This window comes from Artibeus jamaicensis, unplaced genomic scaffold (assembly GCF_021234435.1).
Source record: "Artibeus jamaicensis isolate MK-2021 breed Jamaican fruit bat unplaced genomic scaffold, CSHL_Jam_final contig_563, whole genome shotgun sequence".
Classification (NCBI taxonomy): domain Eukaryota; kingdom Metazoa; phylum Chordata; class Mammalia; order Chiroptera; family Phyllostomidae; genus Artibeus; species Artibeus jamaicensis.
Genome location: NW_026521889.1, coordinates 46,698 through 118,786, shown reverse-complemented (window position 1 = coordinate 118,786; position 72,089 = coordinate 46,698). Strand labels below are relative to the sequence as shown.

At 46.2% G+C, this 72,089-nt stretch overlaps 1 protein-coding gene across 1 annotated transcript; it reads left to right on the top strand.

Moving 5' to 3' along the window:
- The first annotated feature begins 19,132 nt into the window (after positions 1–19,132).
- On the top strand, positions 19,133–70,422 carry LOC128628173 (testis-specific Y-encoded protein 3-like). Its single transcript, XM_053670355.1, is given in 6 exon segments — positions 19,133–19,414; positions 20,387–20,467; positions 20,627–20,738; positions 36,266–36,416; positions 36,518–36,602; positions 70,228–70,422. Coding segments are annotated over 6 exon segments (906 nt in total).
- Positions 70,423–72,089: the final 1,667 nt, after the last annotated feature.

Genomic DNA, 72,089 nt, shown 5'->3' with positions numbered 1-72,089 from the left:
ATAGGAGCACCCAAATACATTAATAAAATCTTAGAGGACCTCAAGAAAGATATTGAGAGTCACACAGTTATACCAGGAGATTTTAACACCCTACTGCCAAAAAGGGACAGATCTTTCAAACAACCTATCAACAGAGATACTGTGGCATTGAACAATGCCCTAGATGAAATGCACTTAACTGATATATATAGAGAGAGCCGTTCAGGCCAAAGAAGCTAAATATGGATTCTTTTCAAATGCACATGGAACATTTTCAAAGATAGACTACATGATAGGACATAAAACAAGCCTCAACAAATTCAAGAAAATTGAAATCGTGCCAAGCATTTTCTCAGACACAGGGACTGAAAAAAGAAACCAAACCCAGGGGGAAAAAATCAAAAATTCTCAAAATCATGAAAATTAAGTAGCATGCTATTAAACAATAAATGGGCCAAGAATGAAATGAGGAAAGATATCCAACGGTTTCCAGAAATGAATTAAAATGTACTCATGGCAACCCAAAATTTATGGGACACTGCAAAGGCAGTCCTCAGAGGGAAGTTCATAGCAATACAAGCTTACGTAAAAAAAAAAGATACAAACATTTCATACAAACAAAATAACCATACATCTACAAGGACTTGTGGAACAGCAACAAAGACAGCCCAGAGCAAGTAGAAAGAAGGAAATAACCATCATCACAGTAGATTTAAATGTCATAGAGACTAAAGGCACAATTCTAAGAATCAATGAATCCATGAGCTGGTTCTTGGAAAAGATAAACCAATTTGACAAGCTTTTAAGCAGGCTCATCAAGGAAAAAAGACAGAAGACCCAGGGTAACACAATCAGAAATAAAAAAGGAGAGATCACAGCTGAGATCACAGGAATACAAAGGATTGTAAGAAATTAGTATGAAGCACTGTATGCCAAGTAATTTGAAAACCTAGGTAAAATGGACAAATATCTAGAAAAATATAATCTTCCAAAACTCAATGACAAAGAAGCAGTGTGCCTGAATAGACCAATAACTCCAAATGAAATTATAGAAGTAATCAAAAATTCCTGACACACAAAAGGCCTGGACTGTATGGTTTCACAGGAGAATTTCACAAAGAATTTATCCTATCCTTCTCAGACTGTTCAAAAAAATTCAAAATGACAGAAGACTCCCAAACTCTGTTTATCAAGTGAGCATTATTCTAATACCCAAACCAGATAAAGATACAACAAAGAAGGAAACCTTCAAGCCAATATCACTAATGAATATAGATGCTAAAACACTCAGGAAATATTGGCAAACTGCAACCAACAATATATTAACAAATCATACACCATGACCAAGTGTGGGTCATCCGAGGAATGCAAGGATGTTTCAATATTTGTAAATCAGTAAATGTGATACAACACATAAACAAAAACAAAGACAAAAATCGCATGTTCATATCAATAGTGACAGAAAATGCATTTGATAAGGTACAGCAGTCATTTATGATGAAAAAAAAAGCACTCATCAAACTGGGAATACAGAGAGCATTCCTCAACATGATAAAGGCCATATAGTAGAGACTGACAGCCAACATCATACTCAATGGGCAAAAATTAAAATATTTCTTACTATGATGAGGAACAAGACAAAGTTGTCCACTTTCACCACTTTCGTTTAATATTGTATTGGAAGTTTTAGCCACAGCAATTGGACAAGAAAAGGAAATCAAAGGTATCTAAATAGAAAAGGATGAAAAAAAAAACCTGTCACTTTTTGCAGTTGACATGATAGTGTACATAGAAAATTTTATAGACTTGGCCAAAAAAAATGATTGACCTAATAAATGAATTTGACAAAACAGCAAGATACAGAGTCAGTATCCAGAATTCAAAGGCTTTTTTTGTATAGCAACAGTAAAACAGCTGAAGCAGAAATCAAGAAAAAATCCCATTTGATATAGCACAAAGAAAAATATAATACCTAGGAATAAACCTAACCAAGGTCATAAAAGACCTGTATGTCAAAAACTACACCACACTGAAGAAACAAATCAAGAAACACTCAAACAGTGGTTTGATTCCCAGTCAGGGTACATGCCTGGGTTGCAGACCAGTTCCCAGCAGGGGATGCATAAAAGGCAACCATACATCGATATTTCTCTTCCACTCTTTCTTCTTCCCTTCCCCTCTCTCTCGACAAAAAAAAAAAAAAAAAAAGAGGAGAAACACTCAAACAAATTGAAACATATACCACTTTCATTGATTAGAAGAAATAATATCATCAAAATGTCCATACTACCCAAAGCAATTTAGGTATTCAATGCAATACCTATTGAAGTATGAATGGCATATGTCACAGACAGAGAACAATCACTTCTAAAATTAGATGAAACCATAAATGACCCCACATACCTGCTGCAATTTTGAGAAAAAAGAATAAAGTAGGAGAATCACAATACCTGATACCAAATTGCATTACAAGGCCACTGTAATCAATACAGCCTGGTACTGGCAGAAAAACAGGCACACAGACCAATGGAACAGAACAGAGAGCCCAGAAATAAACCCAAGTCTCTAAAGGCTATTACTATTTGGAAAAGTGGGAGGTAACATAAAATGGATAAAAATAGCCTCTTCAACAAATGGTTTTGGGAGAACTGGACAGCTACATGCACAAAAAAAAAAATAAAACTCAAGCACTAACTTACAACACACACAAAAATAAATTTAGGGAGTATAAAAGATTTAAATGTAGTCCAGGACCCATTAGAGTGCTAGAGGAGAACATAGGCAGGAAAATCTCCAGTATTTCACTCAGCAACATTTTTATTTATATCTCCCCTAAAGCAAGTGACATAAAGGAAAAAAATAAAGAAATGGTATCTCATCAAAATTAAAAGCTTTTGCATAGCTAAAGAAAACAATATTATCATAAAAAGAGAACCAACCATATGGGAAAACATATTTGGCATTGATACCTCAGACAAGGGTTTAATCTCCAAAATATACAGAGAACTTACACAACTCCACTCTAAGAAGACAAGCAACCCAAGTAAAAAGTGGTCAAAGGACTTAAACAGACATTTCTGCAAGGAGGAAATATGGAGGATCCGAAACACATAAAATGATGCTCAGTATCACTAGTTCTCACAGCGAGGCAAATTAAAACCCTAATGACATACCACTTCACCTCATACAGAATACCCTTCATAAAGAAAGCAACAAACAACAAGTCCTGAATAGGTTGTGGGGACAAGGGAACAGCAGTGGACTGTGGTTGGGATTGCAGACTGGTACAACCACTATGGGAAGCAGTATAAAATTTTCTTAGAAAACTGAAAATAGATCTGCCTTTTGACCCAGCAATTCCACTGCTAAGATTCTATCCTAAGAACCCTGAGGTTCTTTCAATTCAAGAAAACCTATGCATCCCAATGTTCATAGCAGCACAGTTTACAATAGCCAAGTGCTGGAAGCAATCTAGGTGCCTATCAGTAAATGAATGGATCAAAAAAACTATGGTACATTTAGGCCCTGGCTGGCATAGCTCTGTGGATTGAGCAAGGGCTGCGAACCAAAGTGTCGCTATTTTGATTCCCAGGAGGAGTACATGCCTGGTTTGCTGGCCAGGTCCCCACTTGCAGACACACAAGAAGCAACCACACATTGATGTTTCTCTCCTTCCCTTCCTCTCTCTCTAAATGAAAATAAAATTAAAATTAAAAAGAACTATGGCACATTTACACAATGTACTTCCATGCAGCTGAAAGAAAGAAGGAGCTCCTACCCTTTGTGACAGCATGCATGGACTAGAAAGTACTGTGCTAAGCCAAATAAGCCAGGCCGTGAAAGACAAATACACTACAATCTCACTTTAACCGAACCTAAACAGTAAAACAAACAAACGAGCAAAATATAATCAAATACACTGAAAGAGCAAACAGGCTGACAGTGACCAGAGGGCAGAGGGGAAGGAACTTCAGAGGATAAGGCGAAGGGTTTACAGCAATAAGTATGAAGGACACATGGACAAAAGGCAGGGGGTGTAGAAATAGGAGGGAGGTGGGGAGGGATTGATGTGAGGGCTGGGTTGGGTATAAAAGACAGAAAACTGTACTTGAATAATAATTAAAAAGTTACACACACACACATACACACACACACACAAATATATATATACAAGTTTATTAAAAAGTGGAATTGTTTCTCTTTCTGTCATTCTCCTCTCTGCTCCTCTCTCTCAAGCACTCTACCCACCTTGCTCTGCAGGTCTTTTAGCACCTCCTCCTCCACCCAGTGAGACTGCGGGTCTTGGCCTGGTTCGCCATCTTGAGCCCTGGCCTGGAAACTCGAGTAATCTGAAGCAGTCATAAGGCTGGCTCACCTCCTTTATTCCCTGCCTTTGCAGGGTCAGTCTCTGCTCCCTGACGCCCAGTGTCTTTTAAAGCATTGTCTTATTTTCCTCCATCTAATTTTCAATTTTAACTTTTTCTTCTCAATTAGGGACATTTTTAATATACTGTCTACATACTATGATAAATGAGAAGTCCGAAAGTGAATTGGTTACTTCACACACAATCAAGTAGATCCTGGCAACATCCATAGTTCTATGGGCCTGAACTTTTTTGAATATTTTAGTTTTTATTTAATTTTATTTTTTGTTGTTCTTCAGAATGAACTGACATTCTTTTCAGGTGTTCCAGAGCATACATTTGATCCCTGTGACTTTATTTGGGTCATAACAGAAAATATAGTTAACTTTATTTTGTTTTTGATTTGTTCCCATTGATTTGAGGGCCTGCCTTCTCAAAGGTCAGTAAAGACTTCTAAGCCATCAAGTACTTTATTACATTATTACTGATCCTTTTCATTAGAAATTGTAGATCATACCTATATTATTGAAAAAATGCTTCTCTTAAAATCCATATCATTCTGTTTTTCTTCTTTTTAAAATTATTTATTTATTTATTTTTAGAGAAAGGGGAAGAAGGAAAAGGGAAAGAGAGTTAAAGAAATATCAGTGTGTGGTTGCCTCTCACATACCCCCTACTGGGAACCTATCCTGCAACCCAGGCATGTGCCCTGACAGGTAATTGAACCAGTGAACCTATGCTAAACAGGCTTGTGCTCAACCCACTGAGCTACATGAGCCAGGGCCTGTTTTTCTTTGTTTTAAACTTGCCATGATACTCATGTACTTCAAAATACATGAAAGAAATACCAAAATCCATAGCATAGCACATTAGGAGTTTATTATTTTGATTCAAGACAGCTTTTTGGGGTCTCAGTAAAAATGCTCTGATGTACAAATTGAAGGTTAGGTGTAATTCTTCAACCATGACTTAAGCTTATTTATTTTCTCAAAATAAATGTGTCGCTTTCATTCAGTTATTTGGCACGCATTTGTTAAATTCCCACTTTGTATGAGGCATTGTGCTGGATTGTCAATCTACTGCAGTTAAAGATACAACCACTATATTTCCCTATAATAAAATTGCCATAATCGCTTTGCCAGATGAAATGTTTTTCTATATGAATTATTTTAGTGATTTTGTTCGGACTTCAGCCTTGAAGTACATCCTCTCTGAGTCATGTTCAGTGAGGCATGTTAAGATTGCAATTTGACAAAATAGAATTAAATATATCAGTACAAGTAGAATGACTTATGATTGGTGTCAAAAGTTGAAGTAAGAAGCCAAGGTGTGAAGATTCAATGACCATGATTCAATGGTCTAATCTAGAAATCATTGCTTGAATGATGAAGATGATGATGATGATGATGATGGTGATGATGTTTTCTGCAGTGTGAATGACAGGCAGAACATCTCCATTTAAGGTCTCGGACAAAGTGAAATGTTCATAAAAATGGCAATTAGCCTGTTTTCTCTCTTTGTCATATATAAGGTACTTTGTGTTTGAGAGGAAACATATATGTGAAACAGAAATTACATGTATCCATGATTAAAATTACAAAGTGAAATGTAATGAATGAGCATCATGTGTGCCAAACACTGCTTCCAGAGCTCACTTCACTGTCTAATAAAAGAGATTATGCTACTGTGTAAAAATTACCATCTTTACTCTGACTATGGAAGTCATCATTAGGAGCTGTAGCTATAGAAAAAGAGCCTGCTGTGTTTGTCTAACATCTCCCAAAGCACATAGTTCTGAATAGTGATTACCCAGGTGGAATGCTAATGTCTTTGCTCAATTGACCTCCCGCCTTTTTTATTTTTTTATTTTTGCTGTTTCAGGTAATAGACAACACTCAAATGTTGCTTCTTTTTTTTTTTTAAGATTTTATTTATTTACCTTTAGAGGGGAAAGGAAGGAGAGAGGGAGAGAAACATCAATGTATGGTTGCCTTTCATGCGCCCCCTGCTGGGAACTGGCCAGCAGGGAACCGGCCTGCAACCCCGGTATGTGCCCTGGCTGGGAATCAAACCGCAATTGTCTGGTTCGCAGGCCCGCAGGCCCGCGCTCAATCCACTGAGCTATACCAGCCAGGGCTCAAATGTTGCTTCTTAAAGGGAATTGTTACTGTAACTTTGGCCCTTTCTGCCAACACACGATAAAAACATTTCTGATATCCTGCAATCTAGCAAACATTTTCAGTGTCAGATTATTCACTTAGGTTCTCCTTTTAGCTGACACCTTGATTTTTGTTTGTTTTTCCTCTCATTTTTTTGTTTTTTAAATATATTTTATTGATTATGCCATTACAGTTGTTCTATTTCCCCCTTCATTCCTCTCCACCCTGCACACCCCCTCCCCCACCATTCCCTCCTTTAGTGTATGACCACAGGTCTCAAGTTCTTTAGATTCTATATTTCCCATGCTATTCTTACCCTCCCCGCTACCTATTTTCTATCTACTGTCTATGCTACTTATTTTCTATACCTCCTCCCCCCTTCTCCTTCTCCCACTCCCCTGTTGCTAACCCTCCTGGGGACCTTCATTTCTATGGTTCTGTTCCTGATCTAGCTGTCCTCTTAGTTTGCTTTTGTATTAGGTGTGGTTCTTAATAACTGTGAGTTTGCTGTCCTTTCACTGTTCATCTTTAAAAAATCAGAGTGACATTGTCAATTATTTCTCTGCATTCTTGGCTTCTACGTGTTACTTTCCTCTCCTTTGACGTAACCAAATGTTTATATACAATGATGTTTATATCAATTTTTTCCAAAGCTTTAAGAAATTGTACATGTGACTGACATTTCCTCAGAAGGGACCTCAAGGGACATCTCAAGGCCTTTCTGTTCATGCTGGAGGTGGATCTCACAGAGGGATGATGGACCAAGAGTGGAACTTAAAACACATCTGTAGGGGCTAGTAAACCATCTCAAACTTTCAAATTAGACTAAGTGGGTAAGAGTGGCTCCATGAGGCCATTCCAGTACCCATAGACCAGCAGGCACCTGCTAAGATGCCCTGGGCAATGTTGCTGCTTACGCTGATAGTATGTACACGTGGAGGGTGGGAGTGACTCATTCCTTCAACTATACTTAGTGATGGGACTATTAGTGATCCCGAACGAGATAGTCTGGTTACAAAGACAGCAGGAACCCTTCCTACACAGAAGGCAAGTGGGATATGAGTGCAGGTATAAAGACCAAAAGTCAGCCAGGGAGGATAAGTGTAAAAGACTATCTGAGTGCCTGCTGAGGACACTGCCATAAAGGAAATAATAGTGCAGGCACGGTGGTGACTGACATCCAATATGGAAGGTCACATATGCCTGAGAGAGAGGGGTTGTGGGGTGGGGCAGTGTCTTGTGGATTTCATGGTGTGCCTGACAGGTGTGCAAGCATTTTCTAGCACCTGATGGGAGCTAAGGCTGACCCCGTACCACACCCAGGTTATTCTGTGATGGGTTAATGGACAGAGCCTGAGCACTCCAAAAGCTAGCAAGATGAACCTCAGTTCTCAAATATAATTCATTCTGGAAGTCAGTTTGAAAACAAAACTTTAATTCAAAGCGGGAGAAAAATGAGAAGCAAGGTTTGACTATATCAACATGAAACAGTCATTAGAGCAAGAACTGAAGTTTAGTTCATCATCCAGCACATTTTTTCTTTGAACAACTTAACTGACAGCCAAATTGTTTGAGCTAAGAGACATTCAAGAACCCAGGTTTTCCTGGAAATAAACAGGGGTTGGGCATGTGGCAGAGGATGGGGAGCAGGAGGAAACCCCCACTACCTATACTTGCAAGCCCCAACTCTTGAACAGAAAGGCAGGATGGACTTTGAAATGACTCCACTGTTTTCCCAGGTCACAGCACCTGATAAAACTCCTTTAGTTTTCACCAGCACCTGTTTCAAGAGTTTGGCATTTGTTGAAGCAGGCAGCTGAAACTGCATTTTAGGTACAATATTTGGCAAGTAGGTGGGGCCTCCTGGACCTCAGTACATCCAAGTTGGCTGAGGATGAGGTGCTAGATCTGTGTGACAAGCCATCCCCAGGAGTGGAACTGTGGAGACTTCCCAGAAGATGTCAAGAGCTTTCTTTGGAAATTTTGCTGCACTCTTCAAGGCTTCAGCCACCTGAAATGCTTGGCTAATGAAAGATAGGTTCTGGGAATTTGATAGATCCAAGCCTGGATAAGTGAAATCAGCCTACTGGGGGTCCTCTGTCCCTGATACTTAGGCTTCAGGGATACTGAGTCCAACTGGAGCCTTGTACCACTTGTGTTTGGTTAGGGCCATTTGCAGGACCAGTGGGCAAGCTATCCTTGCAACTTAAGCATTGTGCCACGTAAGCTTCATGCCACTTGAATCCAGTCAGGACCACTTGCAGTACTAGTTGGCTGGAAATCAGATGCTAAAACTTCCTTCTGAGTGCTCAGTTGGGCTAATGAAATTATGGGTCCAAGATTTTTTCCTATGTTCCCACTTTGGCATCTTCCTACGGTTATAAGTTTGCTTTTGTTCTTTGTGCCATCAGGAATTGCTCTGTTTGATTCCTGAAGGGAACCCACTGGTGTGAATGTTGCCAGTGTAGTATCATTGCCATGAAATGACTAAAAATAACTTTTTATCGAAACATTGCTTTGCCTGCAAATAATTCAAACTGAAGGGAGACATGACCCTTAGGTGGATTCCTGAACTAAAACACCCTCATACATTTAAACTTGTTTTGCTAATAGCCAGGAATATCGAAAAAAACTCCTAATGCTTAGGCATTTAAGTGTTTACACAATAAGGTTTTGGCAAAGAAAAGGCGTGCACTTATGATGAAGAAAAGTGAACTAGCTTCAAAACTCTTCCATCATAGTAAGATGCTGGAAGTAAAGGAAAAGAGAATGATGAGTTTCTTCAATGCTTTAGGGGACCTAGGATTACTAGCATGAAGACTTTCTGTGCCACCAGTTCCACTGCTAGAGACCCATGAAGTATGTTAAGAAGGGCTACATCCATTGCCCTATGTGATGAAGGAATGGTATTCCCCTCAAAAGACCCAGCAGGACATTCAATTTGGCAGGAAAGCATCCCTATCAAAAGCAGCAGGACAATTCCCACTATACATCTATATCTATATCTATATCTATATCTATATCTATATCTATATCTATATCTATATCTATATCATCTATATCATCTATATCTATATCTATCTATATCTATCTGGATATGGATATGTATAGATATAGATATGGAAGTAGATATAGACATGTATCCTTGTGTGTATGTGCATGTGTGTTTGTGTGTGTGTGTGTGAAATAAAGCAGAGAGGACACCTCATACTCCATTTTCCACTTCAGATTTACTTTAATGAAAAGATTCCATCTTGTCATACATGTAGGGCACTCAGAGACTAGCAGGGCTTATTACCTTCATTTTTGTCAATCAGCCTCCAAATGAAGCAAACATAGACTCCCATTACATCCTGCTAATGGCAGATGAAAGGTTGGTAGCTGTAAGTAAGGCTAATGAGTGTGCTCAACACCTCCATCAAGAGAATCTAAAAAGGATCCCCAGTCCAGCTGCCTGGTTTCCTGGATAAATTCCAACTGGCACCTAAACAGTGCGGGACTGGAATCCCTTGAATATTAAAAAACGGTGCACATGGGGAGGACTTCAGAAAGTGGTCTCAAAACCAAAGGACTGAATATGATACAGACAAACGAAAACCAAATGCAAAGTATTCTGAGTTTTCAGAGAGAATCAGTTTGGCCTATCAATGGCACATAAGCAACCAAAAGGTCCAGCTGCTAAACAGGGCTTTCACTGGGCAGAGTGCCCTGGATATAAAAAGGAAGTTGGAGGGTGAAGCGTTTCCCCTTCACCATTCAACAGTTAAGACAGAGAATTGGGAGTGAACGCCTGTTCACTGATGGACATGGCATTTCAAGTGTACTCTGTCTCCAACAGGAAAATTAAGACAGGCCATTGTTTTGTTAGTGTGGGTTAAAGAGAAGAAGAGATATGACTGAAAGAAAAGGGAAAAGATCCAGAGGGCAACAGTCAATGCACCCAAAGCAAAGAGGAAGATGATTGCAAAAGGGCAGATTTGTTTTCCGAAGAGAAAATTAAAAGGATAGACACCCTCACAAGAAATTGTAGAAAGAAATGACAAATTTGATGATGAGAAAGGAGGCAAATGGTATCATCAAATTGTTTTGTCCCACAGGAGCCCAGGGTACAATAGACAGTGGGGAACAAGCTAACTGATTTCCTTGCATATACGGGAGCTGTATACTCGGTGCTTAACAGAAGACTAAGCAAAAAGGAAGAAACAAACAAAACCAAAGACTCTCTAGCTGGAGCAACAGTACTGATGTAACTGCACAATTACAAAAACCAGTGTTCCTTGAATCTCTAGAATGCCACTTTGTGGGCCAAAAACTTAAGCTTGTTTTTCTCCACATGCCATACTGCTCCCTACCTTGTTGAGCCATGATTTCCTTTGTGAACTGCATATACATATAACATTTTTCTCCTAAGAAGCAGCAACTACGTGTCAAAGCTCCACCAGAACCTGATGTCCAGCTCCAGGTGTTCCTCACTTCCAGGGAAAGACCCAGAGTTGGGGAACTGCTCCCACCTGAGACCTAAGAGCAGATCAGTTAAGTCACTTGGGTCAGTGGAACCCCAGGTAGGGTGGGTAACATCCAACTTGTAAAAATTACTGTAAAACTAGGGGCATCGATCGTACAGCAGAAATAATATCCCCTTAAAATGGAAGCTTTAAATGGAGTTTGAGATACATTGAAGAACTTATTAAAATCAGAATTAATTTGGCCATGCAGGCATCCCTGTATCAACCTCATTTTGACAATCAAAACTTCATTTCACTGTGGTGAGTATCAGTTTGTGCAATATTATGGAGCTGTAAGTGATGTTGCCTAGATCATTTATCTATGGTGCCCAATGTTAAAATTTCTTGACAGCAGCACCCCGGGATGTCACATGGTTTTCAGTCCTAGACACAAAGGATGCCTTTTTCTGCATCTCAGTAGTTGAACGGGATCGACTATTGTAAGCCTTGAATGGCAGGGCCCGTACATTGAAGCCAGATTCCAGTACTGTTTGCACTGTGGTGCCACAGGCATTTGAATTATTTGATGATACTTGCAGAAAACTTTAATGGAAGATATAAGGGCCACTCAATTGAAATCAAGAAATGTACACTATCTTTGGATTACTAACAGCTATCCATGCTTTCCAAGACTGCTTGAACAGCACCATCACAGTCCTGAATAAACTGGCAAAAATAGGATACAATGCATTGCCTCCAAAGGCCCACATTCCCAAACAGGAAGTGGCATAGTTGACAATGCAACTGAAACAGTGCCGAGGGAACTTAATGACTGATCCAAAATGACAATAAAAATGTCCAGAGAGCCACCATACTGGTTTCCTAGGGATAACTAAATTATTCCAAATTGGGATTCCAAACTTTGGCCTCATAAGTGACATCACGGTATAATTTTTGAGAAAAATGAACCTCTGAACCCCTTGAATGGCTAGTGAGCTGTAAGGGAGAATTGGATGCCTTGATGACAAGCCTGGTTTGGGCCCCACACCAACACTGCCAAATTTACAGAAACCTTTCCAAATATGCATTCATGCAAGGGACACAATTAGACTTGGGGTGCTATCCCAGACTTAAGGAAATATCCCCCAAACCAGAGCCTGTCTCAAAGGCACATTTTCTGGATGTGTACAGATATACCCCTTTGGAACTGAAGGGTAAGTGACTTAGAAAAATCTCTACTCTAAGAAAAGAACTTTAGGTTTGGACTTACTTAGAGCGTGAAAAATGATAATGGACTCTATTTATTTAGGAGATCTCCCAGAAGAAAGGAGAGGCACTGGAAATTCAGTGGAAACTACATGCATCTGTAAAACGTCAATCTATAGGGAAGACAGAGAAAGTGAGCCATGCCATAAAGAAAAACCGAGGGTGGAGTGAGTTCTCTATACATTTTAGAGATAAAAGCCTTGTCTGATATATCATCTGCAAATACGTTCTCCAATATGCTTGGTTCCCTTTCATTTTCCTGGTGTTTCTGGTAGCTGTGCAGAACATTTTTATTTTGATGAAGTCCTATTTCTTCACTCTTTCCTTTATGGACCTTGCCCTAGGGGATGTATTAGTGAAAATATGGCGGTGTGGAATATCTGAGATTTTCCTGCCGATTTTCTCCAGAATTTTTATGGTGTTATGACTTACATTTAAGACTTTTATCCACCTTCAATTTATTTCTGTGCATGGTGTAAAAGGGTGATTGAGTTTCATTTTGATGCATGTAGCTGTCCAGAGCTCCCAACACATTTGCTGACGAGGTTATATTTTACTCCATTTACACTTCTTCCCCCTTTACTAGTCAAATAAGTATGTTATATTTGTTGAATATCAAGAGGGAGAAAAAGTGCCATTATTAGCAGATAACATGATGGCATACATAGGAAACCCTATAGTCTGCAGTGAAAAAATTGGTTCAGCTAGTGAGTGCTTTTCGATGCCACTCAGGTACCTGAGGAAAACTTTCTGCACCCACAGGCGATCCCTCGGGCAGCCTTTGTTCCTGTGCCAGAAATTCACATGGAATTCTTCAGCCATGGCTGGCATGGGGAGTGTCCTGGCAATCCCAGTGCTCTCATTTGCATCACCTGCCTGGCTCACCTCTGTCTCCGGATTGTCCCCTAGCACTGACATTCAAAGAGTACAGCCACACCTGCACTAACTAGAGGCATGGGCAAGCACCGAACTTGGTCATGTGCCACCCTGTGACCCTTGGTGCCCCCCATCATTCCCCAGAGTCATGCCCTTTTGTGGCTCTGCTTGTTTTTCCTCCCTGAGGACATCAAGAATGTGTTGTGTGGAGCCATTTGCCACTACCACCATGATGGGCTTGACTGATGGAGTCAAGGGTTTACACAGAAGCCTGGGTAGCAGCCCGGAGACAGAAGGTGGGTTTTGGCAGGGTTAGAATTTGTCTGGAGCACTGGGAATGGGAGTTTCCTAACACAAGGCCTACTCAGTGGTTCATGGCCCAGGTACAGAAGGGCCAAATGTCCAGAAATACAATAGTCAAAATGTGTTAAGGAATCCTGCTTCCAAGTAGCACCCTGGGCCATTCATATGGAAGACTTCGGGGCCTTGTGATTTTTACCTGCTACTATTGACTCTGGGTGCACAGAAGCCTCCAACTGCCCTGTGCAACATTCTGGCCCACCACCTGATTGATTCCTTGAGGTAACCTGCAGTTTTGATGAGCCTCCTAAAGCTTGTGCTCCTGATTGGACTTTTCTTGGTGCAGAAACTCCCAAGTGAACCACCCAGCCCTTTGGCTCCTCAGCATTGGGTTCTGCTCTCAGCTTCCTCCACTGGGGCCTTGGTGACCCTGGGATAATGGCTCAGGGGACTGGGCTGCAGGTCTTGGCTTATGAGCTGAGGTCAAAACATCAAAGGGCAGGACAGTCCCAGTCCCCTCAGCACACAGTGGAGTCTCCTGCAGCTTCATTGCTCACCATGGCCAGAGCAGTCTAGATGAGGTGTCTCATGCGAGCCTGGAAGGCTGTGCTCAGACAGCCAGTTGAAGGGGCTGATGCTGATTGTAGCATGACTGAGGCTGGGGACTGACTGTTCATTGTCTCAGAACCTGGATTACTCTGGGACCAGTTCACTGCTGGGTTCTGGCTTCAGGAGACAACCTGGAGTCTAATTCTTCCTGGGCCATGTACAGACTCAAGATTTTTTGCTGGCAGTGCCTGTTAGGTTCAAGAAATTCAGGATCCCTGATCCCTACCTGCACACATATGTAGCATTTGCCCCTGATCACGTATGCTTCTGATGCAGGTTTCAACAAGCCCATTGTGGAAGAGTGCTTTCCCTTCACCTACCAAGAATTTGATCAGGAGTTTGCTGTCTTCTCCTGAAGAGGTTTGATAAAGGGAGTAGAGGCAGAAATCATCTATGTGTTCTTACAGAGTCTGGCCAGCTAAAAGTGTTCTCAGATTTTCAGATTTGCACAATGATTGTGGGACTTCCTGGGATGTCCTGTGGCATTAACGTCCAGGGTGTGGCCTCTCTTCCCTATGTGAGGAGAAAGGTACTGGAATACTGGAGGAACTCTGCAAAGTTCATTGCTGAGGAAAATTTGTCTACATGGGGGATGGGAGTCAGTAGTCTTGTGTCTGTGGGCCTGAGGCACAGCAGGGTTCTGAAAGAAATCTGCCTTCATGGCTCATTCTTCCTGGACCACAGTGCACTCCATAGCACTGCATCTTCTCACAGGCAAATGAGGGGTACGAACGGGACTAGGCCAAGCACAACTAGTGCCTGAGCTCTGCCACCCTGTGTTTTGAACTTCATGCCTGAAGGGCTTCTGTTCTGAATGGGGACCCCGTACTTGTTTAGGAGGTTTGGACGCATGGGTTTAAAACTTGAACTTGGCACATTCTGCCAAGATGACCTAAGGCACTGACCCATGTGTTGTTAACAGGATGCAGTGAGATCCTTCCTCTTGAGCTTAGAAGAGGTGGATGCAATGGGAACCGTGCTCAGGCCGCATGTCAAAGGGTCAGTCAGTTCAGTGTACTGAAGACAACTACTGACCCACAACTACCCACACACAATTACTGACACCCATTCCCTACATATGCCAATAGTCCTCAGCAATGAACTTTGCAGAGTTCTCCCAGTATTTCTGTCAATGAGGCATGCTAGTATCTTTATCCCAAAATAGGAAAGAAAGGCCATACCCTAGGCCAACGACCCTCGTGGGCCATTCCAGAAGTCCCACAGACATTGTGTGGATCGTGAAATCTGAGAAAGTTTTTGAGGAGCCTCCACTACATAAGAAGGCACAGATGGTTTCTTTCTCTGCTCCCTTTCTCAAGCCTTTTCATGAGAAAACAGCATGTTCCTCATCTAACTTTGGTGCATGATGGGGAAGCACTTTTCCATAATGGGGTTTGTTGAAACCCTCATCAGAAGCAGATATGATCTGGGGCAAATGCTACATGTGGGTGCCAGTAGGTAGCAGGAAACCCTCAACTCCTGGAAACCAAAAGGCACTCCAGCTACAAAATGTCTACTCTCTTCAGAGTCCAGGAAGAATTGTGCTCTAAGTTGTCTCCTGGGGCCAGAACCCCCAGGGAGACTCATTCTGCCTTAGTCCGATTTCTGGAACTATGAACATGCAGTCCCCAGCTGTCAATCTCTTCAGCTGGCTCTCAGAGCACAGCCTCCCAAGCTCAGACAGGATTGATGATGTGAGGCTCCTCTGGCCCTGGTCAGAAGTGGCCAGGCTGGAGGCCCCGGGTGCCAGCTAGGGAGTGCTAGGACTGTCCTGGCCTGTGCTGTTTTGGCTTCAGCTCAGAAGTGAGGACCTGTGGCCTATTCCCTGAGGAATGACCACAGGGGTATTAAGGCACCAGTGGGAGGGGCTGGGAGCAGAAACTGTTGCTGATGTGCGGAAAAGCTGGGCATTTGTGTGTGCTTTTGCATGAGGGAAACATATCTCAGAAACAGGAGCCAGAGCTTGTTGGGCTCAGGAAATGTGGAGGCTACCCTAGGTCACCAGAAGGTGGCTCAGAATGCTGCAATGGGCAGTGGAAAGCCCTAGGGGATAGAGAGTCCACAGAGGGAGAAGGGAAATCTCAAAGCACCTAAGGCTTTCATGTGAATGGGCCAGGGCACTATTTCAGAAGCAGGATTCTTCACCACATTTCTGCAATTCTACCTCTGACACCTTGGCCTTTTTATCTCTGAGCCGCAAACTATTCATAGGCCTTGGGTCCCCCAGGTCCTCCTTCCAGTGCTCCAGGCAAATTCCAACTGTGCCACCTCCTGTCACTGAAATGCTAATCCCCCCCAGCTGCCTCCACCAGGACCATCATGGTAGTAGTGGCCTGGTTCCACATGGCACACTATTCACGTCCTCAGGGACTCAAAGGAAGCAGAGTCAAAAAAGGGCACATAAGTGAAATGAGTAGAGACACCATGTGCCACATGAGGAATTTCAGTGTGTGTCCCTGTCTGTGAGTGCAGTTGGGGGCATGCTCCTTTTATTGGGATGGCTAGGGAGCAATGCACAGCAGGAGGTGAGCCAGGCAGACCATGTAACTGGGACAGGGAGGACAGGGACTGCACAGAGACTTCCCACGTCAGTAACAGATGAAGGATTCTGTGTGATTTCTCACATGGGAAGAGAGAATGCCAACCTGATGGCCTGTGGATTCAGAAAGTTACCTAAGCATATATGAGTGACACAAAGAGACACACAGATTTCAGCAGTGCTTCTATCTCTGCATCCTTTGCAGAAGAGTTTGCACCATTTTCAGGTGATGAGCTGGATGGGCATCTATGCATCCAGGGTGCATGGAGTTCTGCCTGTGTGATGGTGAGAGTGGTCTTTGGATGTAGGGATCCTGGCAAGGCAGGCCTGAAGCACTTGTTCCTCTCTCCCAGATAATGTCAGGGACAAGGAGGGAAGGACACAGGGGCTGGGGCCATGGGGACCTGCCCCTAATGCAGGAGACAGACACAGGGTACCCTCCCAGAAAATGGGGGTGGAGGGGTGGCTTGAGATTGGCTAATGATCCACTTTTCTCTATCTAGCATGGAGTTGTCAAGAGCTAGACAACTGCCCTTGCTCTTAGACATCTGCCATTGACATGACAGCAGAGGGGTGGCATTTGCCACTTGGTTCAACTGCTACCAAGAGCAGAAGGAGCAGTTATGGGAAACAGGGATGTTCACAGGCAGCGCCAAGTTCATGCTGTGTGTTAGCCTTACAGAGAAGTTTGCGGTAGTATGGGCGCACAGTGTGCTGTGTGCAGTTACAGGCCAGGGAGGCCGTTAAGGGCCAGCTGTGTTCAGGCAGATGAGCAGGGCAACACCATGCAGCCACCAGTCACAAGGGAGGTGAAAATTGAAACCCGTGTAAGCACATGAAAGCATCCCACAAGGAAACAGAACATCCAATGGGTTTAGGTCACTCCGAGACGCACAGTTTATATTCTTCTCAACCAAAGATGAAACCTTACCCAAGGAGGACTCCACAGAGGTCAAAGCCCTTGGGCTCATCTTGCACAGTGTCTCACTACATCCCACTTTCCAGAACTACATGCTACAATGGAAGGAGCTGGTATATATAAAATAATACAACAGATGGTCTTTGTGAGGACTCTTCCTATGCTTGTGGTCAGTTGGGCTGCAAGTAAAGGGTTGATGGGAACCCTTGAAGTGTTCATGCAAGAAAACACCTAGAAAACCCTCAATAGAACCACCAGGTGGGCACGATTCCATTTCTTCTGTGTGCAGCAGAAATGCCTGCAATGGCACCAGAGTCTGACAGGAATATGGGTCATCCTGTTGGTCGCACCTTTTGAATCTTCAGGTCTTGGTTGTGTCACCGAGGGCACACTGAACATCTCCAGTCCTGCTCTTAGAGGGCCAGAAGCACTTCCTATCCTGCAGCAATGCAGCTTGAAAAGGAGGCACCTGCCTCTCCATGATTCCCCTAGACAAGCAATGTAGAAAGAGTTGGCCACAGAGAGTTCCCGACTGCATTGTGACACTTGGCCAAGTCACTGGGGCAGAGGGGGAGAGGGTTGCTGTTTGTAAGGGGCCAAACTTGGAAGGAGCAGCTGCCTTCTCTACTTCAGGCACTGCAGTTGCTATAGGTCACTGGAACCCCCAGGTGGGGAGGGGACGGACCCTTGGGGGCAAGGACAGACAGGGAGAGGGAGGGAACTAGGAAACAGAGAGAAGGTGACAGATGGACAGTCAGACCAAATGCACCCTTTTCTGGGCGCTTTTCCCTCTTGAGGGGAGGCCAGAGTCTCCTTCTTGCACAGGCTTTCCCCATTCCAGCCGCTGTCACCTGCCAGGGGTTTCCTCGCAGGAAAACCTCCTGCTCTCAGGACGTGTGTCCCTGGTTCTCTCACTTGGTGTTTCAGTGTGACCCTGCCAAAGTGCCAGGGAGAGGGGAACAGGTAGGGAGAGGCTCTGGTTAGCACCTGGAGAACACACACAGCAGGCGGCCATGGCCAGGGAAGGTCCCGAAAAGGGCAGGTGGTTCACTTGGTGGACATCACCTTGATGCCTGAGAGGGGTAGCTGCCCCACCTGTCAGCCCGCTTCTGTGGCCCACGGAAGCGGGCTGACAGGTGGGTCCCAGAGTAGCCTGGGCCAAAGGAAGACAGAGGAGGCGAGCAGTCTGGGCATGGCCACAGCTTGCTCCTAGAGCCCTGGTCGTCCTGGCCACTAGGGGGCGACTGAAAACCAGTCCTGCTTGCAGGCACCAGGGCCTGGGCTTGCCTAGGCCCAGTGTCTAGCAAAGGAAGCAGAAGGAGGATAAGCAGGGGTGGTGCCCCTGGGCAGCTGCCCAGCCCTGGAGCCTGGAAACATGGCGAGTGAAGCTGTGCACACAGTCAGCGCTGCATCCTGCACTACTGGGGTGACCATACCACCTGCCAAGGCCCTCCAGGTGACAGGGCTGTCTGGGTTCCCTGGCAGTGAAGCGCAGCTCATGGGAATCATGGAAGGCGGCAGGGGCGGCCTTGAAGTCCAGGTGGTGGTGGGCTGGCCAAGGATTCCTGCAAAGGGAAGTGTGAATGTTATGCAGAAGGCCGGGCCCTAGGGGCCTGCTGGAGGTGGCGAGCCTGGCTGGGTAGAGGGTGGCACAGGGGACGGGCTTGGTGCGGGACATGCGGGGTCTCCTGCAGGTTGTGGAAGTCAGGACTGGGGAAAAGGAGTTGACTCCGAGGGCGGCCCCATTAAGGGCAGAGGAGAAGCCAGGTGGGAGCAGCGTTTGGCCCTCAGTGGAGGCGCTGGAGGCGCTGGAGGCCCTGCAGTGCCAGCTGAGGGCCCAGAGCGCCCAAGGCCGCAGGGACTACCTTCGGGTGAAGCGGACCACTGCATACCGGCGGAAGCCCATTTTAGAACGCAGGAGATGCATCATTCAGTGTATCCCTGGTTTCTGGGCCAAAGCCACATCCGTCCCCATGCTCCCTGGGGGTGGTGGTAGGGAAGGTCCAGGAGGCCAGATGTGGTGCGAGGGCCAGGAGGAGAAGTGGGAGGAGGGAAGAGCCTGGCACCTGCATGGGCACAGGAAGCCCTGGGACAGGGGCCAGACTGAATGTATGGTGGGCAAGGTACCCAGCTACACATGAGGGCCCAGCAGGGCCTGAAAGGCTGTGTTTGGGCACCAGAGCAGAACGCGTGAGCATGAGCTACTGTTCCTGCACTGCAGATATCCAAGGCACACTTATCCACAGCAACCCAACAGCCCAAAGGATACTTTGAGCCTGGGAGCTCCTGGAAAAAGACCGGTTGCCCGCCTCCACCTTCCAGATGCCTTCCTTCACGTGTTCTTGTCAGACAGCAGGTCCCAAGAAGGTTTGGGGGCAGGCGACAGAGCCTGTTCCCACCCCCCACCCCCTTCCACAGGCACACTCAGGGGTGCATCCTCGGGCCCCCGCAGGCACACAAACACGCAGACACACCCTTTTGATGGCAACCCACATGCTTGGGAGAGTTCCAAAGAGGGATCACTGCCTTCATGCTAGGCAGAGGTCTCTAGAAATTGTTGCGTGTTGGCGCAGTTTCCTGGGAACCTGTGCACTGCTTCCTCTGGCAGCCCAAGGGCCAGGGAAGGGGCAAGGGCAGAGAACCTGATCCCTGAGGCATCTGCACCAGCACACCCTCCCGAGGGGCAGGTGTCTAGGAGGGTCTGGAGGCCGGCTCTCCGGTCACATTGCAGGCAGCCTGGGGAGTGCATGAACCCAGGGGTACCAGACTGGAGAGCCTGTGTGAGTAAAGGCAGCCTGGAATGGGACAGGAAGAGGGCACCTGGGTGCAGTTCTGGTGGGAGGGCCATGGCAGTCTCTGTTTCGGTTCAGTGGAAATCCGTAGCTCTCAGCTGTGCATCCCATTGCTCTGAAGGCTTCTTGACCAAAGAGCAGATTCGGAACCACCCCCAGATATCAGCCATCATCAGTGAGCAAGACGAAGACATGCTTGAGTACTTGATCACTTTGGAGGTCAGACTGGGGTGGCCCAGGGGCAGGCAAGTGTGGGGGCCTGGGTTCGAGGTGCGAGTGGTCGGAGCAGGGGGAAGAGGGCAAGAGAGGTGGATGCTTCCAGCAAGCAGGCAAAGTCAGGCAGCAGGGACAAGTGCACCTGCCACCACGTCTCCACAGGTGAAGGACCTGTTTGGGCCGAAGTACCACTGCAGGTTGATGTTCTTCTCTCAGAGCAACCCCTACTTCCTGAATGAAGTGATCATCAAGGAATATCGTCTGGGCCTTGCAGGTGAGATGGGGTTCCTGGATGTGGGTGTGGGAGAGCAAGCAGAAGGGGTGGGGCAGGTGGGAGGTGGTGTGGAAGCTGGGCAATAGGGAACCACACTAGCAGGTCCCCTGCTTCAGGCTATAGGGCCACTCATTCCACTGTAGTCAACTGGTTCTGGGACTACCAACGCTGGGCACCCAGCCGCAGGCATGACAACCAGTGTCAACCTCTTCAACTGGCTGTCAGAGCCCAGTCTTCCAGGCTCGGGCAAGATTGCTGAGGTGAGGCTGCTCTGGCCATGGTCAGAAATGGTGATGCTGGAGGCCCCGGGTTTGTGCAGAGCTGTCTGGGACAGCCCTTCTGTGGGCTGTTTTGATTTCAGCTCCTAAGTGAGGACCTGTGGCCCAACCCCCTGAGGCACTACCTGAGGGGTAGGAAGGCCCCAGTGGAGGGAGCCCAGACAGGACCCTTGGCGGAGGAGCCTGTGCACTAGGTGTTCACAGGTGAGTTGTTGCTCACCTGAAACCTCCCCTGAGAAACAGGAGGGAAAGCTCCGGCTCAGGAAACCTGGATGTTACCCCAGGGCACCATGTGGCTTGTGGGAATGTTCCAAATGGCAGGGGACAGCCCCTGTGCTCAGGGAGTGCTTGCAGGAAGCAGGAGACCTGGACGCATCTCTGCAGTTCTCTGTCTGGCACTTTGGGCGCTCCCCTACCTGGGCCCCGAAGCACTCAGTGGGCCATCTGTATCTGCCCCCCCTTCCCAGCTGTGCAGGAAAAGTCCTGCCCTGCCATGCTGCACCTCCTCTCTCCCCCACAGCCCCGCCTACCTGTCTAGGCCCCAGGCTCCTTCAGCCAATCCCTGCAGGAGTAATTACTGCAGGTGGCATCAGGCACCAGGCAGCACACTTTGGGTATCCTGGGGGAGGAAGGGGAGGAGGGGTCCTGAAAGGGCACAGTGCAATGACTGGGGACACCTTGGGACACAGAGTGGCCCCAGACCACTTTGGGGAGTGTGCTGGTGCCTGTGAGTGCAGGTGTGGGCATGCTTGTTTGGGAGTGAGTTCTAGGGGGTAATCAGGAGTGGGAGTGAGCAGGGCAGACCATGCAGTTAGGCCAGGGAGGACATGGCCTGGGCTCAGCCTTCACGTGCCAGGGATGGCTGAAGGATTCTGTGTGGTTTTCTGGCACAGGAGCAAAGGCTGCCCGAGGCATGGCCTGTGGATGTGGATGCAGAGAGATTTTTGTCATGTTCCTGAGTGACGGGGAAGGAGACATAAAGTGCTCAGCAGTGCTTCTGTCTCCGTGTCTTTTGTAGCAGGGCCACGCGCCACTATTAAGCAGATCAGACGGACCGACATTCACACCTGCAGTGCATGTGGAATCCTGACCTACGTGGTCCCAGCACTGACTGGAGGAGGTGTGTGATGAATAAATAGGCCATGGCCTACAGCCTCCCGTGTCTCACCATGGCCCCTTCCATGCCACATTCTGACTTTACCACCCTGTTCATTCCCCCAGGCAGCTTCAGCTCAGGGTCATCAGCTGGAATCCTGGTAGGGGCCTGCCTCTCAGTGTGCATTGGGCTTGTCCCTCTGTGCAGTGGCTGTGTTTCCAAATCCTGTTGCTACTGGGGCTCCCCAGAGTGCCTTTGCTTCCCAATGGGCACTTGATGTGCCCAGAGTCCCTCAGGGCTCCAAGATGCAGTGGCAGGTAGGAGGGCCTGGCCACCTGCTTCAGCCCCACCTGGGGAGGATGCTTCCTGGGTCCTGTGGGAATCAGGGCCAAAATGACATGCCCCAAGGCAGAGGGTGGGGACAGTGCTGAGATACTTGAGCTGTATGGAGGACCTCCAGCAGGTTGCTGATGGGAGGTCAGGGAATGAAGTGTTGGTAGAAGTGGACATGGTGGCCTAGAGTACGGTTTTGGTTTTTCCCTGTAACAAAGTGGAGGCTGATGACTGGAAACCCAGCAGCATGCAGACTTGGAACTCCATTATGAGTTGGAGTAGGACTACATGGGATGTGGTGGACAAGGAGAGTTTGGAGGACCAGCAGGGAGACACATGAGGGAATGGTGAGATGAGGCCCTGGGTCAGATGGTGATGGTGTGGAGGAAGAAGTGGGTGTGCAGGAGGCTCAGGGAGAAGGTGCTGTGAGGAGGAGGGAAGTGCATTGGGTGAAAGTAGTGAAGGAGGAGCTGGTAGTGGGGCAGGAGGTTGTGCCCCAGCGGATGGCTGTAAGGAAGAGGTTAGCACTGGGTGTGTAGTTAGTTGGTGGTGGCAAGGGAGGATCTTTGGAAAAGTGTCAGCAGAGGAATAGAGGTGGGGCGAACAAGGAGGCGTTTTGCACAGATCTGGAGGCAGAAATTGAGCAGGTGGTTGTTGGCAAAATGGCAAATCCTGCAGGAGGGGGAGCCGAAGGTCCAGCAGGGGACACAGAGCAGGAAGCAGTGGGAGCCTAGGGGTTGGGGGAAGGTGCCAGAGTACTGGGAAAGATTTTACAGGAACTGGTGTTGAGCTCCTAGGAGGTGGTGGTCGCTGAAGACCACCTGCAAGAGGAAGAGGAGACTGAGGTCCAGCAAGAACTTTAGAGGGCTGAGCTGTGGGTTGGGGCACAGGGACCAGAGGGTGGATAGGTGGTAGTGGAGCCGTTTGTGCTGAATGGAGATGAGTTCCTGTAGGTGGCACAGATCGTGGGGTAGGCTGAAGTGTTGGTGGCAAGGAAGCATCTCTTGTGGAATCTGGAACTGTGGAGGGAGGAGATGGTGACTGAAGAGCATCTGTGGTGGGGGGACAGGGCTTCTGTTGCAGTAGGAGAGCCAGCAGGAGCAGCATTGGGAAGTATAGGGCCTGAAGTGGGAGTGGTAGTAGGGGAGGATATTTTCAAGAGGTAGAAGTAGGAAGGCAGGAGGGGGTAGAGGCTGAAGTGCTGTTTGTTCAAGGACTGGAGGAACATGAAGCCCTGGGGAGGGAGAGCAGGGAGAGGCAGAATCACCAGGAGGAGAGGATGCAGGGGCAATTGGTTGCTGGGGAAAGGTTTGTGTGGGAGAAAGAGTGACACACACAGCAGGGTCAGGGGGCAGAGGAAGCAGAGGGTGAGCACCAGGCCAAAGCAAAGGAGCAAGGCCAGGAGTCAGTGAAAGGGGAGCAGGCTGGGCCTCTGCCCCCTGGGCCCTGCATCTGGTTGCCACTGGAGGCTCCATATGTGCTCCAGTTGGAGATGGAGCCTGAGCATGAGCTAGGCAGCAGGGCCTTCTCTGGGCTCCAGTGCAGGGCTTCTTAGATGCAAAAGCCCCACCCAGGACTCAGAGGCACCTTCATTGAGTGGGTGCGTGCATTCTGGGTGGAAGCTGTGTCCTGGGTGCTGCAATGGGAGAACCACTGTGTCAGGGATAGGGCAGGTGTAAGGAGCTACCAGTGGGCACAGTTTGGAATGAATACAGACATTTCCCAGAAAAGCTCAGGAGCTCAGACATGGTGCAGAACAGCTCGGGGTGGAGACCTCAGCCAGACACCCAACCTCTGGGGACATGCCTCACCTTCAGGACAACAGTGCAAGCCAGATTTGGAGACAGAACAAAGTCTGTACTGCACAGGTCGTTCTGTAAGTAATGAACGATGCAGGAGGGGGGCTGGAAGTTCCACCTGCTGCATCAGAGCCAGGAATGTGGGCTACAGCTACAGGTGGGGGAGCATCAGCCACACATGGGGGCTGTGTGTGAAAGGAGCCTGTCTGTGTTTGTGCCTACCATGGGAGCAAAGGAGGAGCCACCATGGACCTCACTGCCCTCTGAGGACAAGGGCGGGGTCCAGGGGAAACACAGGGGATGGGATGCCAGGCTGTTCTCCAGGCACACTCCCATTTCCTGGCCGCTCCCTGCCCAGGACCCAGGCTGCAGGCTCCTTGACCTGGAGCCTTTTGTCAGGCACTTAGAGCTGACAGTTGTGATCAGGGACCAAGAGGAACATGTGCTGAAGTCTCAGGATCCATTTGAAGGTGAGGCTGCTGCTTTGAGGGAGGCGGAGGAGAGGGTGGGGGCTGGGAACGGCAGCTTGGGGGGATCGCCTATGGCCAGAGGAGGAAAGGGTGGGCACCTTGGAGAGGCATTTCTCCCTCCCCCTCCACTCTTCCCTGAAGGTGGATGAAGGCGGTGATCACTGCCAGCTCCTGCTGCTTTTTCCCAGTACGCCCTGCTTCTTCAATGATGAGATTGTGAAGCACTATCTCAGTAGCCTCCCTGCTATGGGTGCAGGTTCCCTGCATGGGTGGCAGAAGCTAGTGGGTTGAAGGTGAACACCGGCAGTCCTCTTTCAACTGCCCCTCATCCTGCAGGGTCTAGGGTGTCCTCCTGCCCTCCCACTTCATGGCACAAGCATGAGGAGCAAGAGGCCTACAGCTGAGAGCCCCACACCAGCAGCCCTGAGCTCTCTAACCATAGCTTGGTTCTCTAACCACAGCTGGGCAGCATGCTGGCACGATTGCAGAGGTGAGGCCATCCTGGCAGGTCCAGGGAGATCACTGGTTGTTATCCAGCAGTCGGGATTTGGATCAGGGCTCCTTTCTTCCTAGCCTTTTTTGTTTCCTCTACCAGAGCATCTGTAATGGCCTGTGCCCCAATCCTCTGAAGTCCTATGTAAGGAAGTGGGCAGCAGGAGAAGAGGGGGAGAAAGGACAGGTGAGCAAACCATGGCCAGCAGTCTGTGGAGGGGTGCAAGGCAGCTGGACCATTTTATTCCCCACCTGGGACCCACTGAGGCAGGGAGGGCTCAGGCCCAGGGACCAGGGTCACCAGGTCATTGGGGTAAAGTGGGAAGCCTGGAGTGGACCTCCATTCCATTCCAAATGGGAGCCTGCCCCATATCACTGGTGTGCTGCAAGTTGCCTCCTGTCTGGGGGAGCCCGAGGTGGACCAAGGACTGTGCATGTCCAGAGTATCTCAGAACCAACAATGACTCATTGAATCGGCTACCCTGACCTCTCCCTCCAGGCCACGCACCCCACCCTCTGGCCCACCTTCCAGCCCTTGACCTGTGGCCTGCCCAGTGTTCTTCCCACCTGCATTCCCGCACATGTGTAGGAGGCGTGCGAGATTCCTGAAGCCCCAGCTGTGTCCTCTTGTGATCTGCACAGCCACCTTGGGTATGCTTGGGTATGTGTCCTGTGCACCCCACCCACCACTGAACCATGGTCATTAAGAAGAGGCAGTGGAGGAAAGTGGTGAACACATGGGGGGATGGAGTGCATTAAAGAGGTCTTAGGTGCAGATCAGGCTCTGCAGACACGTGGGGATTCATGCAGTGGAGGAAGTGGAGACAGGGACAAGAAGTGGGCTGCAGAACTGGCCCCATTGAGGGCAGAGGAGAAGTCAGATGGGGGCAGGGCACAGCCACACTAGAAGCACTGGAGGCCCTGCAATGGTAGCTGCGTTCTGACAGTGCTGGAGGCCAGAGGGAATACTTTCTTCTGAAGTGGACCAAGGCCCACTGGCAGAAGCCCATTGTTTTCACGGGGTTGGTCTGTGACTCTGGCTATTTAATGCATCATGTAGCCTCACTCACATGCAGACCCAGTTCCCTCCAGTGAAGAAAGCTTTTCCATTGCAGAGACATTCCTGAAACTTTATAGTAGTCTTGCTCAAGCTCCCCACCATGCTCCCCAGCTGAATGAAACCATACCCTACATAGAGCGCCCAAGAAATATCATTTCCATGTGAACTTTTCTGGTCGCTCTGTAAGAAATACTTTCATCCCTTGCTTGCTCAACGTTCCCACTCAACTAAATTTACCTTGTTTGTATTGGCGGTTTTCAATGCTTATGCAGAGGCTCCTTCATCTTTCCCAGGTTCACCCCCCATGGTATTGTTGAACACTCAATTCCTAACCTTTTCTTGTTTTTCCTGACTTACTTGTTTTTAATTTATTGTTGTTCAGTCACAGTTGCCCACCCGTTTCACACATTGACCACTCAGCCCGCCCTTCCTCCCACTCTCACAGGAATCCACCTGCATTGTCCATGCCCATGAGTCTGCTATTCATGTTCCTTTGCTTGACTCTTCCACATCATGCACTCATGGATTATCATCCTAACTCCTCCTGTGGTTCCCTGTGTCTTTGTTCTATGGTACCAATGTCTGGCTCTATTGTACTCGCTTGACTGTTTTGCTCATTAGGTTGTGCTTATAGATGAGATCATATGGTATCAGTCTTGCAGTCATGCTGCAGGGCTGAATTAGATGATTTATTCCTAGATAAGTTTCAGTACAGATTTCCTTCTATATGCAGTTTTCTGATGGCTCTTTTCAGAAATACTTGCATTTCTCTTGCTTCTTCAGCATTCCCACTTGGATAAAATTCAATATGCTTCTATGGGTGACCTTCACAGTTTAGGTAGAGAAAGAGGTCCTTCCTCTCTCATGACTCTGTCAGTGTTTTCAAGAATCACCAATGCTTCACCATGGGAACTAGCCCCAGTTAGGTGTACACTCAGGAAAACTGGCTTGTTTTTTGCACCCCCAGTATTGTTTAACTTGCAATTCCTAGCCCTTTCTGCCTATATTATGTTGTATGCATTGAGGTGTCGAGCACAGTCTTTAGACAGCTGTAGATTTATGAAGTGTGCCTGCTCATATTCCCAGATCCCACCTGGAAACATGTACACGTAGACAACGGGATTCACTCTGTCTTCTGTGCTGGAGTGTCCATGCCCATGCCTACCTGGTAACTCTCGTTCTGTACGTCTCAGTCCCTGGTGCATCCAAACATACTAGCTTGCTCTTTCATTGCTTAGTGTGTACTCACTAACCTTTCAACTTAATATGCTAGTTTCTTAAGTCCTTACCCAACTGAGGTTCCAGCACTCATGCCACCCCAGTAATTTGACTAATACAGTTTCAGGAAGAAAGGCACTACTTAGAGAAACCAAGAATTTTCAGACAATTTTGTAAATTCAACCTGGAAGTCATTGAGAAAAGTTTATACACTCAAGTTCCCAAGAAGAAATGAGTTTTTCAAATGCACTCCTATTCATGACATCTCTTAAAGTCACTGGTAAAAATCCTAACACTTCTAGCTAAATTACTACTTGTGAGAGCATTCCATGAAACCCTTTCAGGTACATGAATTTGGACACATTTCAAGAAACATTAACAAACAACGGCAAAATGCAACATTCTTCAATCTGGGGACTCTGGCCTTCTTTTTCATTGGATACTTAGTGAGGGAAGTTAACTTCACCCCCTGTATTTATGGGAAAATTGGTGTAAATGCCCTTATTCCCTCACAGTCATGTGCTGCTGTAACTTCAATAAAAACGTGGAAGCTTCATGTTAGATCTGTCAAACCATTTGTATGTGTGCATATCAAGCTTTTCTTGCCACATACACTCTTCTATTAAAAAACTAAGGACAATCAAAATAGCACAGTTTCAGGCAAAGGTGGTTCTGTGGCCTTGCCACAGGCTTCCTGAAAGCTTTTCATGCAGTTAGGTTTTCAAAGAGGTAAATATAGTTTATTTAGCTTCCCTAAATATAAAGCAGAAAAGTAGGCATGGGAAAGAAACATAGCAGTTCCCCATATCTTTTAGACCATAGGTCGCACCGAGGTTTCAAAGGAAAAAGAAGAGGAAAAGAATTTTGAAGCAAAAAAAGTGGTGAAATATTTAATAACATAATTGGCATCCTATTTCACCCATGTACATGCATACAGACCTCAACTACAGCAGTACTAACCATTATTCTTTTCTAATTTGGGGGCTGCTGCATCTTATAGTCCAAAAATACGGTAGTTTTGAAGGCAGTGATGTTCCAGAGAGCACATTTAGGCCAATAGTGCAATTCACCCTCCCTAGAAATTATTTTTAGGCTTGTCTCAGAAGCAAAATCAGAAGAAGTCACAGTTTGTGGAAAGGTTTGATTGGAAAATTTTAACATATAGCCATTGAACAGTTAAATTCTAATCTTTCCATTAAATTGGCACTAATGAAACAACCTCGAACAATTCAACTCCTTTGACTTCCCCAGACTGAGGTATCCCTTTCAGTAATGATGCCCAGGGACCAGAGAAGTGGCACTTGGCTTTTCTTTGTGGAAGGGAACCCTGGTACAGGACTCAGTGTTGTTTTCTAATATCTGCTTCAACACCTCTTTTTTATTTTTTTCAATTTTAATTGCTGTTCAAGTACAGTTTTCTGCCTTCTCCCCCACCCCAGGCCACTCCATGAGACTTCCCCACCTCCCTCCCATTTCTACCCCCCTTTTTTATTGCCCATGTGTCCTTTATATTTGTTCCTGCAAAGCTTTCACCATTTCTACCTGCAATTCCCTCCCCTCTTCACCCTGCTCACTGTCAGCCAATTCTCCATTTCAGTGTCTTCAGTGATTATACTCAATAACCCCTTTTAAATCAGCTTCCCCACCACCTCCCTTGGCAGAAGCCCCTTTTTTGAGCTTCTTTGAGAATGGCAACAGCAGGGTATAACCAGCCACACACTGGATGAAAATTCATGGCCTCATCTGCTGCCATGTTCACCCCTCCCTTGAACATTTATCTTGCTGATTGCTTGGGTAATTTTCAAGTCCTCCCTTATAATCAGCTCATGAGCTGCCACACCAGTCTTCAGAAACCTGGCTTCCACTGGACATCAGAGGGGGCCTTCCTGATGGTGGTGATGCACGCAGGTGACCTGAAAGTTAATGCCCCAAAAGCAAGCTGTCAACTCCATTCCCCAGAGTTTTTGAATCATTACACCATGACCCCGAGTAAATGCTTCGGGACCATATGCTTAAACAGCCTGAGCACAGGCTGGTTCAAGAAGGCAGCTAGGGTGAAGTAGTCAAGGGGCTGGTCACTTAATGAAAAAACAAAAGTTTAACAGTCATTCTTTCCAACCTAACCTGATGATTTAAGGTGAGTATTCACAGGCCCATGTTGTGAAAATGGATTGAACATCAACTTCTCCCTGAGCTTTGTTCTCCCAGAAAAACACTCCATGTTCTGTAAATATGTTAAAATATACATCAACCAAAGCACACATAAGCAAAGGCCATGGAAACAGGCCCAAATATGGTGAAGGTCACAGGGCCCAGGGGCCAGGAACTACCTGGGTGTGGACAGAGAGAGGGAAATGGGGACAGTGTCAGCAACATCTGAATGCACAACATACATTTAGTTCAGGAAAGAGAGGAGACTGTCTCCTTACTCCTCAAATTAATCTATTGTTTGAAATGAGCTATTAGAAAAATACTTTAAGAACTTCGGAGGAATGAAAACTGCATTATACAGGTAGTTTTCCATTCTGGGATGAGAGTAAATTTTGAGTAAAAAACCTTCTGGCTTACAAAAACTAATGCTACACTTTCAAACCAATACTGAACTCTTACAATAACACCCAGATGAATCTCTGTAAGAGTTTCCTCTTGGGTATTCTGAGGAGTCTTTGTCACAAAACACACCATAGCCATCACAATCACCAAACTAAAACAAAAAGTGCTAACTACTTCCAAGTAAATAATTGCAAGCAGCTACTTGTAAAAGGGAAAAATACTTACAATACCAGTATATTTTGGGCAATGCTCAGCCTGGGAAAGACAATACCCATATCATGGTTATGTTTCCTGTCTACAGTATGTGGATAACCCCTGCATAAATAACTGCAGTGAACAGAGCAGAAATCTTTACACACACATTGGAAGATCCTCCATGGGTAGAAACCCTGACCAACAACAAGGCCCAAAACTTAAATAGCCAACCTTTTAACCCATGATTCTCCAGAGAAGACATGCAAGCAGCCAAAAGCAAGTGAGGTGGAGCTCAGTTGAAATGCTCACCAGCAAAATGCACACTGAAACCATGCTCAGATGCTGTTGGGCTTCTACTTTACTGCTAGGGAGGCTATACTTTCTGCAATGGCATGTGTCAAGGCTTGGTGAGGAGGTAGGGGAACTGGAATCCTGTGAACTGACCACACAAAGGTGGAAATGCTGAAGCTGCTCTGAAAACCAGGGGACATTCCATAAACAACAATGCAGAAGGACCTTCTGACTGGGGCATTACACTGCAATCTGCAACCGCCAGATCACTGAAGACAGGTCCTCCAAGACTTGTACAAACAGGGTGGCCAAGGTCCTATGGCAGAAATAACCAAAACTGGTAAACACGCCTTGCAGGCCACCTACAAGGGAGTATTTTGTGAGCCCTGAGAGGAGCATAAGGGCTGTATTGATGCGTGCTGCATGCGTGATACTTGAAGATGCTTCTGCTATGGCAGAGGAGGGGGAAGAAGGGGGCCCCTAGGGGGTGATTCCAGCAGCACCGCCCATGCAGAATAGCTACACTGATGCAGACAGAAAAGAAACGGTGTTTTCAAGGAGACGGGTGGGGGAGAAAAGGGTAACTAGTGAGTGAGAAAGGGGCAGGGTGTTTCCCTTGGTGGTGGTGAGCAGGCCTGAGAAGTGGGAAAACCCTGTGCGGGTGTGGGGCAGGGGCTTTTGGGGGGAAAGCCCAGAAGGGGCTCTGAGGGTGGGCTTGGCTTCGCTGGCACCTCGGGGCAGCAGCAGGAGGAAGGGAACTCCTGCCAGGCGCTGTCAGGTAGGGCCTGGGAAGAAGGCACCCATGGCCACCTCACTGATTGGAGGAGACTTGTGGCAGTCAGGACTTGCGTGCAGAGCATGCGACACTGGGTGAGGGCAGAGGGGTCGGTGGAGGGGTCAATGCTCCCACTGGGCATAAAGGCCTGTGCGCATGTGCCTTGGTCCTCAGCTCCAGGGCCGGCTCGGAATCCCTGTCTGGAAGATCTGCGCATGGCGCTCAGGGCTCCCCTGACAGTGGCCACTGTGTTGGTTGGCATTTTGTGAGGTTGTCCGGGAACTGGGCCAGGGCCACTTCTGAAGGCGGGCCGGGTTAGCCTCCAGCAGGGCTGCTGCACAGGCCTCCTGGGTCCTCTTGGTTGGGTCTGGCGCAGCTGGGAGGAAGGCTTGGAGCAGACAGAGGGCGCCAAAGGGGGCGATTGGATGATGGAGGCCGAGGCGGGTGTCGCGGCCCAGGGTGCTTGTGACTCCCTGTTGGCCTTGGCACAGGAAGGTGATGCTGTGGAGGTGAGGGCCCAGGGGCTGTGCAGTGTAGACTTGGGACTGGGACTGGACCACGTGTGCCAGGCGTTGGCAGTGGACCAAATCTTGGTGTCTGGGGACAGTCTCTTGGCTGCAGGGAGTGCAAGTGTGGCAGCAGCAGGTGCGGAGTTGAGGCCACATGAGGTGGGCAGAGGGGAGGCTGTGTTGGCTGAGTCGCAGCTGGGGGACCATGAAAAGCCTGAGGTCCAGCAGAGTGCTTCCATGGCTGAGCTATTGGAGGAGGAGCAGGGACCCAACAGTGCACTGGTATCAGGGGAGCAGTTTGTGGCAGAAGGGGCAGACCTCATGCACGTGGTGCAGGTTTGGGCAGAGGATGAAAGTTTGGGGTCAGAGGCAAAGGTCTGGCTAGACCTGCATGTGGGCAGGCAGGAGGAGGTGTTGGCTGAGGGCTCCTTAGCAGAGGAAGAGGAGGATGAGGTCGCAGGGGGGCCAGAGGCAGCTGGGGAGTGGGACCAGGAGCAGGGGGTTCAGGGCCAATGGGCAGCTGGGGAAGACTCTGTGATGGAGGGGGCGGGCTCCAGGCTGCAGGGCCAGGTGGTGGAGGAGGCAGAGGAGGGGTCACAGGCAGAAAGAAAGGAAGAAGGCCGGAAATCAGTGAACAAGGAGCAACCAGGTCCAGGGCCTGGGGGCCCCTTCAGCTGGTCCCCTGTGCAGGCGCTAGAGGCGCTCCAGTTGGAGATGGAGCCCGTGAATGAGCAAGCCAGGAGAGCCTTCTCCCGCCTCCAGCAAAGGAATTGGCAGAGGAGAAAGCCCCACCTGGAACTCAGAAGCTCCATTATCCAGAGTCTGCGTGGATTCTGGGCCAAAGCTGTATCCTTGGGGAAGCATTGTAGACATCGCAGTGTGCAGGGGCAGTGGTGGAAACAGGTTTCTGGCTGGGATAGTTCAGAGCAACCTAGATGTGCTGCAGAAGAGCTCATGGGTCTTAGACATGGTGCAGTGAAGCTCAGGGTAGAGAAGGCAGCCTGACACATACTGGCGGGGACCTGCCTCATCTTTGTGCTAGCAGTGCAGTCCAGGCTCACAGAGACCACATTGCCCAGCTCCTGCTGCCAGGAGTGCTGCAGGACATGGGCCTGCATGTGCATTGTGTGCTCTGGACAAGAAAGCATATCCTGCCAAGGCCTGGGCACCAGAGGATGAGCCGGAGAAGGGGATGGTTGGGGAAAGGAGCAGGTCTGGGTCTGTGCAGGTGGTGTCAGGATATCAGGCTCTGGGGGGCCTCCTAGCACTATGCAAGCAAGGACTGGTCCTAGGGGCAGGAGAGGGAAGGATACACCATGCTCTTCTGCACACAAGCTCCACTTTCTACCCTCTTGCTGTCCAGCATTCCACCTGCAGGCTCCTTGACCAACAGCAGTTTGTCAACCACCCTGAGTTGTCAGCCATGATCAGTGAGCAAGATGAAAGCATGCTGAGCTTCATGACTGACTTGAAGGTGAGGTTGTGAGAGAATGTGGGGCAGAGGGAGGGGCCTTGGGAGAATGAGCTGTGCCTGCAAAGAGGAAAGGGCCAGTGCCTGGAGTGAGATCTCAGCCTCCTGACCCACTGTACCCTGCAGGTGGAAAAAGGCAGTGACCGCTGCAAGATCATGCTGTTGTTTCCGCAGGAACCCCTACTTCCGCAATGATGTGATTGTCAAGGAGTACCTCATCACCCTGACAGGTGTGTGAGAGTACCCTGTGCAGGTGGGCACCAGAATGGGTTTGGTTGCTGGCAGTTTCCTTTTCACCTGACCTTCTTCCTGCAGGGTACTGGTCCTGCTATTCCACTCCCATTCAGTGGCACAAGCGGTATGAGCGGGAGGCCTACAGGCGCAAGCACAACAGCAGCCTTAACTTCTTCAATTGGTTCTCTGACCACAGCCTGGCAGGCTCTGGCAGGATTGCAGAGGTGCGGCCTCCCTGGCACTGTCAGAAAAGGCCTTGGTGTGGTCCCTAGTAGTGTGGGATGGGGATCCAAGCTCTGCCCACCCGACCTTTTCTGTGCCCTCTTCCAGTGCATCTGTGGTGACCTGTGGTCCAGTCCCGTGAAGTACTGCAGGAGGAATATGGCAGCAGTTGAGGGGTCTGAGGAGAGGACAGGTGAGGAGTCCTTGGCTGGGTACTGGGCCGAGGTTTGGGGGTAGTTGGGCCTTTTCTTTCTCTCATGGACCCATTCACGCTGGTGCTGTTTGAGCCCAGGGCCTCAGGTGACCAGGTCATCAGGGTAAGAGGGGATGCTGGGAGGACTGCATTGCACATCGGGTTCATGCAGGGGAACTGTGACGTTTGCCAAGGAGTGTGCATGTCCAGAGCCCCTGGGAGCCAGTGGTGAGTGGTTGCCTCTGCTTCCTGACCTTTCCTTCCAGGCTCACCAGCCCATCCTCTGCACCACCTGCCCTTCCTTGACAGTTGGCCTGCCCAGTGTCCTCAGACCTCCATCCCCACCTGGGTGTAGGCAGCATAGTGGGTAGCACCTAGGAGATAGACCTAGCAGAGTGTCTTCCTTGATCCTCACAGCTGCCTTTGATATTCCCAAGAGTGCCCTGTGCAGCCTTGCCCTGTGAACACTGGTCCCTGAGAAGAGGTCCTGGAAGAATGTGTGGAACACATGGGTGGAGGACAGTTGAGAGGACCCCGGTGCAGATACGGTTCTCTTTGTTGTCAAGATTTCCACATCTTTGTCCAAGGCTTCACCTTGTTCAGAGTGGATGTGATGGTGCCAGGGTGTGTTGTGTGGCAGGAGTTGCCTGAGGCTCCAACACATAAGACAAAGGGTCCACTTCCCCTGAAGAAGTACCTGATTGACAGAGCCTTTTCCAAAAATAGGGCTTTAAGCAAACTTTGTTCTCCCACACAGGCAATAACTGAAGAGGGATCAGCGCAGGAGCCTTAGGCAGGGACAAATGGAGTCTGTATGTGGAGTCAAATTGGAAGAAAAACAACCAGGAGCAATTTTGTGCGACTGTGTGGAGTTTTTTTGACTGCTGTCCTGAGACAGAGCAGGCATATCAGTGTCTTCCTGGCACATCAGTGACCATGGTAGGGCTGGGCCCATACCACTGTGGAAGTGGTAAGTTTTGCTATGGAAAGCATTGGGAGGTGCAGTTCTTCTCACCGGGCTGGGGCTGGCATGAAGAAGCAAGAAGGAAAAGGTTAGTTCACTGGGTGCTACCCTTCTGCCTAGGAAGGTAAAGACATTGAAGGAAAGGCTCTGGCCCCTGAGGCCCTCCAGTGTCCAGTGCTCACTGTTCTGCATGTGAGACCCCTCAAGGTGGTCCTCAGTAGATGGGCCTTGACTTCTTAAGAGCAGGTAGCACGCAGGATGGCAAGAGTTCCTCTCCAGGGTGGACACAGTGGTTCAGAGACAGGGGTGAGTTATTGTCTTCTGCTGAGACTCTCAGCCTCTTAGGCCTTGGGTCCTGGGCAACAAAGTACACTTAGGGACACTGTGCAAGGGGGTCAGAAGCACAGGGAAATGCAGTGAGGAGGTGAAGCTGTGTTTGGCAAGACCCCTGGTGGAAGGCTCAGTTGGCACAGGGCTACACAAAGCCAGAGGCTACCTCACACTTCGACACAGGAGCTCAGCCCCCTCCCTGGTTCACTGAGGCAGGAAGGTAACCGAGGTTGAATGCGGTGCCCCCTACTTATGGCGTCCAGGGACATTAAGCCTTCCCTTTGGGTTAGGGTTCCACTCTTCCTCAGGGGACATGGCCTCCTGTGAACAGCACTCATTACCCTAGGAGCTGCCATTAGTTCCGCAGGACACAGGCCAGGGCAGGTGACCAAAGGTGACCTTTGATCTACATTCAGCATGGAGATGGCCCACTGATGCACACTTGGTGTCTTTCTTGGGATGTGTGGGAGAAGGGGCACAGACAAGCAATTCGATTATGCCTTCTTATGAAGTGAGAACTATGGTCACAAACCTCCTGAATTTTGAAGATACGACCAGTGTGAGGTGGCCTTGCAGGGATGTAGCCCCAGGGCATTTTCACAGCAAGGCCTTCCTTCCCTATGAAGGAGTCAGGGAGTCTGGGTGTGCCCTGGGTAAGAAAATAAAGCCCCAGGGACTGGGAAGCGGTGCCATTCAGGATGGACCAGGTCCCAGACAGAAGCTGATGCCTGTGCAGGAGTATCCTGTGCATCCTCCCACCTGCAAATCCCAGACAATCCCGGAGCGAAAGGAACATATACTTTTGACTTCCAGTACCTCCATAGTCATTTGCAAAGTCTTCTCTCACCACCAGGCCAGGGGAATTCCACACTCACAGGATTCCTAGGAGCCCATGCTACTCGGCTAGCCAGTACCAGTGTGTGTCCCTGCAACCAAGGACACAGTGGCGCAGGCTCTGAGGAGATGACTGGGTCCCTTTCCAGGCCTCAGCTGAGTGGCGAGGATTAACAAGTATCACCTTTTCACCTGACTTTCTTCCTGCAGGGTACAGGTCCTGCTATTCCACTCCCATTCAGTGGCACAAGCGGTATGAGCAGGAGGCCTACAGGCGCAAGCACAACAACAGCAGCCTTAACTTCTTCAACTGGTTCTCTGACCACAGCCTGGCAGGCTCTGGCAGGATTGCAGAGGTGCGGCCCCGCTGGCACTGTCAGAAAAGGCCTTGTTGTGGTCCCTAGTAATGTGGGATGGGGATCCAAGCTCTGCCCACCCGACCTTTTCTGTGCCCTCTTCCAGTGCATCTGTGGTGACCTGTGGTTCAATCCCCTGAAGTACTACAGGAAGAAGATGGCAGCAGTTGAGGGGTCCGAGGAGAGGACAGGTGAAGAGTCCTTGGCTGGGTACTGGGCCGAGGTTTTGGGGTAGCTGGGCCTTTTCTTTCTCTCATGGACCCATTCAGGCTGGGGCTGTTAAAGCCCAGGGCCTCAGGTGACCAGGTCATCAGGGTAAGAGGGGATGCTGGGAGGACTGCATTGCACATCGGGTTCATGCAGGGGAAGTGTGACTTTTGCCAAGGAGTGCGCATGTCCAGAGCCCCTGGGAGTCAGTGGTGAGTGGTTGCCTCTGCTTCCTGACCTTTCCTTCCAGGCCCACCACCCCATCCTCTGCACCACCTGCCCTTCCTTGACAGTTGGCCTGTCCAGTGTCCTCAGACCTCCATCCCCACCTGGGTGTAGGCAGCATAGTGGGTAGCACCTAGGAGATAGACCTAGCAGAGTGTCTTCCCTTGATCCTCACAGCTTCCTTTGATATTCCCAAGAGTGCCCTGTGCAGCCTTGCCCCTGTGAACACTGGTCCCTGAGAAGAGTTCCTGGAAGAACATGTGGAACACATGGATGGAGGATATTTCAGAGGACCCAGGTGCTGATGAGGTTCTCTTTCTTGTCAAGATTTCCACATCTTTGTCCAAGGCTTCACCTTGTTCAGAGTGGATGTGATGGTGCCAGAGTGTGTTATGTGGCAGGAGTTGCCTGTGGCTCCAACACATAAGACAGAGGGTCCACTTCACCTGAAGGAGTATCTGATTGACAGAGCCTTTTCCAAAAATGGGGCTTTAAGCAAACATTATTCTCCCACACAGGCAATGACTGAAGAGGGATCAGCCCAGGAGTTCTTCAGGCGGAGACAAATGGATTCTGTACATGGAGTCAAACTGGAAGAGAAATAAACAGGAGCAAGTATGTGTGACTGCGTGTAGTTTGTTAGGCTGCTGCCCTGAGACAAGGCAGGCATATTAGTGTCTTCCCACCACATCAATGACCATGGCAGGGCTGGGCCCATACTGCTGTGGAAGTGGTAAGTTTTGCTATGGAAAGCATTGGGAGGTGCAGTTCTTCTCACCAGGCTGGGGCTGGCATGAAGAAGCAAGAAGGGAAAGGCCAGTTCACTGGGTGCTACCCTTCTGCCTAGGAAGGTAAGGACATTGAAGGAAAGGCTCTGGCCCCTGAGGCCCTCCAGTGTCCAGTGCTCACTGTTCTGCATGTGAGACCCCTCAGGGTGGTCCTCAGTGGATGGCCCTAAACCCTTAAGAGCAGGTATCACGCAGGATGGCAGGAGTTCCTTTCCAGGGTGGACACAGCAGGTCAGAGACAGGGGTGAGTGATTGTCTTCTGCTGAGACTCTCAGCCTCTTAGACCTTGGGTCCTGGGCAACAAAGTACACTCTGTGCAAGGCGGTCAGAAGCACAGGGAAATGCAGTGAGGAGGTGAAGCTGTGTATGGCAAAACCCCTGGTGGAAGGCTCAGTTGGCACAGGGCTACACAAAGCCAGTGCGCTACCTCATGCTTGGACACAGGAGCTCAGCCCCCTCCCTGGGTCACTGAGGCAGGAAGGTAACCGAGGTTGTATGGGGTACCCCCTACATAATGCGTCCAGGGACATTAAGCCTTCCCTTTGGGTTAGGGTTCCACTCTTCCTCAGGAGGATATGGCCTCCTGTGAACAGCACTCATTACCCTAGGGGCTGCCATAAGTTCCGCAGGTCACAGGCCAGGGCAGGTGACCAAAGGTGACACTTTGATCTACATTCAGCATGGTGATGGCCCACTGATGCACTCTTGGTTTGTTTCTTGGGATGTGTGGGAGAAAAGGCACAGACAAGCAATTTGACTACATCTTCTCCCAAAGTGAGGAGTACGGCCACAAACCTCCCCAGTTTTGAAGATGCGACAAGTGCGGGGGGGCCTTTCAGTTATGTAGCCCCAGGGCTTTTTCAGGGCAAGGCCTTCCTTTCCTGTGAAGGAGTCAGGGGGTCTGGGTGTGGCCTGGGTAAGAAAATGAAGTCCCTGGGATTGGGAAGCCGTGCCATTCAGGATGGACTAGGTCCCTGTCAGAAGCTGATGCGGGTGCAGGCATTTGCTGCTGCACACAGGCATTGTCATCGAACCCACAAGTCCTGTTCTGTGGGGTGTGGTGTAGGTGTTGTCCTCGTGCAGGAGCCTGTGCTTGCCCGCCCACTCTTCCTTCCTGGCCAGCTGAGCAGAGACACAGGGTGAGCCCTCACAAGGGCCATGTTGATCTTTGCACACGCGGTACAGTCCTCATTGAAGACTCTGTTGTTGTTGCCGGGCACACCTTCTAACTGTGGCGTCTGGGGTGGAGTGTGACATGCTGGGCTACCCAACATCAGCACCAGGTGTGGGGCTGTGTGCAGTTCTCCTTGGGAGAGAAGTCCCGCCTTTTCTGGACAAGAAGATAAGCTTTGTGTTTTTTTTTGGTGTCCTTCCTCATGGGCTGTTCTGCCTCACTGTGCAAAGCCTGTGTCCGGTGACCTTGGTGTGAGCATTCTGTCTGGTGTGATTGACTGCTGGTTTCCTCAGTGCTGCCTTGTGGTTCTGCCTGCACACACAATGGGGACTTAGAAGCCTCCCAAATCTGTAACACTCCACTTGACACCTGTACTCCTGCACCCTTTTCTGAAAGACTACCACACAGCCTGCATTGTTCTTGCACACACAGTGGGGACTTAGCAGCCTCCCAAAGCTGTCAAGCTCCACCTGACATGTGTGCACCTGCCTGTGAGTGGGGACTTAGCATCCTCCCAAAGCTGTAACCCACCACCTGACACCTGTACTCCTGCATCCTTCCCTGAAAGACTACCACACAGCCTGACATTGGCCTTGCTTGTGAGTTTCCTACTTCCCATAACCTGTGCTCTGGCTCACACTTGCCATGCAAGTGTCCGGGATGTGTCACCCCTCTGCTGTCACGCCCATGGTAGACGTCCCAGAGGAAGGGTGGGTTACATCTCTGTTTTTACAGCAGATACCCTCGGTGGTGCTTTGTTCCAGTGGCAGGAAGCCATGCAGAATCTTTCTGCCATGGCTGTCATGGAAATGCCATGCCCAGGGCCTGTCCTCCATGGTTGCTTGCACGTCCTGCCCTATAACATCCTGCCCTGAACGGGGCCCTGGCAGTTGTACCCAGACAAGTACAACTAGAGCTGCACCCATGGTCACAGACATGGGCCCAACATCCTCTTGGACCTCTCTGACAACCAGGATGTCCCCAGTCATTCCATTGAGCCCTTTCAAGGGAGGCCCACTGCATCTTCCTCCAGCAGGGCATCTAAAGCATGCTGTGTGGTGTTTCACATCACCAGGAACCTGATGGGCTTTGCTGAGGGAGCCCCTGGCTTAGTTAAAGCCTCAGGGTAACAGCACTGAGAGTAGGGAGAAAGTGGCAGGTAGGACTTTGCCTGGAAGAGGGGGTATGTGGTGCTCAGGGGGCAGAGCTGGAGGCAATGAAGGCCAAGATTGCTGAGGCCAAACTGTACTGGCTCTGCTGATAAAGGCTGCTGCTTGAGGACTTGGGTTTGTGCAAGCTGTCTGGGACCTAGCTACCTGTTACTGACTTCACCTCAGCTCCAAGGTGAGGACCTGTGGCTAATTCCCTCTGGTATTAAGCCAAGGGCAGGGATGCCCCAGTGGAGGGATCCCCGAGCGGGACCTGTGTTTGCAGAGCTAAGGGGCAGGCGTTCCTATGTGAGTTGTTGCACCAAGAAAGACCTCTGAGAAAAGTAAGCCTGATCTGGGGCGCAGAAGAGCTGGAGGTTCCCCAGGATGCCAGGTGGAGGGTCAGAAAGGTGAACTGGGCAGCAGGTGGACCCTGTGCACACAGAGTAAGTGCGAGGAGGTGAGAACTCCCACTGCACCTAAGCACTGTGGGTGAGTGGCCCAGGGGGCTCTGCAACAAGCAGGAGTGCTCCCCACATTTGAGCAGTTCCACTTGAGGCATGGTGGCCCTGCCTTATGTGAGCACAAAGCATGCCCTGGGCTTTGTGTCCACACAAAGCTGTCAGTTAGACACGCTAACTCTTTGATTTGGGGGTGCTGGTTGGGCACGTGAAACCAAATTTCTCAGGTACATGGATTTTGTTTTAAATCAAAGGTGCCTCCCTTTCATACTTAGTGAAGACAAGAAAATTTCCCTCAATACACTTCATGGATATGTTTTTGAATAGCTTTTATTGACTTACTTCTGGAGAGGGGGAGGGAATGAGAAAGACAGGGACAGGCCCCCAATGGGGACCTGGCCTACAAATCAGGCATGTGCCCTAGACTGGGAATCAAACTGCTGACCATTTGGTTTGCAGCCCAGCACACAGTCCACTCAGCCACATCAGCCAGGGCTATTTCAGGAAAATCTTGATCAGTGTACATGTCCTGTGCACAAACCAAAGAGAACAAATTCACCCATTGCTAAGCAGAGTTCTTTTCATCTCTTCCCGGGTCAGGGGCACCCTTGGGAACTTGTATAAAGTTCTACATATTTCCCTGAAGTACGTTCCCACATACAAAATTTTTTACACCAAATGCAGGTAGAAAAGCCACATCTAAGTAATCAGATATAGGTTTGTTTGCACATGTTCACACAGAGAACAAGCATTTGAAGGTCCGTCCTAAATGTCAGGTATCTGTCCCAGAATTGTGTGTATTCTGAGTGAGTTTTATTGTGTTGGGTCTGTTTCAAGATGAACTGATTTTGTATGATAAAGTGAGCTTTGTTTCAGAATAAATACACAAATGGATATCGGATATGTCATTATGTATGAACCACCACTTTTTTTTACTCCATGAGGTTCAAAGCCCCAAAGTGGAAGGCTCTAATACATGGTCACCAGAGATGAGTTCTGTAGAAAACAGTTCAAGGGGATAGAGGCAAGAACTAACAATGGTAAATGCATTAAATTAGCTCAAAGTTTGCATGGTTTTACTACAAGGTGGTTGAGATGTTTTGCACAGAAAGTATTTCTGTCACTTTTATGAGTATTAGAATTTTTAGCACTTGGCAATCATTTGAATCATCAATGTTAATTCTTTATATTAAGAAGTTTATATATATTAAATCATTCAGTTAAAAAAAAGAAGCTTAGATTTTTCTTTTCCTGAAAGGTTTAAATATAAATTGAGATATTTGTATCTGTGCAATCTTACTGGTTTTGCACTCCAATGGTGTCTTCCTCATAGTTTAAAAATTAGGCGAGTTGTTTAAACTCAGGGATGCTCTCTGGCTCCACCACTTGCTCCTCATCCACCTTGCAGACTTCTTGCACATCCTCTTTTTTTCTGTTTCTTTTTACTTTTTCATGTTTTTCTTTTTTATTATTTTTAAATATACTTATTTGCTCTTCAAGTACAGTTTCCTGTCTTTTACTACCATCCCAGCCCACCCTCCCACTGCACCCTCCCATTTTCACCCCCCTTAGCCATTGTCCATGTATCCTTTGTACCAGTTCTTGTAAGTCCTTGTCCTTTTCCCCTGAAAGTCCCTCCACTCTCCTCTCTGGTCACTGTCCTCCTGTTCCTTATTTCAGTTTCTTTGGTTATATTTCGCTTGTTTGTTGTGTTGCTTAGCTTGCTGTGAAAGGTGAGATTATCACATAGTGGAAGGTAGTGGTAAACTCCATCTAGCACCACTTTGTAAAGGTCATCTTTTGGCTTGATCTACTTTAACCATTTTCCCATCTGAAGACTAAAGGGATGAGAAGTAATATCAATAACGTTACATCATATTGATGCAAACAGATGAACAGCTTTTCAAACCTACTTAGCCCTGTGACTGAAAGGAGGTCAAAGTAAGGTCATAGATAAGGAGAAAATATTTCCCAAGCAAATATCTTCCTTGATATTATTGAGTCCTTTCTGCTGCCAAGTGGATGATACTTATCAATGGTAACTGCCTTCCCTTAGACACCCAATTCAGAAATGTATATATTATTGAAACTCCTTGAAGAACGCTCCAGTAGTAAGAGAAAAGGATTAATGAAACACACATACTGGGAGAAAATATAAGCATTTCTTTCTGCAATGTGTACCTTACTTTGTTCCTCTATGGCCACCCTATTGAAAATTTATTCAGGGTGCCAAAGCTACCTAAAAATGTGTGTTAATAACACGCATTACTCAGCTATTCATTCAAACTGATTTGTCATTCCGTTCATATCCTTCATTGTTTTTCTGTTAATTTTAGAAGTATTTCACAGTACGGTTGCAGTTCTCTGTTTAGTGTAGATGTCGTATTTTCCCCATTTTCCTTCACTTATAGAGAGAGAAACATTCCATATAGTTTAGTGCTGTGTTTTCTGCATTATGCAGTTCATCTGATTTAAATGCACCCCCTTTCATCCTGGCTCGTACCTCACTTGCTTACAATTATAGTGTCATTCATATAGGCCAAGGTTGTGGGGTCTATCACTGGTCCAGGCACACCCCAGTACCAAGTAATACGTGCATAAATGGCTAGAACAACAAATTGTTGTTTCTCTCTTTCCCTCTCTCTCTCCACTTCCTCTCTCTCTCTGAGGACAGTAAGAAAGAAAAAGATTAAGTAAAGAAATAATAGAGGATGAAACCGCTAAAGTATAAGTTTTACAAGTAACATTTTACTTATAATGAATACTACCATTTCTTAAATTCCCCATTAGCTCATGGTGGTTTATTCTGAATTGGAGTCAAAAGCTGGGTCACAGCACTGGTTCTATATACAGTACTTTGGGTTTTTGGTGTTCTTTTCAAAGATTGTATTCAGTTATTTTTAGAGGGAGGAGAGTGAAGGGAGAAAGAGACAGAAACATGAGTGTGTGTTTGATACCCCCTAAAACTGTTGGGGACCTGGCCCGCCACCAAAGCAGGGGCCCTGGCTGGGAGAAGAACCAGCAAACCTCACATTCATTGGCTGACACCCAGTCCACCAAGTCACACCAGCCAGAGCTGCCTTTTTGCTCATACTTTTGTAAAGGAAGGTGAAGTCATAAATTCCACCAAGCCTACTACCACACATGGGCCAAGCAATGCAAACAGTCACATGGGTGGCTGGTTTCCACTTCCCACCTCAAGGCCTCATTTGCTGTCCTTGGGACCAGGGTATTCTCCACAGATTTCTGCATGGCTGTTTCCTTCCCAACATTCAAGGTTTAGCTGGTATCCCTGGATTTCATGAACAAAAACACCATCTACTCCCCTTACAATCTAACAAAATTAATGCCTTTATTTTCCTACTTAACATGTGGGTGGGTGTTAACCATGGGACTCTGACTCATTGAGAACCCATAGCTGTAACTGAACAAAAAGGAAGTAAAAAATAAGTAAATAAATAAAAACAAAGCAAAACAAAACGAACAAAAGCCCAGGGACTATATGTTGAACATATATCTGGGAGGGGGTGGAGAAAGTGAGGTATTTTCCTGAGTATATACCTCACTGAGTTAAGATGTCATGGCTGACACTGTGTGATCCTTAAAAAATCCCATCACAATGACAAAAGAGGAAGATGACTGTTCGTGGGTAAACATTTAAGAACATAACCATGGGAAACAAGTTAAATTTCATTCCAGTGGGAATGTTGAGCAAGCAAGGGATGGAAGTATTTCTTAGAGGAGTCATCAGAAAACATCACAAACAAAATGATACTCTTCTGATTTTTCCCAATGTCTCCCAGTCCTCCCTTGCACCAGAACTCCAGTGTAGGTACACAAAGGCAGTCCTGGGAAGCAGCCCTGTCTCAGACTACTGTAATGCTTCAAGGAGTGGCAGACTCTAGCAAACATTCCAAGGCCTTGCCTCCGAACTTATCCATCCTCCTAGTGGCCGGAGAGAGCCATGCCTACCAACATAGCTACTTTAACCAGCAGGAGACTTCATACAACTTTGTCAGGCTGCTCCAAGACTGACATTTTTGCTGAAGGGGAAAACACTTCTAGAAATTGACAGTGACCACCTACTGTAGACAAGCTGGTGAATTGTGTGTCCTCTGATCTGTTGTACTGGCCCCACTGTCAGGGAGGGCTCTGGCTTTGGGCAGTCCTCTGGCAATTTACCCTTCCTGCAGGGACTTCTTGCAAAATGCAGCTTAACCTGTTCCTTGCCTTCCCCCATGCCCCTGAACACCTTTGCCAAGGTCCCAAACTGTGCCTTGATGCCTGGTATGCTGGCCCTCAGCAGGCGAGGTTCTCAGCAGAAGATGGTCACTCACTCCTTTGACTGGGCCATTGGGGACGCCCTGGGAAGGAATGCTGTGTCCTCCCTCATGCTACCGGCTCTTAATGTGTCCAATGCCAGCCAACAAGGAGGAAGCACCCCTGGTGGACTCTGCAGTATAGCTGAAGACTGCAGAGCTTACAGCCTCGATTTCTGCAACCTTTCCTTGATCTTCCTTACCTTCCTTGAAGGAAGGATAGGACCACAGGAACTGGCCTTTCTCTTCTTTCTTCTTCCACCCAGCCCCTTTATGGCAGGATAAAGTGAGCCTTTGGGTGAATCCCACAGCAAAAGTTCCCCCTGTCTCCTCATGTTCGAGCCCATGTCTCCTAGGGCCAGTCATTCCCTGCGATGACCTGAGATGGTAATGAGGGACTCCTTGACAGTCAAGTCACTGAGGTAGAAAAGTTGGTGTTAAACAAAAGCACCATCCCGCCCTGACCACTGTCTCTGTCCACCTGCAGCGGAGAGAGGATGAGGAGGGCAAAATCTCACTCTAGGGCATGGGTCTTGCCTGTGTTCAGGCACAGGTCATTTCCTCAAGCTGCCTCCCTCCCTCACTCCCTGTCTGCAGCCTCACCACCAAATCAATATTTAAGCTCAGCATGTTTTCACCTGGTCACACATTATGGCTGACAACTCTGCTTGGCTGAGAAACTCTCTAGGTCAAGGAGCCTGCAGGCTGGGTGCTGGACAAGACTGGCTAGGGATTGGAGTGTATGTGGACAACCACATCCCAGCATTGCCTCACCTATCTTTCCCCAAGGCTTGTTTCTTCTGCATATAGGGCAATGAAGTCCCAGCTGGCCCTGGTAACCTGCTGCTCTCTGCACAGACACAGACAGGCTCATTTCCCACACCACCTGCATCTCCAGGTGGTCCCTAGGTGCCCAGGCCTTGGAATTATATGCTTCCTTCTGCACAGCACACACTACTAGTTCTGACTCTCCACGTGGACATTCAGAGCCCCCTCCTGCAGCATGACTCACAGAAGAACTTGCGCAGAATGGCCTTTGTTCTATCCAAGAGTCCGATTGCACTGCTACAACTAAGGAGGCAGGTCCCCTAAGGCATGCCTCAGGCTTCCTCCTCCATCTTGAGCTTTTCTGCACCGTATCTCCATCCCCAAGCTTTCCTGCAGAATGTCTACGTCCTCTCTGATATATTTCTCATGGTAACGTCCTCTAGGCTACCCTGGCACACTCCGTTCCCTGCACTAAGGCATCAAGGAAGGACACAGTTTGGGCCCAGAATATAGGCATGCACTGCAGGACAGTGCAACTGAATTCCAGGGGTGTCTTTAGCCTCTGCCAAACCCTGCACTGGAGCTGAGAGAAGTCCCTCCCAGCTTGCTTGTTCATGGGCTCCATCTCCTACTGGAGGGCCTCTAGGGCCTCCAGGGGGGACCAGCTGCAGGGCCCACCAGGCCAAAGCCCTGCCTGTTCCTCTTTCAGTGATTCCTGCCCTGGCTCCTTTCCTTCTGCCTGAGGCATCTCCTCCCCCTCCTCCAGCAACTGCCACTCTTGCTTGCAGCTCTCCACCTCCAGCACAAACTGTTCCCCAAACCAGTTTCCCCTTTATCCTCCCCTCCTTGTCCTACTCCCATCCCCCATGCAGCCCCCTGGGAGCTCATGCTCCTTTCTCTGCACTAATGGCCCCTCAGCCAACACCTCCTCCAGCCTCCCCATGTGCCACTCTAGCCAAACATCTCCCCCTGCTCCCGGAACCCAAACTTTCATCTTCTGCCAGACTTGCACCACTTGCATGAGGTCCTTCCCCTGCACCACAAGCTGCTTGCTTCTCAGGCACCACTCCACCCTCCCATCCCTGCTCCTTCCACAGCTCAGCCCTGTAAGACCCCTGCTTGACCTCAGGCTCCTCACTGTTCCCCAGCTACACCTCAGCCACCACTTCCTTGTCCCTACCACCTCAATATCTGGCCAAACCTCTGCACCTGCTATTGCCAAACTTTCATTCCTGCAGCCAAGAGTCTGTCCCCAGCTTTCAATATATCATCAGCTGCCATCATGTGACTGCTGCTTACAGCCCTGGTGCCATATGTGCACACACAGCTCCACCCTCACCTGAACTGCATCACCAGCCAGTGTGGATGCCTACTGGAAGCCTCACAGGCACCCAGAGCCAGCTATCAGCCTTGGTACCCAGCATCCAGTGGCTCCCATCTTCCCAGCTGTCCAGACACCCATTCCACCAGGCTCTGTGTATATTTTAACCCCTCACAGCACAATGGTGGAGGCAGGAGAGCCTGGCAAGCTGTTTGTAGGAGGGCTCAGTGTGCAGACTAATGAAAACACTCTTAGAGCACTGTTTGGCAAATTTGGACCCCTAACAGAAGGTAACTCTTAGAACCAAGGTGCATGTGTTTCACTCTAAAGAGATTCTCCCTGCTTATGCCATGCACTGGTTCAATAAATACTATTTCGGGGAGCCTGGCACTTATATGAACAATTTCCTCAAGTTCCTCTCTTGTCCTGCAAAAGCACTGAGAGCCATGAGGTAAACTGTCTGCTTACTGCTGACTTACTCATGGTAAAAAGTTGAAGTAGTAAATGTACTGTGCTGGTGGAACATGACCTGGGGAATGTATAGCTTAACTAAAGACTCTGTTCACTGTATGATCTTAGAACAGCAACATGATGTCAAACACTGGCAGTGGTATTATTGTTCCACGATTTTCAGAAGGTTGTTACCACTTGGTGTCCCTTGTGTCCAGGGAAGTTGATTTGTGAGAAAATCCCAAGGGACTGACTCTGTTGAAAACAGCAAAGGTTAACTCTTATATCCCATATTAACATCTATACTTACAGTTCTTTTGCTAAAGGATCAAGAAACGAACAAGTCCAGAGGATTCGCTTTTATTACTTTTGACAGCTGTGAGGATGGTGCAGATGCTGAAAAACATACCAATGGGAAAGGAAGTGTTTGAATGATGATCTAGTTGTGTACTTCAACTAAGAGTGTAAGGGAGGAAAATTGCTGAAGCAGGAAATTGCAACCCCCTGCACACATTTCTTGACATTGTCTCTGTTAAATGCTTACTGCCTAGCAGGCAGCTTGCCAACAAAGAGCATGTTTGTATAACAATCCCAGGGACTACCTTCACAATACACAGGCCCAGACTTTTGGACTTTCTGCCTCCTGCACATGTGTTGGTCTTCAGTCCTGGAGCCAGAATCACAGAAAGCCAGCATGATGGGAAGACAGCATGCCACACACTGGGCCACTGGTGTCCCATGGGAATGTTCAGTGCTGCTCTTGACAAAGAGAACTTGGCAAATCTCTTTCTTCTATTCCCTGCTCCCTCCTCATAAAATGCTTGTTTCCACTGGGAAGTGCGATGGGCTTGGTGACACAGGTTGCCCGTTCTTGCAAGGGAGATGTGTTTTGAGAAGTGAGTCCCCAGTCTTCCAGGTGTCCGGCACTTGCACAGACCACTTTCCTTTACATCAGCACTGCTGTCTAGTACTGGGTTTGGGAGTGGCTGTATCTGAGTCCACTTTTCCTTCCCGCAGCATACTTAGATAGTTTCCTTTCTTTAAATTTGAAAGGGTAAGAATGCCACTGATGTTAACATTATTTTTCCATCACTGTTCTCCTGGTCACAAAAATACTGGCCATTTTGCTTGGGAGATTGACACGAATGTTTAGCATTGGTAACCTGCCACACTAAATGTATTTTGCATTACCATGGAAACTTAACTAGATTTTTGGCCTTCAAGAGCTTTAAAATGTAAAATTATGCCTCACAAAGTTTTTATTAGAGTAGAAATAAAGATAGTGTCCATAAGTCCTTTTGCCAAGTAGGTATAAATTATTTGTACTCTTGTATAAAAATCACCCCAGGGAGACCAGTAGAGAAAGACCACTTCCCATTATTTTGGGGAGAAATGCTAGAAACCATTATTATTGAAGGACACCCTTTCTATTCTTGTAGGTGCCCAAATCTCAGGGAAAGGTTTGGCATGAGGCAGTTTAGGGCGGAGTCCTAAGTAGCTGAACCTCCTGCCCAGATCATTGCTCTTCTGTGCTTTAACAAGATCACATCCTGTGAGCAAAGTGATTTTGTAAAATGCACCCATCACAGTGATTTGTGTCACCGCACTGGTCCAGAGATTATTCTGATCAGACTTTAGTGTAGTAATGAATTTGAGAGTCTCCCTTTTCCCCCTCTCAACCTTAAGACCTTGGCCTACTGTGTCTCCCTTCTCCCCTATAATCTCTGATGATTGTTAAATGTGATTGCCCTATTATTCCAGGAAAAGGCACTCAGGTTGAGACTCTTCCTTGGGTAGGTGTTCCCTTATGTTGTCCCACTCTGATGGCAGTGTCTGCTCCTCTCTGAGATAGTTCCTATACTTCATGCCATAATTTTAAGCCTTACTTGATGGTTTTTGTTAAGAATCACACTACCAGTGACAGCCTTACCAACAGAAATTTCTATTTCATCAACCGAGGTTGTAAACTTTGTCGAAATTTTGTTTCCTATGGTACTCTAAGTGGTATGCACATGTACTCATTATACCATATACTAAGTCACTTGTTGTGCAAGCAGTTTCATTGCTCTGCAGTAAAATGAAAGTGTCTGACCAAACCTCCATTTTTGAGACACCTTTTTTTCTGCTACTGAAAACACAGACAGTACACGTGCACACACATGTTAGGTAGTAACCAAAGGGAGGGAATTTAGTTAGAGGATGTGGGTAGAGTAAATAGTGTTTGTGTTCATGAAAATCAGGGGATAGTAGCTGAATCATGAATCCTGGGATGAAGGCCTTCGTACAGAATTCTGTGGAGGATTTCCAGGCTGCAAGAATAAGGAAAGAGGCCTTGAGTTGGTTAATGGCCCCTCGTGGCTATTTACATTGGTTGGTCCCAGGTGTTGCAGAAGGTTTGGTGGAATTTATTACTTCACCTTCCTTTAGAAAGGTAATACCAAATGACACACTAGCCCCGGCTGGTGTGGCTCAGAGGATTGAGTGCCGGCCAAGGACCAAATGGATCCCTGTCTCTATTCCAGTCAGGGCATGTGCCTGGATGGTTAGCCAGGTCAAAGTAGGTGGTCATGAGAGGCCAGCACACACCCACGTTTCTCATTGTCTATTTTCCACCCCAACACTTCTCTCTCTCTCTAAAACTAACTTAATAAATTGTGAAAAGGAATGGCAGCAACCAAAGTGCTATATAAAAAGAAGTTGCTATGACCCAAATTTAGTCTTCAGTTAATGAAAAGAAACCCTTTGAAGTCATGGGGAAATGAAGAAATTAAAGCATGCATTCTCCTTGAAATCCAATTAAAAAGTTCATAGTTTAGGGATTTTGCCAGTTATTATTTATTTCGTTCTTTCCTTACCTTTTCATTTTATAGGTTTCAGACAGGGAGGAAGTCTGGGAGAGGGAAAGATAAAGAGAAAACCACAGTTTGTTATTGCATTTGTTTATGTATGCATTAGATGATTCTTGTGTGAGTCCCAATCAGGGACGGATCCCACAAACTTGGCCCATCAGTATGATGCTGTGAGCAAATGTGGTATCCAGCTAGTGTGGGAGGAGACATGTTCAAATCAAAAGGAATGCATAAAGCAAAATAACAGTACACTTTATGGAACATTCGTCTTTCAGTGAAGAAAAATGTGAGGCAAATTACATCTATAATAAACACGGAACTGCAGTTGTACAGGGGAATACTTGTAAATCTAACAATACCAATGACAAATATGTTGAAGGCTATGCCTTAAACAGTGAATCATTTTGAATGGATAACGGAGTAATTCATTTTCTAAAGAGCACACTATTTAGATACCATTGAATATCTGGGAAAATTTTAAGGAATGGAGGAAGAGCAGAAAGAAACTAATATAAACATTGAAGGAAGTAATGCGCATATAAATATATATATATATATATATATATATATTTATTTTCTGAATTTGGTGACTAATGGAAAGTAATTCCTAATTCCCACATCTTTTGCATGTGGCAAGGTGAAGGACTCCAGCATATCTCCGGAAGACATTTGCTTGGGAGAGAGATGCTTGGTATCTGACCTTGATTTAAGTCACTGTGATAATTAGGTTTCTGAAAGCTGTCCCCTTGATTGTGTCATTTTGAGGTTATGCCGTTGATATGTGTAATCTTTCTAGTCTTTAGATGGGAAAACACTTAAAGTACAGCAAGCCAACAAACCATCTTTTCAAAGTCGTGGTAGACAGTGGTTACCAGTAACTTTCAGAAGCAGAGGAGGTGCAAGAAGCCTGCAAAGTGGAAGAGGAGCAGGTGGTGAAGGCAGAGACCATCCCTCCAGAGGAACACACTTGGGTATGTTTTAAAGTATAAAGATGCCACCATAGGAGTGCAAAACTGTAAGTTTGCCCCGACGGACATACCTCAATTTCTATATAAATTTTCCCAAGCAAAATACAATTTATGTTTCATGAGATTGGGAATCCACATAGATGATGAAAACAATTTGCAAGTGCAGTGCACTCTAATAGTTATGAAAGCAACTGAAATAGTTAGTGTGCACACTATCTTGGAAAACTTGCAGTGAAATGACATAAATGTCAAGCTAAGTGCAGTCCATTTTACCACTACTTGTAAGTTGACCCTGGAACATTTCCTCAAAGCAAGGAGTATTTTATAGTACAAAGCAGAGGAGCAAAATCACATTCAGAATATCAGCCAAAGGTCATAAAGAATGTGGCTGTCTGAATAATGGCTTTATATCTTCAGGTTAGGCAGGAGAAGATCACTGTTTAAGTTTTTTTTTTTTTTAATTTATTTATTTATTTATTTATTTATTTATTTATTTAAATTGATTATGCTGTTACAGTTGTTCTATTCCCCCCCTTCATTCCCCCTCCCCCCTGCCCCCCATCCCCACCATTACCCCCCTTTAGTTTATGCCCATGTGTCTCAAGTCCTTTAGGTTCTATATTTCCCATGCTATTCTTGCCCCCCCAATCTATTTTCTATCTACTGTCTATGCTACTTATTTTCTGTACCTTCTCCCCCCTTCTCCTCCTCCCACTCCCCTGTTGCTAACCCTCCTTGAGATCTTCATTTCTATGTTTCCACTCCTGATCTAGCTGTCCTTTTAGTTTGCTTTTGTTTTAGGTGTGGTTGTTAATAACTGTGAGTTTGTTGTCCAAGAAATCCAAGAAGCTCAGAGAGTACCAAAAAAGCTGGACTCAACAAGAAACACACCAAGGCACATCATAATTACATTAGCCAAAATTAAAATGAAGGAGAGAATCCTAGAAGCAGCAAGAGCTAAGGGGACAATCACCTACAAAGGAGTCCCCATCAGACTGTCAGCAGATTTCTCAAAAGAGACCTTACAGGCAAGAAGGGGCTAGAAAGAAATATTCCAAGTCATAAAATCTAAAGACCTACAACCAAGATTGCTCTATCCAGCAAAACTTTCATTTAGAATGGAAGGACAGATAAGGTGCTTCTCAGATAAGATCAAATTCAAGGAGTTCATCATCACCAAGCCCTTATTATATGAAATGTTAAAGGGACTTATCTAAGAAAGTTTTTGTATTAATTGAGTGACACAACGGCCTTGACCCCTTCAGGGTAAGTGCTGAAGTCACAGCAGAGGCTGAGGAAAGTGTATGGCTCCCAAGGGTTCATTCAGTACTTTCCCCGGGTCATGGTTGAATCATACAAAAATTTAAAACATGATTGCCATCTTGTTGTTTGGCCATTGACTTTGCAGTTAGCTGGCATGCAGCACCACCTCCAGGAAGGCCCAGACTGATGTCCACTGGAAGCAGGAGCTACGATGACCACTGTAGCAGCAGGCAGACTGATTGCCAGAGAGGTTGTGAAAATTACTTGAGCAGAGGGCATGATAGCTGGTGCAGGGGTCGTGGGCATGGAGGCAGATGCGACCAAGGGTTTTCACCTCCTGTGTGGCAGGATGCACCCTTCCATAGGGAATGCTGTAGAAGTTCACACATGGGGGCTTTGCCTATGGATTCATGGGGAAGCTGATGTAAAACAGGTCCTTGAACACATGTTGGAAGACAACAGTAGGTCCTGTACCAGGTTTCCTTCCCACAGAGAAAAACCAAGTGCCACTGCTGGGATCCTTGGGTAACATTGCTAAAAGGAAAATGTTGGTTTGGAGAAGACAAAGGAGGTGAATAGTTGACAGTTGTTCTGTTAGTGCTGAAGTGATGAATAGAACGGAATTTAAATGTCCAATAGCTAGCTTCTTCAAGTTCCCTCATTGAAGGTTTGCACAAACTGTCTCATTTTGTCTGATTTCACTTCTTATGTAGCATTAAAGCAATTACCTGGGAGGGTAGAATTCACCTTTGTCCTAAATGTGCCCTGTATAACATTGCTGCCTACAAAATGAAGTGCTGTGTTTCTTTTTCATCACCCACTGTACCTCTTTCTTGCTAAGAAGCTAAACAAATTATATATTGCTCTTTGAAAGCTGAACCCTGTACAAAGCTTCGAGGAAGCCGGTGGCAAGGGTACAAAACCACCTTTTTCTGAACGACTGTGACTCTTGGAATGTCTTTAATATTATAAGGGAATAATAGTGTAGTGGCCTTAAAAGGATGATGGGGACAGATACAAATGGTTTAACACATCTAACAAGAAGCATCCATTTTCTTATTGAAGTTAAACTAGCACATGCCTATGTGGGACAAACAGCAATCACACCACGTTTCCCACTGAAATCAAGGGGATCAAGTTAACTTTGCCAACAATGTATCCCATGGGAAAGAAGTCAAGGACCCCCAGTGTGAAGAAGTGCTGTATTTTGCAGTCATTCGTTAACATTTCTTGAACTGTGTGGAACTTGATGTAGCTCAGTGGTTTTATCAGAATGCTCTCACAAATACTGATTTATCTGGAAGGGTGAGAATTGAATTTCTTACCACTGAGTGCAGGTGATGATCATGAATAGGAGTGCTTGCACAAAATCCACTTCTTCTTGGACACTTGTGTGTATAAAGTTTTATCAGAAACCTTCCAACTTCAACTTCCACAGTTGTCTGAACATGTTGTGGGTGTTTAAAAGTAGGGTATTATTTAAGGAAGTATGTTAATGAAGTTCCTGGGATTGTGCAAGTCCTGGGACCTTAGATGTAAGAGGACTTGAAAATCTATCATATGGAATTGAAAGGTCAAAGAGTAAACAGTAAAGGTGCAAGAGCAAGGGGACACCGCAGTACAGACGGATAGGTACCAAATCCTCATGGGCATGGACGGTACAGCACAGGGGACAGAGTCCATGCCATTGTCCTGAAGGGCTAATTGTCTTTTCATGCTCTTCTCAACTGCACTATTCCTCACCTAGGCCAACCGTTGCTTTTCAGGGTGGGTAAGCTATGGATCTACTTGTTGCCAAGTCCACTACTTTTTGTGATGTTCATGTATTAATAAAAATCTGCCTCTACCCTAACTTTGAACTCACCATCCTCTTTGTTGTACTGGTGTTGAAAACTATGTCCCTGAAATCGAACAACATTTCCCTGTAAGAGGTAAGAGTTAGGTATAATATTTACTGTGAATGAATATTACCCAAACATCTGACCCTGTGGTTTTTACAGGTCTCAACCCTGATGGCTCTCTTTTTTTTTTATCTAAAATTCTTCATCTCCCAATACAATACTGAGAAAAAGATTCGTCAAAAGCAGGAGAATTTTAAAAGCACTCAGTAGACAGCTATTCATTTCCCCAGAAATGCACAAATAGTTATACAAGAGGAGTTCACTTGAGTTAGATGTGGGATATGAGAGTGTCAGATACCTGAATATGTGTTATGTGGAAAACTAGAGTTATGTTGGCAGGTTTGTCCTAATATAGCCTTGATATTGTCTCTCAAAAAACCACAAAACACCTTGATGTGCCTAGCCTGTATCTGGACCTCCTTACTGAATTTGAATACTCAGGTGATTTTCAGCCCTTCTCTGTACACATGGTTTCACTCGAAAATGTGGACATAATTTCACGAATGTGTAGCATAGTGTGGCCCCTGTTCTAAACCTAGGCAGTCCAATCCACTAGCTAAAAACCATGTATGAGTGTTTATTTGAAATTCATAAAAGTCCAAGCAAAGTTCAAGATGACTTTTTAAGACCTGGGAGAGAAGAAGAGGGATGCATATCACCTTTCAATGATCACCTGTCTGGTTTCTGGAGTTTCCCACACCAGCAGAGGTGCATTAAGAAGCTCAGGAACACCTGAGTTAAACATCAACATGAGCAAGAATGAACGGTGATATTAGGCATGTTCAAAATTTGTGAATGTCATAAACCATCTTTCTCGGAATCATTGTCTCAGGCAAAATATTGGCACGCTGCAAGGAGTGAACACAATGGTATTCCCCTCTAATATCACATAAAGAAGAAACTGTAAACCTTCAAGAGCTAGATAACTTTTGAATGAAGGAGATAAAAACATTCTTCAGTCTACAATTGTTTTCCAAAATGTAGATGGCACAAAGGGTTTATTTATAAAACTCCTCAAATTGACAGTGTATGCAACACTTACAAAATAAGAGAAATATCAAGGGAGAACACAAAATGAGCACTGCAAAGTTTGTATGTAGAGGCAGTCCCTTTGCATACGAGACTTCTTGGAATTTGGTCCTCCTTATCCCTCCCTACACAGATGTAGGAGATTTCAAAATCATTTTACCTGAAACACTGTAAGTACACCTGAGTTTAGTGATTCCAGTGTCTAATATGGGACTGCCATCTGCTGCAATTTACTCATATCATGTGTCTAGGAGATCTCATGTTCTGTGGTGATACATACATACAAACTTTTGTTTTTGGCAAAATGCCAGCACTACTTGTGACACTGACAGTCACTCTTCCCTAGCTTGTTTGTTGGCTATTAAAAGGATGGAGTGAGCTCTTTCATCTTGAGGTTATAAGATGTGGATGCAATGGAAAGCCTGCCCAGGCCCCAGGTGGTCAAAGGATCAAATCAGGGTGCGGGTACCCTAAAAAAGTCATTTAAAAGCAGGGTAGCTCAAACTGTTGAATTTCCACTCTGGAAATGAAGGCTCCTAAAGAAGGTAGGGAAGCTCCTTGGTTTCTGCTCATTGCAAAGGACCAGGGCTTTGCAGGAATGAAGGTTAGAACAGTGAGGGGACTTTAGGTGCCTCTGGCACACTAGGCAGACTTGCCATGCGGTTCCAATGTCTCCCAGTCCTCCCTTGCACCAGAACTCCAGTGTAGGTGCACAAAGGCAGTCCAGGGAAGCAGCCCTGTCTCAGACTACTGTAATGCTTCAAGGAGTGGGGGACTCTAGCAAACATTCCAAGGCCTTGCCTCTGAACTTATCCATCCTCCTAGTGGCTGGAGAGAGCCATGCCTACCAACACAGCCACTTTACCCAGCACGAGACTGACAATTTTGCTGAAGGGAAAACACTTCTAGAAATTGAGGGCAGCCACTTACTGTAGACAAGCTGGTGAATTGTATGTCCTCTGATCTGTTGTACTGGCTCCACTGTCAGGGAGGGCTCTGGCTTTGGGCAGTCCTCTGGCAATTTACCCTTCCTGCAGGGACTTCTTGCAAAATGCAGCTTAACCTGTTCGCTGCCTTCCCCCATGCCCCTGAACACCTTTGCCAAGGTCCCAAACTGTGCCTTGATGCCTGGTATGCCGGCCCTCAGCAGGTGAGCTTCTCAGCAGAAGATGGCCACTCACTCCTCTGACTGGGCCATTGGGGACGCCCTGGGAAGGAATGCACACAGTTTGCTCTAAGGGTTACATATTTTAACTACAATTTTTACTCAGGTTTAGTATGCGGTTTGACTGGAATAGTAAATTGCTGTGTGATTTCCTCTTTGACTTACATGTATTCTTTGCTCTGTGTGTATCTTTAATCCCACAGAGCACAATGGTGGAAGCCGGTGGGCCTGAGAGGCTCTTCATAGGAGGCCTCAGTACAAAGAGCAATGAAAAGACTCTAAAGGCACTGTTTGGCAAATTTGGCCCATTAGCAAATGGCAACTGTTAGAGCCAAGGTGCCTGAGCACTCACTCTAAACAGACCCTATATGCCTATACCTTCCACGGGCTCAATTAACACTCCTTCTTGGTGCTTGACACTTACATGGGCAATTTCCTCAAGCTTCTCTCTTCTCTTGCCAAAGCGCTCAGCAGGACCAGGTCAATAGTCCACTTTACCGCTGTCTTTGCAGAAGGAAAAAGGAGAGAAATAATAAATGTATTGTGGAGGCAGTGCATGGCTTGGGATACATACAGCTTAACTCTATATGGATTACGTTCACTGCATGGTCTTCTAAAAGTAAAATGATGTATAACTCTGGTTTTGTTATTATTGATAAAAGCCTTTCAGAAGCTTGTTACCAAGCTGTGTCCCTTGTATCCAATGAAGAGGCCCAGTGAGCAACTCCCAAGGGCTGATGCTTTTGAAAATGTGGGAAGTTGTCTTTTAGGTCACATATTAAGTTTACCATTTAAATGTACAGTTGTTTTGTTAAAGGATCATGACACACGCAATGACAGAAGCTTTGCTATTATTGCTTTTGCCAGCCATGAGGAGGCTATGGATGCTGAAAAACATATCGATGGAAAAGTCAGTGTTTGAATGATTATCCAGCTATGTACTTCCATTAAGAGTGTAAGCCTGGAAAGTTGCTTGAGCAGGAAATTTCTCCCGCCTCACCAACTCTGTTGACATTGTTTCTGTCAAGTACTGACTCTGCCAAGCAGGTAGCTTATACATGAAGAGCATGTTTGCATCAGAATCCAAGGGACTAACTACTCAATATGCAGGTCCTCATCCTAGGGCTGCCTGGTGCCTGCTCATGGTTGACCTTAGACCATGGAGCCAGAATGACAACAAAGCCAGCAAGCGTGAATCCCAACAGATGCACCCTGGACGTCCACAGGCCTCATGGTAATGTTTGGTGCTGCTCTGTGGGCAGAGATCTTTTCAACCCCCTTCCTTGGTCTCTTTCTTCTGGTCCCCTCTCCCTCCTTAGAAGAAGCTTCCACTGACAGGGGCTGGTGGGCTTTGAGATGTAATGTCCTTTCTTTCAGGTGGCTGGCACTTGCACGGCCCACTTTCCTTCACATAAACAAACACCACTGCCTCTCATGCACTTGCCTTTGGAGCAACAGGCCGCTGAATCTGATTTTGGTAGCAACAGCGATTCAGGATACTTTTGTTTCTCTAAATTTGAAAGGTGGAGAGGACCGTATAAGCCAAGACTATTTTGCCATCACTCTTCTTCTGGTCTCAAAAGTACTGGCAAGTGTAGTTGGGAGGAGGTTGCAGTTGACGTTATTGTTAGCAACATGTCACATTAAGTGTGTTTTGCATTAGGATGCAACTAAAACCCTAAACAGGCTTTCAGCTTTCAAGTGCTTTAACGTTTAGAATAACTTCCACTAAGGTAAAGACAGCTGAGGTAAGGTTAGTGTTGATAAAAGCCTATCACCAACTATGCATAAAAAGTTCCTGATGCACTAAAAAAAAAAGCCCAGAGATGGGGTGGTGAGGTGGGGTAGGGGGAAGGCAGAAAACTGTACATGAACAACAATAAACATCAAAGGTATTAACACGAAAGCCCAGACAGACATCAGGGAGAGATCACTTCCCATGATTTTGGGGAGAAACTTTGGGGGGAGAAAAGTGTCTGTTTGAGGGGGTCCTTTCCATTCAAACAGCTGTTCAGTTCTTGAAGAAAGGAAGTAGCTGGGGCCAGTGGAGGGTCGATGTCCTAAGTAGCTGAACGTCCTGCCCCTGTCTCTTCTCTTTTGTCTTGAACAAGTCTGCATCTTGTGAGCAGCATGACTTTTCCAAATGTACGTGCCATGATTTATTTCATGGTACTGGTCCAGAGTTTATTTTAATTCTGTCTTTAGGGCAGTAATGAACACAACAGTCTCTTTTCTTCCCTTCTGGATTTAAGGTCTTGGCATTGTATGAGTCCCCTATGCCCTATTAACCCTTCAGTGATTGTTAAATGTGATTTATGTATCATTGTAGTGAGTGTGACTCCATTCCAGACCCTTTCTTGGTCCTGTTTTGCCTTAGATTATCCCACTATGTAGTTTGTGTGTTTTCCTCTCTGAGATAGTTCCTATACCTCATTGTGCATTTAAGCTTTGGTTTATGGGTTTGTTAAGAATCACTCCACCACTGAAAGCCTTACAAGGAGAAATCTCTGCTTTATCAATGGAGTTTGTAAGTGCGCTTCCAATTTCTTTTCTCTTTTTGTACTGTAGGTGCTGAGTATACACACATGTACTCCTTATCCCACATAATAAAGTTGTTTGTGGTGAAAGCAGTTGCAGTACTGCGGGACATAATTAAGATATCTGACGAAACTTCCATTGTTTAGGCGGCTTGCTTTCTGGTACAGTGAAGGCACTCAGTACCTAATGACACTTTTAATTTTCCTTCCTATTTTTGTAACACTGGGAATTTGGGCTGGCTCCTGCTTTTGTGTTGGGTACAGAAGTCTGTTTGGCTTGTGAAGAGCAGTGGTGAATGGTGAAACCTGTTTTCCTGGCTACCAGCAGAAGAAGTGTAGCTTGTGTACACACTGTCCCCAATCTTCCCTCATGCAACAGCTGTTTTAGTGAGGATCCGCTGTGTGCAAGGCAGTGATGTGTCCACTGACAAAAGATTTGGGATGAGTCATAGTCCTGACTTAAGGTGCACACACGTGTTAAGTAGGAACAAAAGGGAGGTAATTTAGTTAGAGAATGTAGGTAAAGAAGATAGTGCTGTTGTTCATGAAAATCTAGGGATACTAGCTGATATTGAATGTTGGGAAGAAAGCAGTCACACACAATTCTGTGGAGAATGTCTTGGACTCAGGAACAGCCAGTGAGGCCTTCAGCTGGGAGTCAGTGCTTTGTGGCTGTTTACATTGCTTGGGCCCATGTGTGGTAGAGGGGTTGGTGAAACCTATGACTTCACCTCCCTTTACAAAATTATAGCAAACCAGCAGTTCTGGCTGGTGTGGCTCAGGGGATTGAGTCTGAGCCAGTGAATGAAAGGGTGGCCAGTCTATTCCGAGTCAGAGCACATGCCTGGGTTGCTGGCCAGGTCCCTAGTAGGGAATGGGGGAGAGACAACCATATACCCAAGTTTCTCTCCCTCTCTGTCTTCTTTTCTACCTCTCTCTCTAAAATCAAATGAACGGAATCTTTGAAAACAATACCAGACAACCAAAGTGTGGTATATGGAGCAGTTACTAAGACCCAAATTTCAGTTAAGCCTGGTAAACCACTATGAAGAAATGGGGAAATTAAGAAATTGAAGCATGCTATAATTACAATGCCACTTGTAAAACTTACACTCTACAGATTTTGTCATTTACTAATTATTTATTTACTTGCTTCCTTTTTTCTTGATGATAGATTTGAAAGACACCAGAAGTAGGGGGAGAGAGAGACAAAGGGAAAGAGGGAAACAACAGTTCGTTGTTCCACCTATTGATGGATACACTAGCTGGTTCTTGGGTGTGCCATGGACTGCACAACCTCGGCCTATCAGGATGATGCTGCAAGCAAGTGACATGCCTTGCTGTGGTGAAAGGGGGTGTATTTAATTCAGATGGAACGCATAACTGCAAAAAAGTTTTCAGGAATAGATATGTCTCTTTATCTTTAACCCTTTCCAAACAACATAAACCTAACCTTCCTGAGATTGGGAATTAACACTGATGATGAAAAGGACTTCCAAGTGCTAAAAATTCTCATGGTTATGAAAGTGACTGAAACAGTTAATGTGCAGTAGATCTCAGCTGCTTTGCAGTGAAATGACATAAACTTTTAGCTAATTTCAATCTGTTTTACCAGTCTGTTCTTAACTTCAATATCTCTGGTTATATTTTGCTTGCTTGTTTCTTGGTTGACTAGGTTCCACTTTTGGGTGAGGCCGTATGTTATTTGTCTTCCTCTGCCTGGCTTATTTCACTTAGGGTGATGCACCCCTTCCTTGGATGAATTTAATATGTGTACACCTCTAATGTTACAAATTTCAAAGCTTTTTTGATGTTCTTTTAAAGGAACAGCTGTCTGCTCTTTCCCCCATACATTTAAGTGTTCTCAAATGGCGGGTGCTATGGTGACACAAGTGGCTCATGGAGTGCTGCTGAGTGCAAGCACAGCCACAGTCACCATTGTGCTGGACATGTGGCTGGGCAGCTGTACACTACCAGTTCTCTTATCCTGGTTCTGGCTGCAGTCACCAGGCACTGGGCAGCCAGGCAAAGGCCCATGCCTGTACATGCCACTCGGTCACCACATTATGGAGAGGATGGCCATGGAACAGAGAGAAGGCTGCTGGACTCACTCAGGCTGCTCAACTCATATCCGATGCTCTCAGAGTGGCGGTCCTGAGCAGAACCCCCCTCAGCCACCACAGTCAGCCTCTCCCCTTGGCCAGCTTGCTCCCTCAGGACTTCAGGTAGTGTCCGTCCATGAAGCACCCACAGACCCAGTTTCTGGGCCCTCCCTGAGCACTGCTGCCTGCTCAGTGTGGGCCCTGCAAGCATTAACCAGTCTTACACTGCCCATTTTCAGCTCTGTAGAACTTTCCCAAGGTTACGCAGTGAGACCTTGCTCTACACACAGAGAGCTTTTCAATCCCCTCCCTTCATCTCTTGGTTCTATTCCTCTCTCCCTCCTTATAAAAAGCTCTGCCTCAGGTGAGAAATGGAGATGGGCTTTGAGTCATAATTCCCCTTGTCCCAGGTATCCAGTACTTACAGGGACCACTTTCCTTCACATCAGCACTGCTTGCCTCTCCAGTATTGGCTGTTAAAGAGGCAGGCAGATGGATTTGCTTCTGGGTACAAGAGCATTACTACACTTTTGCTTCTCTAAATTTGAAAGTTGGACAGGGCCATAAAAGACAAATTATTTTTCCATTGCTCTTCTTCTGGTCAAAAAAAATACTGGTGAATGTGTTTGGGAGGAGGTTGAAATGGACGTTAGCTTAACTCACATGCCACATAAAGTGCATTTTGCATTAGCCTGTGCCTAGAAACCTGAATAGGCTTTCAGCCTCATGAGCTTTAACATTAAGAATAACTCCCCTCTAAGGTAAATAGAGTAAAAAAAAGTAAGTGTTTATAAAAACCTCTTGCATATGATGCATAAACGTTTCTGTAGTATAAAAAAAAAGCAAAGAGAGTCATGTAGGGAAAGAGCTCTTCCCATTATTTTGGAAGAAATGCTAAAAATGTGTCTATTTAAGGAGCCCGTTTCCATTCAAAGAAGTATTCAGTTCCTGAAGAAAGGAGGTGGCATGAGCCAGCAGAGGGTGGGTGTCCTAAGTAGCTGAACTTCCTGCCCCTGTCAAGAGCCCCTTGGGCTGTTCTGTCCTTAACAAGATGGCATCTTGTGTGCAGGGATATTATGCTATGATTTATTTCACAGCACTGGTCCAGAGTTAATTTTGATTCAGTCTTCAGTGTATTAATGCACACAACAGTTTCTTGTTTCCCTTCTGGATCTAAAAACCTTAGCATTATATGTCTCCCTTATTCCCTGTAAATACTTCAGTGATCACTAGGATATCCTTATCCTTTCAGGGAAATTCACTCTATGCTCGACTCTGACTTGGTAACATTTTTCCTTATATTATCCCACAACGTTTTCTGTTTCTTTTCACCTCTGAGATAGTTCCAGTCCTTCTGGCTGTTATTTTAAGCCTTACTTTATGGGTGTGTTAAGAATTGCCCCAAGCAAAGACAGCCTGGGGAACAGAAATTTCTATTTCATCAGCTGAGGTGGTAAACTGGCTCCAAATTTCTCTTCCTTTTATACTGTGGTACACACTAATACTCATTGCGCCATATACTAAGTTGTTTGTTGGGAAAGCAGTTGCAGTACTCTGGAACATAATTAACATATCTGACCAAACTTCCACTTTTTAGGCAGCTTGCCTTCTGATATAGTGAAGGCACTCAGTCTGTAGTGACACTTTTGCTTATCCTCCATATTTTAAAGTTTCTTAATACATGAAAGTTGGTCTTGGCTCCTGATTTATGTTGGGTTCAAAAATCTGTTTGGCTTGTGATGCATAATTGATGGAGATTCCTGTCTTCCTAGCTGCTAGCATAAGAAATGTAGTTTGTGTACTGTCCCTGAATTTGCTCATTCAACAGCTATTTTACTGAAGACTGGCTCTGTGCTAGACAGTGATGTGTCAACTGGGAAAGGATTCTGAATGAGTCAGAGTTCCTGGGCTAACACACAGGCACATGTTAAGTAGGAAAATAAGGGCATTGATTTAATTAGGGATTTTAGGTGGAGCAGACAGTCTTTTTCTTCATGAAGATTAAGGGATACTTCATTTAAATTTTATGAACGAAGTTACTATGCAGAATCCTGTGGACAATGTTCTGGACTCCAGAAAAGTAAATGAGGCCATCAGGGGTGAAGCAGCCCCTTGTGGCTGTTTACATTGCTTGGGCCCATGTGTGGAAGAGGGATTGGTGGAACTTATGACTTCAGCTCCCTTTACAAAATAATAGCAAACCAGCAGTTCTGGCTGGTGTGGCTCAGGGGATTGAGTCTGAGCCAGTGAATGAAAGGGTGGCTGGTCTATTCCAAGTCAGAGCATGTGCCTGGGTTGCTGGCCAACTCCCCAGTAGTGGATGTGTGAGAGACTAATTACACGGCTTTCTTCCTCTCCCCTTCTTTATTTTTCCTTCTCTAAACAAACAAATAAACAAACAAACAAACAAACGTCTTTGAGAAGAATGACACAAGACCAAAGTGCTGTATGTTGAGCAGTTAAGATGACCCAAATTTTGACTAGACTTAAGAATAAACCACTAGGAAGTCATGGGAGAACTAAGAAATTGAAGCATTTATTATAATTGAAATACCACTTGTACAAGTTAAGTTTAGGGATTCATCACTCGTTATTTATTTACTTACATACTTACTTTTTTGTTATTATAGATTTCAGAGAGACAGAAAGTTGGGGATAGAGAGAAAGGTGTAGTGAGAAACAACAGTTTGTTGTTCTACCTATTCATGCTGGTTTATGTGTTTGCCTTGACCAGGCAAGTTTGCCTTAATGGATCCTACAACCTCAGCCTAACAGGATGATGCTATAAGCAAGTGAGGTACCCAGCCAGGGTATAAGGGCATGTATTTAAATGAGATGGACTGCACTAGGCAACTTTAGGAAATGCCCCTTTATAATGAAAAAAAGGGGGGGAAATACACCTACCATAAATATGGAGCTGCTTTTATACTGGGAAATATTTCTAAATTTAACAGAACAAATGCTAAAAATGATGAAGCCTATAAATTAAACAGTGAATCACTTTGCAGGAATAACTGAGTAGTTCATTTTCTTCCTTTTCCGCCAGATTATTATTATTTTTTTAATTGTTGTTCAGGTACAGTTTTCTGCCCTCTACCTCCATCCCAGCCCGCCCCCACAGCCCTCCCCACCTTCCTCTGGTCTCAACTCCCCCCTTGATATTCCCCATGTGTCCTTTATACTAGTCCCTTCAAATCCTTCCCCCTTCCTCTAAAATTCCCTCCTCCCCTCTCTGGCCCCTGCTAGCCAGTTCTCAATTCAGTATCTTTGGTTAGGTTTTGCTTGTTAGTTTGTTCTGTTGATTAGATTCCTGCTAAAGGTGAGATCATACAGCATTTGTCTTTCACCACCTGGCTTACTTCACTTAGCATAATGCCTTCCAATTCCATCTATGCTGTCACAAAGGGAAGGTGCTCCTTCTTTCTTTCTTTCTGCTGCATAGAATTCCATTGTGTAAATGTATCATGTGTACATTTTACACATGATCTATTTGTGTAAATGTACCAGTTTTTTGATCCATTAATTTACTGATGGGCACTTAAGTTGATTCCAGTGCTTGGCTATTGTAAATCGTGCTGCTCTGAACATTGAGGTGCAGAGGTTCTTTTGGATTGGTGTTTTGGGGCTCTTAGCATATAATCCTAGGAGTACAATTGCTGAGTCAAAGGGCAGATGCACTTATAGTTTTGGGAGAAAATTCCATAGTGTTTTCCACAGTAGTTGTACCAGTCTGCAATCCTACCAACAGTGCACTAGGATTCCCTTTTCTCCACAACCTCTCCAACAGAGAAGAGTTTTCTCATTTGTTGCTTTGTTTATGATGGTCATTCTCTATGGTGTGAAGTGGTATCTCACTGTGGTGTTAATTTGCATCTCTGTGATAGCTAGTGATACTAAACATATTTTCATGTGTCTCTGGATCCTCTATATGTCCTCTGTATGTCTGTTCAAGTCCTTTGGCCACTTTTTAAAATTGGGTTGCTTGTATTATTAGAGTGGAGTCATATAAGTCCTTTATATCTTTTGGAGATTAAACCCTCATCTGAGATAGTATTGGCAAATATGTTTTTCCATATAGTTGGTTCTCTTTTTATTTTAGTACTGAGAAGCTGTGCAGAAGCTTTTTATTTTGATGAGATCCCATTTGTTTATTCTTTCTTTTATGTCCCTTTCACTGGGGGACATATCAGTAAAAATGGTGCTGCATGAAATAGCTGACGTTTTCCTGCCAATGTTCTCCTCTAGGACTCTAATGGTGTCACAACTTATATTTGAATGTTTTATCGACCTTGAATTAATTTTTGTGTATGGTGTGATTTGATTCTTGAGTTTCATTATTTTTGTGCATGTAGCTGTCCATCTCTGCCAACACCATTTATTGAAGAGGCTATTTTTACTGTATTTTATGTTGCTGCCCCCTTTTACAAATATTAATTGTCCATAGAGACTTGGGTTTATTTTGGGGCTCTCTAGTCTGTTCCATTGGTCTAGCTAGACTTCTTTTGTTTGGGAAGCTTCTTATTTGACCTTCCATCTTGATTAAGAGCCTTACTGGGCAAAGTAGTCTTGGTTGCAGGCCTCTGGTTCTCATTTTTTGTAATATTTCTTGCTATTCTTTTATTGCTTGGAGCGTTTCCATGAAGCATTTCCTTGTATATTACTTCCTCTTTCTTCCTTGATGCCTTTGAGATCCTCTCTTTGTCTTGGAATTTTACCATTTTAATTATAATTTGTCTTGAAGTGGGTCTCTTTGGGTTCCTGTTGATTGGGACTCTGTGTTTCCTAGATTTGTGTGTCATTTTCCCTCATCCAATTAGGGAACTGTTCCATTATTACTTTTTCAAAGAGGGTTTCTATCCCTTGCTGTTATTCTTCTTTATTGTCCTGTATGCCCGTAATTCTTCTTCATTCTTTCTGAGGCTCTTTTCCTTTTCTTGCTCTTTCTGGGTTTTTTTTTTTTCTCTGTCATCCAGCTCAGTGATCCCATCTTTTGCTTCAGTGATCCTGCTTTTGATTCCTTCTATTGTGTTGTTCAGTTTGGAAGTTGTATTCTTCATTTCCTCTTGGCCCTTGTTGATACTTTCCATTTCCTTTTTCATGTTGATGTAGTTTTTAGTCAGCTCATTTTACTTTCCTTGTGGTTTCTGGTAATTCTCTGTAAACTCATTGAGCTTTTTAGATAATGATTGCTTTGAACTCAATATCTGATAGCTGCCTTGCCTCTATTTCATTTAGCATTCTTCCTGAGGCTTCCTCCTTTCCTTTCATTTGGGGATTGTTTCTTTGTCTTCCCACTGTTTGTGAGACTCTTCTTGTTAGCCTCAGCTTCTTAAATTGATTCATTCTGACTCCATGGGTTTCAGGTGTGAATGTCTATGGTAAAATACCCGTGAGATTCAGTGGTGCCATCTCCTTGATCTCCCAAGCTCACTGACCTTGGGCTGTTGTTTATGTTGGTCTTGTACTTGTCTTTAGGTCTCTTTGGGCTCTCTTGCATGGGTCCTTCCCACCAACTGGTTAACTAAAGGTCCCTCTGTCCACCACCTCTTGTATTTTGTTGTGCAGGCGAGGACAGGTTGTTTCGAAGTTGTTTTTCTCCATGTGTACAACACTTCAAGGGTTCTCTCTTGTTCTTGTTCAGTTGTTTGTTCTGGGTAACTTCTCCATTGTTTAGTTGTATTTCCGGATATGTCCTGGATCGAGGTTACTGTGGCTTCCACTCCCTCCTTCACCTTCTCCGATCATTCTCTGTTGCTGGTTCCTTTGTTCTTGGGTTTCCTCTTCCAGCAGGTATCCTGGTGTTTACAGCTTCTACCTACTCTCACATCCTGGAACCTGTACCCCAGTCTTGTTTTCACCAACCTTATGGCTGTACAATTATCAGCAAGGTAGGGGTTGGTGGACTGGCTGGTTTCCTGTTCACATGCAGAAAAACTGAGAGAAACAACTGAGGATTGAGACTGACTGCACAACCCACAGTCCCAGTTTGAGCAGAAAAAGCCTCAAACCTCTGATTGAAAATACCTCTAGGGGTTGAGGCAGAACCATCCTGTGAGGAGTGGGAGAAACTCTCAGTCTCACAGGAGAGTTCCCTGGAAAGGTCCATAGGTTCCTAGAACATACACAGGCACACCCACCTTGAATCAGCATCAGAAAGGTCCACTTAGCTTGTGTGTAGCGGGGAAAGTCTCATTTTTTATATAGCACATATTTTAAGATATCTATGGCATATTTAAAAAAAATTGAAAATGGTCAAAACACAGAAAACGAGTAACACAAACATTGCAAAAAGTAATGCTTATATTTTCTTCCAGTAAGTGAGTTGTATTAGTCTTCTTCTGTTACTACTGGAAGATTCTTCAAGGGTCTTTTATAATATACATATATCTCAGTTGGGTGGCTAAGCGAAGACAGTTACCATTGGAATGTCTCATACCTCTGGCAGGATGAAGGACTCAGCCATATATGAGGAAGGTATTAGGGGCGAAAATTTTTTTTTTAAATTTCTGATTTGGATTTCAGTCATGGTGCTAAAAAGGTTTGCAAAAACCATTCATCTGTTTATGTCACTTAGAGGTAATGCTAATGCTACCTAAATTCTGTGTAATCTCTTTAGTCTGTAGACAGAAAACCATTAAAGGAAAGCAAGCCAGCAAACAATCTTTTCAAAGTGGTAGCAGATGGAGTTTGCCACTATTTCAAGAAACAGAGGAGGCACAAGAAGCCTGCAGAGTAGAAGAGGAGCAAGTGGCAGAGCCAGAGAGCATCCCTCAGGTGGAGTACACTTAGGTAATATTTTAAATTACAAGGATGCCACCATAGGAGTTAGTGGAGGAGGAGTATAGCAAAACTATACATTAGTGTGGGTAGAAATATCCCAATTTATATTTAAACCTTTTGGAGCAAAATATAATGTAAGCTTCTTGAGACTGAATATTAACTTTGACAATGAAAAATACTTTACAAGTACTAAAACTTCTAATACTTTTGAGTAAAAGTGACAGAAATAGTTCCTGTGCAAAACATCTCAACCACCTTGCAGTAAAACAATGCAAACTTTGAGCTAATTTAATGCATTTTACCATTGTTAGTTGTTGCCTCTATCCCCTTGAACTGCTTTCTACAGAACTCATGTCTGGTGACCATATATATATCAGAGCCTTCCACTTTGGTTCCTAGAACTTCGTGAGGTAAAAAGTGGTGGTTCATACATAATGATGTATCCAATATCCATCTGTGTATTTATTCTGAAACAAAGCTCACTTTGTCATACAAAATCAGTTCATCTTGAAACAGACCCAACACAATAAAACTCACTCAGAATACACACAATTCTGGGACAGATACCTGACATTTTAGGACTGGCCATGAAATGCTTGTTCTCTGTATGGACATGTGCAAACAACTCTTGGGCTGATTACTTAGTATGTGGCTTTTCCACCTGCACTTGGTGTAAGAAACTTTGTAGTTTGGAATGTACTTAAGGGAAATATGTACAACTTTATACAGTTTCCCATGGGTACCCCTGACCCAGGAAAAGACAAGAAAATGTCTGCTTTGAAAGGTGTGTGCCTGTGTTCTCTGTGGTATGCATTAGGGGGGAATGTATTGCTGATCAAGATATTGATGAAGTAGCCCTGGCTGATGTGGCTCAGTGGAGTGTGCACTGAGCTGCAAAGCAAATGGTTGATGGTTCGCATCCCAGTCTCGGGCACAGGCCAGGTTCCGTTTGGGAGCCAAACCAGAGGCAGCCACACATTGGTGTTCCTCTCCCACTCTTCCTCACTCCCTTCCCCTCTCCAAAAGTAAATAAATAAAACCTTAAAAAAAAGATATTCATGAAGTATTTGGAGGGAAGTTTTCTGCTTTTTACCCCGTATGAAAAGAAGACACCTTTCCTTTCACAAGAATCCATGTATCTGACAAATTTTGTTTCATGTGCCCAACCAGCCCTCCCATGTCAAAGAGACAGCTTCTCCAATTGACAACTACATGTGTGATTGTTTAGAAAGTGTTTCCTAATGTGGAGCTGCATGGTTTGTCTCACCTCAAGGTAAACAGCATTGCTTTCTCTTGCCTCATGGGCAAGTTGAGAAAAGTTTATCCATCTCTATCCTTCCTCAAAGGTGCAATTCAATTTTTTCTAGTTATGACGTTACTGTGGAAGTGGAATATAGACATTTTCCTCATTTGCAAATCTAAAGACTTATGTAATTATTTGATGTGCATCTCTTAGACACTATTATATTGACCAGAGCACAGAGTTTTAATTGATATCAGGATCATTTTGCCAATGAATTTTAAGAACTTCATGTTCCTTTACTTGTAGGTAATGCCTTCTTCTGATGTCTCTTTCTGTGACAATGTTAATATGTTTATACTTCTGATGTTACAGAATTCAAAGCTTTTTGACACCCAGCTACAGAAAGTATCATGTGTTATATTCCCCATATGTTTACAAATGGTTTCTCCATTAATTTATGTAGCAATATCAGCACACCCTCTATTCCTCCCAAAACTGTTTCTCTCCCAACCACGCAAATGCTGTTTCCAATGTCCCTGGGCCTTACAAACGTGCTTTCACAATAAGCCTGTCAACTCTCCTGCAGTCATACAAAGAGGCAGTTTAACAGTTTAGACTAATATGAGTGCTTAAGATAATACTACTGTATACTACAGATGTCCAAAGCATAAGCAAATCTTGACCACTTAGGAAACGTTTATTCTACTTAACCAAGCCTTGCTGTTGAAGCACTGATGATAGTGGCTATGATCTTAATCTGAACATAGTTACTTCCAGAGGAGCCGGTCCACTTCAAAGGGGATTTTGTCAAGTCCCCGCCCACACCCAGGCACAACACACAGAAGCTCCCCTGCTCCCCCTCCTGCCTGCAAAGGACCTGTGGGGGCAGTAAAGCAACAGCTCACTGCGCCAGAGACCAGGAGCGCTTGTACCTTTACATGAAAACAGAGCCTGCTGCGAGGGAAAGACACTGAGAAAGCCTGACAAAATGAAGGTGTGCATTGCCACTCACTCCCTATGCACAGGGGAGAGTGGACCCCGGCTCTACTTATGCTCAGGCAAGAGGTGTACTCTGCCCGACAATTTCTGAATCCCTACCTTGTTCCCCTCCGGTTCAGGGAAGTCTGGCCTGGAGACTGCCCTCAGGGGCCACCACTCCAGGCCCGCCCAGAGCAGCGCCCAGCTGCAGGGGCTGTGGTGGTGAGGAGGCCAAGGACCCGTATGTCAGAGGCTGGCTGGAAGCCTCAGAGGAAGTAGAGAAGCCAGTGGCTGCACATGACGCAACAGCAGGTGCAGTAAACCCCAGGCCCTGAGGGAAAATGGTGAAGGAATCTACCGCGCAGACTGAAACTGGCTTCCCGGTGGCTTCCCTGAAGTCATTTTAAGGAAATCTGCAGCTGTGCTCCCACTTAGGGTCCCACAGTGCCAGTGCACCCAAAATATGTCCCCTGTGCTATGCCCTGCACTTTCTGCCCTTCATTCGTGTTTCAGTGCAAAGCTAAAAAGCAGTAACTCAGGCAAAGGACAGAGGACTCAGAAGACAGATCTGGTACTGAAAAACACCTAGGGAGTCAAGCACTGCTATGGCTATGGCTATGGCTATAGCTATCGCCTGAAACCTGGTCCCTAGCCATCCCTGTTCACTGCACAGTGGACATTTTGCCAAAGCACACCCAATCACAGGAAATAACAGGTTCCATTGTCAAAAGCCTCTGAAACCATACTCTGAGTCCTCCACCTAGGCAGGGAGGAGTGCCCCATGGAGCAAGGGGCCAAGAAAGGGAGCAGGGCCTCTGCCTGGGTGTGCACAGTTGCCTTCCGTGCCCCCATTTCTTTCCTCTGACTTCCTCCCTTCTCTCCATCTCTGTTCCCTCCCAGCCAGGCTCTCCAGGGAGCAACAGCAGGACAGAGAATGAAATAAAGAGGGACCCATGCTTAGTAAATGAATGGCCGTCCTCCTCAGGGATGCACACCCATTTACCAGAAGGCAAGGAGTCGGGATTTTCTCTCCCCGAATCAGCCTCTGCTGTGCAGGCCCTACATCCCTGGGCCTCTTAACAGGGCCCAGTTCTTCACATACAGCTAGTTCTAATGGTCTGATCAATGACTCTCCTGATCATGATAACCTTTGTTTAACATAACTGAATCTATGGCATTTCCTGTACTTTTCCTAGTTGCCTCTGTACTGATTTTTTCTGCTCACCTGATAGTGCCATGCACCTGTTCTTTTAATGTCATATGACATCCTCTATACAAATAAAGACTGATATAGTTCTAAGAAGTCTCCTGCTGGTTAAGGTAGCTGTGTGGGTAGGCATGGCTCTCTCTCTCAGGGCCCTTGGAGGATGGATAAGTTCGGAGGCAAGGCCTTGGAATGTTTGCTAGAGTCTGCCACTCCTTGAAGCATTACAGTAGTCTGAGACAGGGCTGCTTCCCAGGACTGCCTTTGTGCACCTACACTGGAGTTCTGGTGCAAGGGAGGACTGGGAGACACTGGGAAAATTCAGAAGAGTATCATTTTGTGCGTGATGTTTTCTGATGACTCCTCTAAGAAATACTTCCATCCCTTGCTTGCTCAACATTCCCACTCAAATGAAATTTAACTTGTTTCCCATGGTTATGTTCTTAAATGTTTACCCACCAACAGTCATCTTCCTCTTTTGTCATTATGATGGGATTTTTTAAGGATCACAAGCTCTCAGCCATGAGATCTTAACTCAGTGAGGTATATACTCAGGAAAATACCTCACTTTCTCCACCCCCTCCCAGATATATGTTCAACATATAGTCCCTGGGTTTTCTTTTTGTGTTGTTTTGCTTTGATTTTATTTATGTACTTATTTTTTACTTCCTTTTTGTTCAGTTACAGCCATGGGTTCTCAATGAGTCAGAGTCCCATGGTTAACACCCACCCACATGTTAAGTAGGAAAATAAAGGCATTAATTTTGTTAGATTGTAAGGGGACTAGATGGTGTTTTT